This window comes from Sabethes cyaneus, chromosome 3 (assembly GCF_943734655.1).
Source record: "Sabethes cyaneus chromosome 3, idSabCyanKW18_F2, whole genome shotgun sequence".
Classification (NCBI taxonomy): domain Eukaryota; kingdom Metazoa; phylum Arthropoda; class Insecta; order Diptera; family Culicidae; genus Sabethes; species Sabethes cyaneus.
Genome location: NC_071355.1, coordinates 183103640 through 183175728, shown reverse-complemented (window position 1 = coordinate 183175728; position 72089 = coordinate 183103640). Strand labels below are relative to the sequence as shown.

Here is a 72089-nt window from a genome sequence, read left to right as displayed (position 1 = left end):
TTTGATGTTCTCTTACGGCAGCATTTCTTGAAATGGCCCACGTCGCCGCACGCAAAACATTCCACACGCACAGCTGGGCAACTGTGACGATGATTACGCACGTACTGCTGACCGCAATTGTAGCACCTATTATTGCGAGTGATGGCAGCCACTTCTTGAAGTCTCTCATTCGGTTTTATCTCCTCCTCCTTTATGTCGACTGTTTTTACTTCCATCACGACGTCCTTTCTGTCCAGCAGCGACCGATTTTCCGTAGCAGCTTCAAAAATTTTACACGTCTCCACTACTTTTGCCAGTGACTCATCTTTTCCGTCCAGAAGTTTTAGTTGTAGTTTTTTATCGTGCACCCCAATTATAATTTTGTCACGAAGCATACGATCGGCATACGGAACTTGGCAAGCAGAACAGTTGAATTCACAAAACTGACTGGGTGCGCAACTCTGTCTCGAAGTCCGTAAAAGATTGTCTTTCCTTCTGCATTATCAAATTAAATTTGAACGCTTCCATCGTAACGTTTCTACGCGGTAAACAATATTCATCGAATGCAGCAATCACTTCTACAAGTGTGCGCGTAGTGTTCTCATGAGCATCAACATACCTTTCTTCGTCACCGCCTTCGTTTTCCAATCGTTCATCGTCGTCCTGTCCGAACATGTTCTCGATGGTTCCACTGTTAGGATATAGTGTATTAAAAATCTCCACTCCCCGCGGTCCAATCAGCCAGAGAAACGTTGCTATTTTATTCTTTTCGCTCTCCTTGATTTTGTTATTCGCACGTAAATATATTGCAAAGGCCTGCTTCCATGTAGGCCATTCTTTTGCCAGGTTAGCTCCATCAAGCGGCTGGGGCAATCGAAGGTCGAATGCAGATGCCATTTTAATTTTCAGTCAGCCAGAATTTTCTCCTACGCGGTGTGTTGTAGCGATATCTGATCGAATATGCTATTCGATTCCGTTTTACGTTGACACACGATAGCACTTTCCTTCTGACACCATGTTTTAAGTGTCTAAACAACAACGTTTATTTTTAGCTTCTCTGGTAGATGTACAAACATCCAGCTTGGTAGTACAGGTTCAACTGAGTTAATCAGAGTAAGTTGATGGAGTGACGAGGCCCTGCTCTAGCTTTATACATGTGTATGTGTGTTAACAGACCCTACGACAGTGCATGTTTGCTTTGAATCAAGACCACAGATAAAGAGATAAATGATTACTATTACATTAATATCTGCAAAATGCGATATCTCCGCCAATTACCAAAAGATGTATGATTGAGACTACAAATTTTTAGAAACTGATAAAGATGATACAGAAGGCACTAACTGAGGTAGGGGAAAAGTGTATAATGTGCCCCCCCTAAGAATAAATGGATATATCTCCGTTATACTTCCCCAAATTAACGTTACAACTACGTGTATATGTTGGTACTTAAGCTGACAACCAATTGCAATTGTTTATTTCATTTAGTATTGTGGAATAAACATGCTAGGAATTATTTAATAAAAGCACCTAAATGTTGTGTTTCTCGTCTGCGCGGGGTAAAATGCCCCACCTGCGGTATAATATGCCCAATGCGGTAATTTGAGTATTTCTACCAGTGACAGACCAACTCTATTTTGTAGAAAGTAAAACTATTTCCTTTGTTTTGCAAAATATCGTTATTTTATGTAAAATAAACCTAGTTTCGGCCTTCTGGTGCACTTTTTCTTTTCTGCATGGGGCACATTATACGCAGCTGTGGCGTTTTGTACCGGATAGTTGAATTACCTAGAATTTGGACGTTGGTAATAAATTATTCCCACCACGGTTACTCTACAATACTAATTGAATTAAATAATGGCAATCGACTTCAACTTAGATTTGTTTACATAGTTTTAAAGCCACATTTGCAAGGGGGCAAATTGCACCACCGCAAGTGGGGCATTTTGGCCTGCTTTTACTTATTTGAAAAAATATTAAATGTTAAAGCAAGTCAAGCGTTTCATACCGTTATTTTTAGCAGGGATGTCATTTTGAAGTTCACTTTACGCAATCGAATCGCAACAACCGGTTATTTACAGATTTTGACAAGAAAATAGCTTATGGAAATGACGCCAAAAGTTACATCGGAAGCTGCTCAAAAACAAATTTATTTTTGTTTTGTTTTTACAGCATGTGACAACTGTCATACTTGCATAGTAGGCTAGTTCCATCAAATACTATGGTTTCTGGGTGGTTTTGCATTTTAATTTCGCTTGTTTAGCGAAAAACGAAGGGGGGGCACATTGGCCACGGGGGGCACGTTATACATAATTCCCCTACGTCTACTGAGGTACGTCTCTAACCAAAAAGGGTAGATCGGCTAACTCCGGTAGAAATTTGGTGGTGCGTTAACCGAGAATGTGCTCCCTGGTCGTGTTTCGATGAGTCAGCTTTTCAGTCTATCAATTCCGGTGTAAAAATGCCATTAAGCAGCAAAGTGTAGTCACTATTTTATGCTTGCACTCCATTTCCCATGCGCTTCACAGTTGCACTTTTCTACTATTCTAATTCTCATCTTTGGTGATAAACAACTTCGATGACAAATTTTTCAGAGAATTAATTCGTAGGAAGTAACTTTCATGCTCCGTCGCTTGTACTCGCATCAATTTCTCGGAAAGGATTTTTTTCTACATGCATGTACTATTGCGGTACGATAAGATTAGGCGACTATATAAGTATATTTATGCTTCTGAACGATTGCCAGTACTTCACTTTCACCCAGCGTTATACGAAATATTCTGTCCCGCAGCTGTCTACTTACGATTCCGTCAAAGTAATGGCATTAGCAAAAAGTCAAACCGGTGGCTTCATGGAGGAATGGCGCAGGAAAAAGTCCAACATTGAAGTAAGTGATTTAAGCCATTTTGTTATCTCAATCGGAGCTGATTTTATTTTATTTTACATTTTAGAACAGCCTCATTTTAAAACTGAATAATTATCACGAGAATAACGATGAAGTAAATTTCGAAGCTGCTCTGAGCAATGGTAAGGAAGACTTAGTGTCACAGTACAACCATCTGAAGTGGACCGAGAGGAAAAATTTTGTGCCATGTAAGGTGAATCACGAAACTTCCACTGATATGGTTCGGAAAAACACTAAACTATGTCAGTATTTTGGTGAGCTCTGTAAAATAGAAAACAGTGGTCCGTTCATTCGGATCTTTCTCCAGCTATTGCCAATCGTTAATAATGGTATACGACAAATGCATAGTTATTTACCCATCCAAGTTGCTATTCAGTCAAGCGCATTCCACAACGTTAATGCCTTATTGGAAGAACCGAATATTGAAGTGAATATTCCGATAAGAGCCGATACGCCTTTAATGATGCTGATAAAATGCTTGACTAGCACTAATTATGATGTGATTAAGGAACTAATCAAAATTTTAGCCGATAAGAAAGCTGATATTAATGTCGGAGATTATCATTCTCATCCGATTTCGGTGCTGTGTAATTTAGAAAAACTCGATGTCAATGAAAAACGTCAGCTAGTTTTGTTTTGTTTAGAAAGATTTACGGTCGACTTGGATTCTTACGGTGGGCAAGTTCGAAAAGATGTCGACGCACTATCAATAAACATAAACCCGAACGAAGGGGGTCATCTGCAAGTGTCAAAAGCGATGCTGGAAGCATTACTTCGAACTGGCAGGGATACGGAGTTTTTGGAAAAGTTTGTTTATTTCAACAAAGAACATGGCGATGTTTACGAACTGCTAGGACAAGCAACAGTCAAAGGAAGACAAATCTGCGCCAAAACAATTTTCGCTCATATCGTATCAGAGAAAAAACCATTCGACACAGTTGAATTCGGGAAAAAACACACGCGTATTCTGAAAATTGTTTGTTCTAAAGGTTATTCGGACGTTCTGGCATTGCTTTTAAAGCACGTAAAGGATATTTCTTTTCTCAATAAAGACTACCCATTGCATGCCTGCGTGAGAAGCCTATATAAGAGAAGATTCACTGCATTGGATGACTGTTTTCACCTATTATTACGAAGCACAAAAATAAATATTGAAGCGAGTGACCACCTGGGACAGACAGCGTTGCATTTGGCTGTCGAACGAAATATGGATAAGGAAGCTTTGGCATTAATGACTCGCCGCTCCCCGTACCTAGGACAACTGAATCGATTTTCACAATCTCCGCTTCATTCTATGAATCCGCTTATTTTGGACAACTATCTAGACACACTAGTGACCAGACCGTATTGTACAATCAAGGAGATTAACCAAAACATTCTCATTAATTTGCGACCATTTATACCGCCAGAAATAAAGGCGCAAACTAAATCGATACCTTCGGGGCCGTTGGATGAAAAATGCAGTGACGATATGAAACCATTTTCCTACATCGCTGGAAGGCGCGAGCTGCGACCCTTGCTAAAACATCCAACAATCAGCACATTTCTCACGGTCAAATGGTTGCAGTTTCGGTGGGAAATTTACGTAGAACTTGTGGTATGTTTTTTAACAACCATATTCCTGTCCGTTGTTATCTACAACTGGTACCAAAAACGTACAGTTAATTTTTTGCTGATTTTGCTTATGTTGTGCCCAGTTTGCGGTCTCCATTCAAAGAATATCATTTTTATTTGTAGTCAATTTAAGTCCCCCTTTCGAATATCCTTTCGACACTGGATCAATTTACTACATTGGACATTGTTTCTCACGTTGAGTTTCAGCCCTACAAAGTTTTTTTGTTTCTCAGCGATCTTAACTGCTGGTCTCAACATAATTTTACACATTGAACTACTGCCAATTTCTTGGTTAACGATCAACATTGTGATGATGGAGACGGTTAGTCGAAATTTTTTGAAAAACTTTCTAGTGTTCGTGGTCATCCTGCTAACTTTCGCGTTCAGCTTTCTAATAATGTTCGCTGAATCTTATGTTGTCGTTCCCGAGTCTACCCCTGCTGCCGACGAAAGCAGCAAGTTCAACAACTTCGCCGACCTAAAGAGTTCGCTGCTGAAGTCCATCGTTATGTTAACCGGAGAGTTTGATGCTTCCTCAATTGATTTCAATATCTATGGAGCCAGCTACCTGGTTTTCTTAGTGTTCCTGTTTCTGGTAACGCTGGTAATTGCGAATCTCATCAATGGTCTAGCTGTCAGTGATATTGAGGTTTGTTGAGCAATACTAGGATGAGATTATTTGATCGAACATTATTTTGCATTTACAGGCGATACGCCAAGAAGCCGAAGTAGTTGCGCTTTCGAGGAAGGTTCGAATTCTTTCAACCTACGAGCAACAAACGGACTGGTAAGTAGAATACCTTTCAGTTATTTGAAGTATGGAACCACAACTAGTGTATCGTAATTGCCAATCAAATTCGGGCTGCACTATTTAGACGAATTCTTTCTTGTTCTCTGCTGGAGATAGTTTTGTTGGCTCGAATATCTTGGCTACGCTGTATTCTCCAACTTACCGAATAGCCTTCACTCAAAACCACACTTATTGATCCATATTCTATGGCATCGCATCCAGTTTACCGGATAAGTTGCGGTTTTCCGTATATTTCTGAATAGTTGATGCTAGCAAAGGTGGGTCTACTTTGCGCATCTCGGCTGAAATTCAGTCTATCCCAGGCGCTCTCTTAGATTTCATTCTTCTAATTGCTATTCGAATTTCATTCAATTATGGTTCTATAGAGTTTTCTGAATTTATGTGACGAACTATGGATGCACCGTACTGCTGGTTTCGTTGGTCTCTGACATTTGAAATTGGAAAGAGTAGTTCAAAATGTTCTTCGTTCTTGTTCTTGTTCATCGTTTGGGCTACTCTGCGCCGTTAGTCTGTAACTGACCAGCTCTATCCTTTAGCGGGATCTTAACATTCATCCTAAGTACCTACTAAGCACTTAAATGGCGTGAAATGTCAGGCACCAGACAAAATTTAATATCGGTGGCAGCATCTTGTCGTTCTCCGGCTAAGGAGTTAGTCTAGGCTCTTCACTCGTCGTTCGTTTCATCCGATCCCGCTCCCTAGTCCCTAGTCCCCGGTCACTAGGCTCTTTGCCGAGGGTTTGTCACTATCCGTGATAAAGGTGTTGTTGTCGCCAATCGATTGTTCTTTGACAGTTCCACCAAGTAGCAGTTCCGAAAGTCAGGGATCTCCACTCTCCAGTCGGCGGACGTCGTAGGGACATCCAATTTTCTCCTTCCGTCGTTGGACACGTCAAGTGCGATCCCGTAACAAAATTTACATTAAATTTTGTAATATAAACAATGCGTTTACAATAGTTTTTATTGTAGACATTGAAACTTATGGTAAATTTATTGTAAAAGTGTCTCAAATTCAATTTTTTTTATATTATTGTTTTTAATTTTATGCTATAGAATTGGCTATATTTCATCCCAAAATTAGCTTTTTCAAATTTACCAAAAAATTACCATAAAAGGAAGATAACTTTCACTGTAGATGAAAATTTTTGTTCGCGAAAAATTGATTTTTGACGTAGGACTACGTCTTACGGCAAGTTTTTAGATAGGGTGTCATTTCAAAAAATCGAAAAATGCGAGCGTCACGAAAAATGAGTGGTTTTGAGCGCTAATAGCTCAGCGGTTTTCCGATCGATTTTCAATATTCTTACACCAATCGATCGAAAAATCTTCTAAGAATTGACCCAAATGAAGAAAAGTATGGATTCTTGACGCTGAACTAATGAAAAATTGAAAATAATGAACCTATGTTTTACCAGAATTCTTGCTTCGTGATTGGTTGTTGGAAATTACGTCATCAAAGTAGAAACGCGTTTACACGCTTCGCGTTATAATTCAGTCAATTTTCAATAGATTTCCAAGATATTTACACCAATTGATCGGAAAATCGATTTGGAAAATATTGGAAATACAGAAAACTATTGATTTTCAATGCGCGTCATTGAAAAATTGAATTATTTTCATATTTTTGCCTTCCCTCGTCAGTGCTTCCCTAGCACGGATGACAAAAATATATACGATATAAGCTACGCGTTAAGCTTCCTTATGATTGTATTTAATTTACGCGCTATAGATTCCGATCGAAAATTGTTGAGCAGATGCTGAGCGTGTGTTGGAGCTGGGACACTCGTTTCGCTGCCGTGAAGAAATATCTGGCTGCTGAAGTTCCGGAATTGGCAGGAAATATGCTGTTCGCGACAACGAAACGATCAGAATTATCGTCACTTGCAGCTGGTCATCCGCAACAACGACGAGTTGAAAAACTTGCTGTCCGGTGTCATCACTGCTTAGAGAAGTGTTTTTCCGAACATCCAAGCTGTTTTGTTGCTGCCCAAGAAGATGGAAAAGAAGGCTTCAATTTCCAACATATCACGTCGATAAAATGTTCTTTAAAGGACAAAACATAATGTTCATGAAGATTTGAGGAATTTTCGCTCACTGATTTTAATTCTATTTAATCTAGACTGATTCTAATTGTTCGCTTCTTATCAAATAATTTTAACCGATCACCTCTCGCGCTTCTGTTTGCTTGTTGCTGCTGGTTGAGTTGGCCGTCTCGGAAGGTAAGAAGCAGCCAACAAATATACCAGCTCAATGCATTCGGTCAAGCGTCAAAATGCATAAAACCATGGGTTTATAAAATGAAAGTTTTAGTAGCATCTTTTGCATCTTCATATAAGAATTTGTTCGTTCTTCAAAGAACGGTTTTCGGTAATTGATGAAACCTAGGAAACTTGGAACTAAGGGGTTTTCACTCGGTTTACTTGACAAACACAAATTTATCCATCACCAATACTACAGTAATAATACGTAGCGTAATTTTTCTTTGGCAGCAAAAGGCGAACGGCTCACTGGTAACTTTGCTCTTTTGTGCAAACTGAAATTGAAATGCTTTATTTTATTTAACGTAGATGATAAAATGAAGGACAATGAAAAATAGGTGTGGCCGATTCTTGTCGCTTGCTCTGGTACATAATACGTGGTAAGCCGGCGAACAGCATTATTCAAAGGCTAGCTGAGCTACTGCCAACATCGTTTGCCAGGGCAAACGAAAGTCAAGTCGTGCACGTTTGCAGTTCCCGGCCGGCTACTGAGCGTGTTGGAGCTGGAGCACTGATTTAGCTGCCGTGAAGAAATATCTGGCTGCTGAAGTTCTGGAATTGGCAGGAAATATGCTGCTCGCGACAACAAAACGACCAGAAGCATCCCAAGCAACAATGTAAGTTTTATTGTATTCTTTTGGTCGTCTAAAAGACCAATTTTGGTCTTAAATGCCATCATAAGAGTGCAATAAAATCCAAATTGTTACTCGGGATCCCACGTCACTTGCAGCTGGCCACTTGGAGTGGTATTTCATTGTGATTCAAGACCATATACGAATGGTTTTGTTGATCGCATAGCTGCTGAGGCTTTCCGGTTGGTCCGTTGCAATAAGCCGTGCCTGGTTAGCGGTTATCGGTACTCAAATTTACCGAACAGAGAATTACGTTAAGTGCGTTAGTGCAAGTTTATTGCAAGCAGGAGTTATGATAACCAAACAATCGGTCCTTTTAAGCGCCACACAACGATTGAAGAGTTTATTATATTTTCTTGCCCAGTTAATACCATAATTACAGTCAACGAGGGGAAAGTTGAATTTTTCACCATTGCGGACGACCTACCAATGACGGTAATAAGTTTTCTGGTCACGGACGACATTTTCTGCGACTTCTAAAACTTCTTCTGCTTGTTAATGCTTTATTATCAGTGTTCTTTTGTAAGCCGCAGAAAAGTTGCGCAAAACTTTCAACTTTTCGAAAACTCGTGTACCGTCTACCGATTAATTGAGGAAAAGCACTATTCAACGTAGAAACAGATCATAAAAATTTATTTACTGTTTGGTTTAGTTACTGACTTGGTTTCGTTTTAATAAAATAGATTCAATCAATTCATGGATATCACTCCAAAATCGGTTGTGGATTGAACCTATACAATGTTACTACTTTGATAAACGTTACGTATGTAGGTTGTATACTTGAAGAATCGTATTATTATATACATGGATACATCCTACTATCGCTACAAAGAGACTTACGTGGTCCTACGTCACCTATGCGGTCGTGTCTTGTGCACAAGCCCTCTGATTTTTTTTATTGTTAAGATACTTAACAACCCGTTTTTTATGGTTGAATCTCTCAAAACCATGAAAGTTATCGTGGGCTACAATAAGCTTCATGGCTTGGTTATCGTTTCTGATGATAAGTTTTATTGTTTTTACTGTATTTTGTATCCTACTCTTACCATAATTTTTATCTTCGTGCTATGGTTATTTTTTCCGGGATGTGATTTAATATAATTGAAGAACAATGATGCACCAGTCACCATGTTGTTATTACAACAGAACTCTTCAAACTGCTCCCCGTTTCCGTCCATTAAATGGATTTGAATGTCTTCCTTCGGGACTTTCTCAATCATTCTGTTCAGTTGACTGATAGAACCTTTTTTGTCAGGTCGGCACTATCTGTTGGCGCATTGGACTGGATTGCCGTAAGGTTTTTAACCTATGTTTTAAATCTGACGACGATTATTCTCCCGTTTATCGGTTTCCTATCTCATTAGGGCAGCGTGTAAAGTAAATTCATAGTAAGTTTTAATAGTAAATCACATGACTGGCGCTTAAGTGGAGTTTGTGATGGCTGCAGCTACTAAAACTCATCCCACTTCTTTACAAGGTGTACGATGGAAATCTCTCCAAGTTGTACCTGCATCTTGTGGTTCATACGTCTGCGCCACTCTCCGCTTTACGTTTGCGTTCCGCCAAAAAATTGTCCGCGACATCTTTCGTTCAAATACGGCAAGTGCACGTATATCATTCGCAAGTAGAGTCAGTCGCAAGTCTCAAGTTTGTAAAGGACGACCGCCGATTTGATCGTCGTTAGTTTTTGTGCGGCGCCGTATCTTGCTTGATCGAAACGTCTTGCGGAAAGAAAAATATACCCGACTTTCACCTTGAATTCGTTGTTGAATTTCCTTCTTCGTATGATTTCGGTGGTGACCCGAGACCCCAAATGGAAATATATGAACTCATTAACCCCTTCGAGTGTATCACCGTCAATCGTCACTATCCTTCGAAGGGGAACATTGTTTGCTCTGTAGCATTTTCCTACCATATATTTAGTTTTTTGACGCATTGATTTGTAGTCTAATCCTCTTAGTCTCCTAGTTTTCAGTTTGGCATAGATGGCCTCCGTCACTCTAAAGTTTCTAGTAATGATTCAAGGTCGTCTGCGATGATTAGAAAATTAGAAGATCGATCCTCTCGTTTCGATGTCTTCTCACCGAAACAAACATTCACCGAAACAAACATTCAGCAATGTTAAATAACATACAGGACAGTCCCCGAATGTCCCAGAAAATCGTTCTCGCACATTATCTGCCATAGTTGTTCGCGCTTGACTGTATCGTATGCTGCCCTGAAATTCAGGAAAATCTGATCTGACTTCCCTGGAGGATTTGTCGGAGTATGAAAATTTAATACGTAATAGTGTACGGGCCTCGATAAAGTCCATCTGCTACTGCCCTACGTCATCTCTTGCTATTTAGATCAGAAGACTTAACCAGATCTGAGAGGACATCTTGTAGGCGACGTTGATCAGCGTAATGCCGCGATAATTACAGTAATCCAACCGACTTTAGATGAGCCTTCAGGAGCTAAATTTGAAAAGCATCTTTTGGTGCAATCTATATAATATCAGTGAAAATATTCATTCATTGTTTTTCTCTATGATTGCTAACTATAATTTATTTTCTTCTTTCTCAGGAGCACTTTTCTTGGCAGAACCTCATCGTTTTTCGCCTGTTATGAGCCAAAAATCATCATCCGACCAATGAAGAACAACAAAATTAATGTAATACCGATTTCTGCGGAGAAAAACGCCCCTGTTAAACGTACACAAACCTGGGAAACAAGTTTGCATGTCGAATGTGAACAAGCCACCGGAATTTCAAAACGTTCTGTAAAGGAAAGAAAGCAAATCAAGGTAAAACAGCCAGCGGTCGATTGTGAATTACTTGTTGATCCACCGAATCGCACTCAACAAAAATCTACTAAGGCGAAAGAGTCCACCATTTGCATGGAATCATTTCGCAAATGGCCAATGTCAAATCGATTCTACAAATTGCTTCGACTAGAACGATTCGAAGCTTCCCCGTGTCACACGTTAGACTCTGCCACGGTTAAGGCTGCTAGAGAGATTTTATTCAAAAAGACACCATCCGAAGTGGATCGTCTATCACAGATCGAAGATAAAATCAATACAATTATCAAGCTACTGCAGAACAATCTCCCACCGTTAAAAAATAAAACCGTGGAACGATGGAAACAAGTCGTTGCTCGGCTGGGAGAAAGCTCCACTATTAAAACTAACGCCAGCAGCTAGAGGATTCTTAACTTAAATGGGTGACATCACGTTTGCAAATACTGGAACACGTTTATTTAGATGATAAGAATTTATCAATATTTAAGAACTGTAGTGATAACTTATGTCTTTGTAAATACATCGTAAAGTAGTCACTATTTAGTCGCAATAATAAATGATAATATGTAATCTATACCTATAAAAATGGATTTCTGTTTGTTTGTCTATCGGGATGTTCCTTATAGAATCGAAAACTGCCAAACCAATCGGCGTGAAAATTTGCCTGTAGAGGTTTTTGGGGCCAGGGAAGGTTCTTATGATGGTTAGAGACCCCTCCTCGCACTAAGAGCGGGGGCTCCCATACAAATGAAACACAAGTTTCTGCATAACTCGAGAACTAATCAAACAATCATAAAACGTTAGTCAATAACAAGACCACCAAAAGCTATCAATAGTAACATTAGATGATTCAGGGTGAGACGATCACAGACCGGGAGTGTTGCCGGCGACCTGCCGTCGGAAGCGCCTCTATCTAGGTTTATTTATTTTCCTCGATCTACTGACCTCTATTACTTTTCTTCAGTTGGGTCACCCCTGCGAAATGGTACTTTCTACGAAAAGATTTCCTGTGAAATGGTCCATCCCGCGTAAGGTTTTTTGCGAAATGGTGCTCTGCGAAACTTTATAGTCCGCGTTATGGTCAACCGAGAATTGGTGTTCCGCAAAATGGTATTCGGCGAATGGTTTGCAATGATGGCGAATGTTTGAATGCTATCCGCTTAATTTTATCAGGTTAAGCAAAGGGGGAAGTTGTTTTCTACTATTTTATTTTTATCGGCTGTCAGTCTTCAGAACAGATTTTGTACTTTCTCCGACGTTTCGACTATATTTTGTAGTCTTTATCAAAGATTATTCGATACATTGGGTGAATTTCACAGTCGACAAAACATACCCAGTTTTGTCTTGACACCCATCAACTCCCCAGAAACTTGCAAAACTCGAGATTGTGACAAAGGCCATCCGAGATTCACGATTTATGTACAACACACTTAAATTTGTGGCAATACGCAGTTTGTCGGGTCAGCTAGTTTTTGATAAATATAAGCCATCAGAGTGCTGATTTAGCGCACCTTCGTGGCTGACGAATTTTAAACATGTTGTTACGAAATTGCCACCAAGTCGCTGGGAATTGGCGTCTAAGAGTTGCATGCATAGCGTGAGAGTTAAGCCGGAGGCATTCCTTGGCTTACTCAAATTATCTATCAGGGTTCTCCTATCTCGCGAATTCGTGCGACCGGACGAACACCTGAGTGAATGCGAAGGGCGACGGCACTCACATGCGGAGGGTGATTTGACAAATGATGGAATAGGACGACATACTTAAATGTCGTAAGTAAAACTCCAGAGTAGGAGAGAATTTTCCCCTATCAAAACTAATTGTAACGTAAATATACTAAGCTTCTTGATTTTGACCACCGGGCGGTTCTGGTTGATGGGGCAATATCAACATCTGCGTTTCATTCTCGTTTTGTTTTGAGTATTTTGTTATCGAGGGGGCTCTTAAGGCCCCTTCGCACTGGTCTTCCATCCTTGCTACGTGGCCAGCCCATTGTAGCCTGCCGTGTTTTTGTCGCTTCAAAATATCCGCATCTTTGTATACTTGGTATATTTCATGATTTATTCGCCACTCACCTTCGTCAAACATGCCATCAAGAATTGATCGTAGGATCTTATACTCAAAAACACCAAGAGCTCATCGGTCGCTGTTTTTCAACGTCCACGCTTCGTGATCGTAGAGTACCACCGGAAGAAATAGCGTCTTATAAAACGCGAGTTTTAAACGGCGTTGCAGGCCACAGAACCTAGGACCAGCCGGCTACGTAATCTGTAGAAGGCTCTGTTGGCAGCCGCTATCCGGCTTTTTACTTCACGGCTCACATCGTTGCTGGCAAAGGGTGAACATGTGCATTCCATAACCTCTGTTCATTAACTCCTATTCCTACCTCCACGAGGTGCCGGCTGGGGTACGCAACTTCGGTTGTCGTATGCTAACAGGAAAGGGGGCACAGTGGCTCCCGCCCACATTAAGATGGCAGCCCCATCAGCGGGATAAGGACCTTAGGTTAACAGCCTACTGTACCAGAACACACAAAAAGTTAATGAAAATGAAAGAAGAAATCTCTCCGGATTATTGGCAACGACCTTTAGCATGAAAACACGGACACGAATCGGAACATGGAATATACTGACCCTTGCCCAGCAGGGCAAGCTGGCTCAACTTGCAAGGGAAGCTAGCCGCCTGAAGCTTGAAATCCTGGGGCTGAGCGAGGTCCGCTGGCCGGGTACTGGCGAACACAGGACATCATCCGGGCAAGTCTTGCTCTACTCTGGCATACGAGGTGAAAATGCTACTCGAGAAAGAGGAGTTGGATTCCTACTGAGCCCAGGGGCACATGCGGCCCTGATGAAGTGGGAACCAATAAATGAGCGAATAATCGTTGCCAGATTTAGAACACGGGTTAGGAACCTTACGGCAATCCAGTGCTATGCGCCAACAGATGCTGCCGACCTGCAGGAGAAAGAGAGCTTTTACAGCCAGCTGAACAGCGTGGTTGAGAAAATCCCGAAGGGGGACATCCAAATTCACATGGGCGACTTCAACGCGAAGATTGGCTCAAACAACGCGGACCTTGAACGCGTCATGGGACGCCATGGCCTAGGAGAGATGAGCGAAAACGGGGAGCTGTTTACAGAATTCTGTGGTAATAACGACATGGTCATTGGTGGATCGCTCTTCCCCCATAGACCAGTACATAAAGTCACGTGGGTTTCCCGCGACGGCCGAACAGAAAACCAAATCGACCACATCTGCATCAGCCGGAAATGGAGAAGGAGCCTTCTTGATGTACGCAACAAACGCAGCGCTGACATTGCATCCGACCATCATCTTGTTATCGCTGAGATACGTCTGCTCGTCGCACATGTCCAACGACGGGAGGAGAAAGTTGGGTGCCGCTACGACGTCCGCCGATTGGAGAATCCTGAGGTGAAAAGGGCCTTTGTTGAACAACTTGAATCTCGAGCCTCGGAGTTGCCATCTGGTGGAACCGTCGAAGAGCAATGGACCGGCATCAAGAACGCCTTCATCACGACCAGTGACGAAACCCTCGGCAAAGCGCGCAGTGGGCGGAGGGAGTGGATTTCGGATGAAACTTGGAGGAAGATCGACGAGCGGAGAGAGGCGAAAGCCGGCATTGAGCGAGCGCGGACCAGATCGGCTAAGACAGCTGCCCGTCAACGATATGCCGAACTGGAGAGGGCTGTTAAACGTGCTTGTAGGCGGGACAAGAGAGCCTGGACTAACTCCCTAGCCGAACAAGGAGAAACCGCCGCCGCCAATGGTGATATCCGTTTGTTGTACGATATTTCTCGCCGCCTTAGTGGTGCCAGGATGAATACAAAGATGCCGCTAAAGGACAGAGCTGGTCAGCTATTGACTGACCGTACAGAACAGCTTAAGCGATGGACTGAACATTTTGAACAACTCTTCCGAGTTTCAAGTGTCAGAGACCAACAAAACCAGCAGCGTACGACGCCTACAGTTCGTCGAATAAATCGCGTGAACTCGGAGGCGCCATCGCTGGATGAAATTGTAGCAGCCATCAAGAGTATGAAATCCAATAGAGCGCCAGGGATAGATCATATTTCAGCCGAAATGCTCAAAGCTGACCCATCTTTGTCAGCCCAGATGATGCATCAGCTTTTCAGCAATATTTGGGAAACCGCAACTTTTCCGGTGGACTGGATGCAGGGCATATTGGTCAAAGTCCCTAAGAAAGGAGACCTAACGGAATGCGGTAACTGGCGTGGCATCACGTTGCTCTGTATTACTCTCAAAGTACTCTGTAAGGTAATCCTCAACCGGATTCAGGAGAAGATCGACGCTACTCTCCGGCGGCAGCAAGCTGGATTCCGTGCTGGCCGATCATGTGTAGACCATATCACAACGCTCCGCATTATATTGGAGCAGATCAACGAATTCCAGGACTCTCTTCTGCTGGTGTTCGTTGACTTCGAAAAGGCGTTCGACCGACTCAATTACGAAAACATCTGGGGCGCACTTAGGCGTAGAGGAGTTCCAGATAAGCTAGTCCATCTCATCGAGGCTCAGTACGAGGCGTTCTCGTGCAAGGTTTTGCACGACGGCGTCTTGTCCGACCCCATAAGGGTTACTGCTGGCGTGAGACAGGGCTGCATTTTATCACCGCTTCTGTTTCTCATCGTTATGGATGAGATATTAGTTGGAGCAATTGACAGTAGACCAAATCGAGGATTGCCTTGGAATCCTCTAACGATGGAGCAGCTAAATGACCTCGACCTAGCCGACGACATTGTCTTGCTCGCACAACGCCGAAACGATATGCAGAGCAAGTTAGACGACCTCTCCGAGAGCTCCCAAGCAGCAGGTCTCACAGTCAATGTAGCGAAAACTAAGTCTATGGTAGTGAACACTGACAATTCCACCAACTTTACAGTAGCGGGACAACAAGTTGAGCAGGTAGCCGTCTTTCAATATCTTGGTAGCCAAACAACGCCTGATGGTGGTACCAAGACTGATATAGCCACACGGATCAGGAAGGCCAGGGGTGCCTTTGCAGGTCTGCGAAACATTTGGCGCTCAAACCAGATCACTCTACGTACGAAAACCCGAATCTTTAATTCAAACGTTAAATCCGTACTGCTGTATGCCTGCGAAACGTGGTGCGTCTCAGTGGAGACAACGCAAAAACTGCAGGTATTCATTAACCGGTGCCCGCGATATATTATTCGTGCCTGGTGGCCTGATAATTGGATATCCAATGAGGAACTCCATCGTCGGTGTCATCAACGGCCGATAGCCACAGAAATTCGTGAGCGTAGGTGGAAGTGGATCGGACACACCTTGAGGAAAGGAGCGAACGAGGTTTGCAGAGCAGCACTCGACTGGAATCCACAAGGACAGCGTAGAAGAGGCAGACCCAGCGGCTCATGGAGACGGAGCTTAGCCAACGACATCCGGGCTGTAGACGAGAACCTGTCCTGGCGACAGGTAAAAGCCATGGCGGGTAACCGTCAGCAGTGGAGATCTCTGATTTCATCCCTTTGTTCTGCCGGACCGGCGGACATGGACACATAAGTAAGTAAGTAAGCTCACATCGTTGCCACATGTCACTAACGTACCAAGGTAACCACATTCGTCGACCTCTTCAAAAGTATCTCCATCTATCACCACCGCAGCATCAGCCGGAAATGGAGAAGGAGCCTTCTTGATGTACGCAACAAACGCAGCGCTGACATTGCATCCGACCATCATCTTGTTATCGCTGAGATACCCCCGAAGGGCTATCACGCTCTCTACCAGCCACCATATACTTTGTTTTGGTGGAATTTATGGTAAACTCTATCCTCGCAGCTTCCTTTTTAAGATGCGTGTACGCTTCTTCCACAGCTCTAGGGTTCACACCGATGGTATCGATGTCGTTCGCAAACCCCAGGAGCATATGCGATTTCGTGATAATGGTACCACTTCTCTGCACGCCTGCCCTTCGAATAGCACCTTCCAATGCAATGTTGAACAGCTAATTCGATAGTCCGTCACCATGCTTCAAACCATCTAGCGTCACAAAACAGTCCGATGTCTCACCCGCTAACTTGACACTTGGTTTTGAACCATCAAAGGTGACACGTATGAGCCTAATCAGTTTTGTTGGAAAACCATGTTCAAGCATAATCTGCCGCAGCTCATTTCGTTTGACTGAATCGTATGCCGCCTTAAAGTCTATAAACAAATGGTGAGTCTGCAACTTGAATTCTCAGAATTTATCGAGAATTTGTCGCAAGGTGAAGGTTTCTCTCGAAAAGCGAATTGCTATTAGCCAACAAAGGTTTCCTGCAACGGCCTCATTTTGAGAAACGGGATGCGGGAGAGAATTTTGTATGCAGAATTAAAGAGAGTAATGCCTCGATAATTGCTGCATTCGGGTCGATGGCCCTTTAGATAAATAGGGCATATGTCCGTAGGTAATCCCTCCGCAGTCCATTCCTTTAGTATAACCTCATGGATTGCATAACACAGCCGTTCGCTCCCGACTTTCAAAAGTTTGGCGGGGATGACGTCCTTCCTAGCTGCTTAGCTATATTTCAGGTTCCTCGCTACTTTTCTAACCTCGTCCAGAGTTGGTCCACAGCTTGTCCGACATCCTCAATCGTTATCCTATTTCTGTTAACCGCTCCATCTTGTTCATCATTCAACAATGAATCGAAATGTTGTTTTCAACCCCAAGCCACTCTTCTAATCAATCACTCGTTGACACTCTGCGTCAAACCACTCACTGGCAGTGGCTGCAGTAATAGTACCACGCCCAATTTCTAGACGCACGCTATAGTCTGATCGCGTTGTGGATGTGCCTCCACTGTTCGATTAGGTTCTCTTCAGGTTATTCACCGATCCGCCCAGCAGTCTTCCGAGAGCAACTCTCTGTCTGTAGCAACTCTTTGCGCTGGTAACCGCCGAATGCTTAGTCGTATCGTGCCCGTTGGTTTCGATTTGAATACGACAACCGTGCGCGGATCTTTTTTACTACGAGACAGTGATCCGAGTTGACTTTTGGTCTCTGGAAGAATCGCACGTCTGCGACATCAGAAAAGTGCCGGCCATCAACCAGAACGTGGTCGATCTAAGAGCAGGCCTCTCCATTAGGGTGTTGCCAGGTGTGTTTTTGAATGTTCCATCGTGCAAAATAGGTACTACCTACATGTTTATTAGGTCATTAATGGACTTCCATCTAATGACACGATTCATTTGTTTTCCATGAATACGAGTCCGACTTCATGTTCTGCTTTATTGCCGCCACTGTAGTAGATTTGATACTTGAATGTCGCGCCCGCAATAGGATCTACTGCGCGGAATACGCGTTCTCCCATCTTCGGCCATCGCACTTCCTGGATGGCTGCAACTTTGACCTCTTGCCAGGATACCAGCGCGTACCGGTTCAAGTTTTCAATAATTGTTGTCCTTTTTGTTTTGCCTGGGTCCATACCGATTATTCCGTTGCAGGCCATTTCCTGAATTTCTCCTAGCATAAGTTTTCAAGTATGCCACCTTACTAGGACTTCGATGCCTAGTCTCGCGGACAGGGCTGCTGTCTTGGGTATAGCTGTCGAGACACAGCGTTTCATAAGTCTGCCACCCGCTCCGGACCAGTCGTGGTTGTATGTCAGCCGCACACCTGGTACGGAAACGGCCCTTCACGGTGCAGTGTGATCACCGTCATGAGCCGCTCCTAAACTGGAGTCAGGCGCCCCTGTCTGGCAAGGTTGTTTCCTTTGCCAACACTCAGCGGAAACATAAGTGCATCCTTCCCTGTCGCTCGGTATACGACCTTACTTTCCACCGGGGTTGGTTACCCGATCTCTACTAAGGTTTTTTCCTTATTGGGGACCTTGGACCACTGCGACCAATTCTTTGATCTATTGCTCTACTAAGGTTGCTCGTATTACGGCTGATACCACGAGGAGGTAGGGACAGAAGTTGCTGGGTAAGAGGCCTATTACCGCTGTGGAGTCTATTTCAAGACTGTAAATACGCGAAGTACTGATGTTACGCATTGCCCAGCCGTTTATCAGTATAAAGACTGTTATTGAACTGTCAAAAATAACCATGCCTCACAGTAGGGTTATTTTCAAAGAAATAGGTAGGTAATGATCTGTCAGATTTTATAAAAGTAAGAAAATATCGCCATGGGTGAACTATTTATTTTGTACGATAATTTTGAAAGGATGCACTTACCTAAACTTTTCAAGTAGCCTAATTATTTCTAGATGAATGCGGGACATATTGGATGGCAACAAAACAGAAAATTCCGTTCTACAGTGCATGATCAATTCATTTAAAGGCTGCTGAATACAAAAAACTACGTGTATTTCACCTGAATATATTTGTTTTAACAATTCTCCGTTAACAGAGTTCTTCTTAAAGAAAGCTTTGAAATTTTCAGAAAATTTCTGTGTTATCTGTAGCATTTCTCTAAGAGCTTCAGCATTCACCTGTCATAAAGAATCAATCACCTCAAACTAAATTATATCAACAAAACGCTAACAAAAATCGTAACAATTTGAAACATGAAATACATTCGACCGATACTTTCTGGTACATTCACTTTTTGCCTTTCTACTATATAAATATATAGTATAAAGGTATAGAAATCACTTGGAAAACCGAAAATGGAAAGAAGGTCCTGCGGGCCGAATGTTATATAGGGTAGAAGTACCAAATATAGTTATAGCACCAATCATGGTAATACGAGAGAGCCTGTTGATCGTTTAACATGGATAACACACTGTTTTGCATTCCAAAAGATATTTTTATGCAAAAAACAGTTCTCCTGTACCAATTTGTTGATTTACTTTTAGTGTAAACTTATTTTTTATGTGAAAAAACATAGTTTGAAAATTTGGTGTCTTTGTGAGACTTGTTTCTTAGCGATTCGCTAAGCTATACGTAATCGTAATTAAGACATTTTCGATATTAAAACTATATTTTTCGAAAATAAAACCGCATGGGGGAATTAGTCACCACCTTCTTATCGTTGTGAAATAAAAAATTAATACGATTTTAGTCAAGAATGATTGCTTTTATGTATTACCATGATTGGCAAAATTTCACAACGGTGCGCCAATCATAGTAGTAGGCGATGACCGATTATCGTAGCATACGAAATCTTTTTTTCCCATCGTTGTCACTTTTGGTCATAGTGCGTTCTTTACCGGGTGTGATTGAAAACTAGTTTGCTTTATTAGCTTTTGCTGTTAATAAAATATCAGGTATGAACAAAAACTAGTCGCTTATTATCTAAATATAATTACAATATTTGATTTACATTTAACAGCAAATACCGAAAGCAAATTTCCCGTAAACATTACTTCGAAGAAGATTTTTTCCGAGGTCTTCAACTCCGGGATGATGGTTTACGCAAGCTGTAAACAGTTCGGGATTCCGATGTCCACTATCGTTTACTGGAGAACTGGAGGACATTGCAGAAAAATCCACTAACTGTCCTGTCAAAACAAAAGGAGCAGCAAATTGTGTCGACTAATTGTTGGTAAGCAGGTTCAGTTTCCCGACATGCACTTCTGTCCCAAGTGAGTGAGTACCTGACATCCAAGGAGCGGATCACGCTGTACTGGAACAATCGATCAGGTAATTCTATTTGGGACCAGCAGGGATCGTGAGAGAGCACGTTGGAAAATTATGTGAGATAAACGGTGCTCGCGTATTGCGGTCGTATTTATGATTAATTAAAATTCTCATCATGATTTTTCCGATCCCAAACGGTTCTTGAACATTATTTATACATTTTAAATGTTTTTAATTTCCAGGACGTAAGTGGATCTCTGGTTTTATGCGTCGCAAACCCGGATGTTCTATCCGCACACCAGAAACAGTATTATTAGCAAGCGGCCGGGTAACTGAGAAGCATCTTCATGGATGGTTCCAGGTGGTAGATAACTGGCTTACTGGTTTAGAAGGAATTTGTAAGAAAGAATAAGAAAAAGAGGAAAAGAAGCGGCAGAAAAAACGACGAGTAATGGAACGTGAAGATGCAAATCTGAAAGACTCAAAAAGTCTAGAATTGAGAAGCGTGAACGTAAAAAATTAGAGCTGAAAACGAAGAAATTAATAAAAGGAAACCATAATTAAAAAATAACTTTAAATTTAGAAATAAAAATTTTGTTTTTTGTTACTATTACGAAACTCATAGTTGCTAGTTGCATCCGTTTTAGATTTTCGTACACACCCCCATCCTTAAACAATAACATAAAAATTTTTAAATATCCCACACTCTAAACCTAGTGAATATCCCTAGTTCTAGCTAGTGCTAGATAGAGTCTAACAGCTTCTCCCAACCGAGATTCGAACACTTCAATTACATTGCAGATAATAACTACCTCTACAACTGTTCTATACACCACTTCTTCAAATTCTGCTTGGCTGAGGCACTGTTATCAAGTTAGAAAAATGGAAGGCGGCGTGCATTGATTACTTATTTAACACAATTTTGATAATTCTGCTGTTTTATTGTCATAGGAAATGCTCTTCTGGGAGATTTTTTCATGCCGCAATACCAATAGATACTTTTCTTTTCCACCTCCATAGACGCGTTATGTAACCTATTTTTTTTTTTCCTGTATGGACTCATCACTGCGACCAGTAAGTTAGATCTATTGTGATATCGCCCGGGTGTTTGTTGTATAACCCGCACTGCATTTATTTTAGCTATAGTCGCTATTGAGTGAGCGATATGCTTATTGAATTTCTTTTTTTTATGCGTGCTTGTGTGTAATTGGGTACCCTTCTTTCAATGCTTTACTCTATTTTATCCACCTCGTTCCACATGACAGCGCACAGTCCCCAATTATAGTCATCCCTGGCGTAGCAAACCAGTGCATTTTTACTACAAGGGTCTCATTTTTGCACTGTCAATAGGCCATATCGGGATAATATAGAACTCAGCATGAAGGAAGGGCGATGAGGGGCCTGAGAATAAACCCATGCTAAAGTCACTTTGACATCGAATGGCCTGATTCTACTAAGATTCGAACCCATGACCATTCGCTTGTCAAAGCAGACTCGGTAACCTTGCGGCTACAGAGCCCCCCCAATGTAACCTATGAACCGTTTCTAATTATTTTCCACAATAAAATTCAAATAAGCGTCGTTTTCATTACTCATTTTGATCTATTTTAATTCATTAATTGATTTTGATTAATTGATTGTTTAATTACTCTTCGGTGTTCCAGTATACTACCATATTTGGTACACATACAACGAAATGCCAGAAACACTACTACTATAATTGGTACATTGCAATGCTATTTACAAACCAGCTTTTTGATAGCTTTCGTCAAAAAATCATCAAAACTGACGCCTGATTCCTTTTCTACTGATCACAAAGTACTGGAAAACTTTTAGGTATTATACGTTTTGAGTCATAATTAGATATTTATACGTAAATTTGTCTTAATAGATGACATATCTCCACCATATTTGGTACGTCTACCCTACCATTCGACTCAGTTTCGAAAACTGAGCATTTTCTGTGTGTGTGTATGTATGTGTGTGTGTGTGTGTGTGTGTGTGTGTGTGTGTGTGTGTGTGGTGTGTGTGTGGTGTGTGTGTGTGTGTGTGTGTGTGTGTGTGGTGTGTGTGTGTGTGTGTGTGTGTGTGTGTGTGTGTGTGTGTGTGTGTGTGTGTGTGTGTGTGTGTGTGTGTGTGTGTGTGTGTGTGTGTGTGTGTGTGTGTGTGTGTGTGTGTGTGTGTGTGTGTGTGTGTGTGTGTGTATGTAACGCTTTCAATCTCACTCACTTTTCTCGGAGATGGCTGGACCGATTTTAATGTTCTTAGTGTCAAATGAAAGGTCTAGGTGTCCCATTGGTTGCTATTGAATTTCATACTGATCAGACTTTTAGTTCAAAAGTTATGTATAAAAATACGAAAAATATGGGACTTCATTATCTCATAGATCCCTTAACCGATTTGAACAAAATTGATTGCATATGAAAGAGGAGCCTTACAAACCCTTAACTTCCAAATTTCATGACGATTGGACTTATAGTTTGAAAGTTACATAAAGAAATGTGAAAAAATAGTATTTAAAACCTATTTTTGTAACATTTAAGAATTAATTCAATGAAAAACATCACACATTTTATTACTATTTTAAAATTACTGCTGAGATCTATCAAACGAAACCGAGTTATTGAAAATCGGAAGGTTCATTCAAAAGTTATTCAAACTTTAACACTTAAGCACCGTATATTAAACCGTTAAAACGTGTGAAATCAAAACATATCAATCAAATGTTGATTGTATTCAATGTGTGCAATGTATGTATGTATGTATGTATGTATGTATGTATGTATGTATGTATGTATGTATGTATGTATGTATGTATGTATGTATGTATGTATGTATGTATGTATGTATGTATGTATGTATGTATGTATGTATGTATGTATGCATGTATGTATGTGATGACAATTTGCTATGCAATTCAAGAAAAGTGAGAAACATGTCAATAGTCTGAAGTTTTTGAAGCCTCTTAGTGGAATACGAACTCTGAAATAAAAGAAAAAAAAATTTTAACCTACTAAACTGCCCATGGATGCATAGTTGACGTAAAAATCAAAATGATCAAAATGTACTTTTTCGGTCCTACGCACTCTTAACTATGTTGTTCACATGCCCAATACTCAAACAACATATGTTTGTTCGAAAATATTCGAGAAATTTAGGAAAATTGAGTTACTCTGCTATTGGTTTCACGTAATGCTAATGGTTGACGTAATTTCCTGCATAATCAATCAGCATAGTAACCTATTTGTTTTTGTAGCTTGACGCCAAGTTATGGGAATAATCGTTCAAAAACCAGTCTGTTTATTCACATAAACTGGCGTTCGCATTTTTTAAACACAATAAATGAGGAATGAATCATGAAACCCCATCAGTCCTCTTTTGATTAATAAACTCTACTAAATAGACATATTATTTGTTTGAAAAAGTTTATAGCAAAGATTATATGGCTTTATTTCACGATAAAAATGCGTTTTCTCAACAATCATGGTGCTGGTCGTTACGTCGACTATGCATCCATGGGCAGTAAATTCCACTATTTAATATTTATTCGCGACAGATACGTATACGCTTTGAAATAAGACACTGATGAAGCCTGCACGTCGTAGGCGAACTACGTATCTGTCGCAAATAAACATTAAATAGTGGGATTCAATCGAAAAGTTTTTTCTTTTCTTTTTTAGATTTCAATAGTCATTTTCTTCACTTGCTGTTACTCACAATTGTACAAGAAAAGTAAAAAGCGGAGAAAAGCAGTTAATTTAAGTATATAAGTACATATAGTGGTGTATAGGATCAAAATACTAGTGAGTTGATTTTTCCAAATAAATTTATACAAATTTCATACAAATTTTGCGCATTAATAGATGCTCTTTTCAATCCATAGATACTAGAGCTTAGAAATGTTATATGAAAAATAGGAAGTAAACGGTGCACGGTAGTAATTTTGTAAGATTTGTTTTCGTTAGTGACATTTTAAAGGACAGATGTCTTATGTCATGTATCATATTTTATTAATAAATCAAAAATGACAAGCACTGGAAATCATATTGATCATATTTCTCATTCTCAAGCATGTTTATGGCGCAGTTTTTGCACTATTTTTCGACCTCATCTTGTTTTCCTAACCCTCTAACTTTGTAAAAACGATGTGATCAAGTTAATGACTATCTTTTCATGAAAGTAGATTCAAAAGAAGCTTAAGTTTTGATTTTCATGCAAAAATAATTATCTGAAGGAGCGCCAGCTAAGAAAAAAGCGAAGTATAATAATAATTTTTCTGAACTCTTGTTTTTCAAAGATGCTAACTTTCGAACGCATGGTATTAATATCAAAATATCAAAAAAATCTACCCCAAAAAACCACTAAAAACACTCAAAAAAAATATCAAAAAATCTGCTATGAACATATATTTCATATTGTCAGTTCGAAACAAGTTTCGTATGTGGCTCTGAAACCAGAAAGTTAAGGCCAACCGATTATAAAACTAAATAAGGTGTTCATCAAATAACATAAATGACGCTTAAAGTATTTACGCACTCAAGGAAAGAAAATATAATTATTCTACGCAATACGTTGTGAATTTTTCTGGCAAATAAGGATTTTGAGGAATACGGAACGGATATTTAAAACTATAGTCAAGTTAATTATAAATGTTCCTGAGAAATTAAATAATGATTATTGTGGCAGTAGAAAGGCTAGGTCACGCCGCTAGGTGGATTAATTCGGGTTTTTTGTTCATGTTTCAATATCTTCAGTTTAATAATTCTTAATCGACAATAAATAATGTTATCTCCGTTTCGATTTTTCGAGCCTCGGAAATATTTGTTGCGTTTGATTGACTTAGGAATCTTCTGGGTTAGTTAGCATTATTAAGCTACCTATTATTATTGTAGTGTCACACTACGAGTGTGACCTGCATAACATTTTGTAAGAAAATATTGCCAACTATATATCGTATATTGTATAATTAGCATTCATTCTTATGAATTTCAATTGGAGCATAACTCTTTCGACAAATTGTTTTGTTTGAATTTCATACGGTACAAAAATAGTAACAAGAATTTAATATAGGGTATGTTGCTACATCGTCGTAATTGCCTATTCCCGTCCTATCCAACACAAATTATTAAAAATATCAGCATTTTTATGACACACAATGCAAAACTAGTTATTCCCTAATATTTTAGTATGTTGTCTATCATACGCAATCAATCAAAGTGAGCTGAGATCTATTTAAATGCTTTTTATCATTAAAGAAGTCCTACCAGCCAAATTTCCTACGTTTTTTCGTGCGACGAAGAAGACAATGTCGACTAATCGTTTTAATTTCCGTCATTCATAAATGAAAATAACTCACGCAAGGCATTGTCGTTATTCTACAGCCAGAAAAACTTGCCTGACCTGCAGAAATTTTGTAGAATAACACTTGTCATGCCGTCCTGCACAAATACATGCGCGTTAGCTTCGTAAACATTAACAACGTAAAGTTCACGGATCGGAAGGTAAGTGTGTTTTAGTCAAATCAGTACAAGAACTTTTGGAGTATTCACTAAATCCATCCAGCAAATGATAAAAATTAGAATGGCTTTCCTTATTACGACGGGAATTAGAAAAAGACCCTAATACAGATACGTTACAAAAATAGTAACAAGAATTGAATATAATACAGATACCTTCCTTCGCCTCTAACCCATGCTTGTTTTAGATTTTTTCCGTTGCAAAGAACAGCTGGAATCGAATGTGTTCGAAATAACCTACATTGCAGTGGAACGCACGAGCCATAACCGGACCGACAACGAAAATGAAAGCAAGGCAGGTTCAAAGGTGACAGATTTTCTATGAATTTCTGATAGTGGGTGCAGCATAAATATGAAACGTCCTTTGCGGTGGTCTATAAAAAGGACGTGTCGATACCGTTTCCCACCATTTGTTCGGGAGTGAGAACCAGTGCTCTTGGTTCTAAGTTATACGTGAGGAGCAGAGTATGAAGACTACAGTTCTGATTAGTGTCCTTATATTTCTGTGGTTGGAACTTCTGTTGGCTTGGCAGGAAACCGTTAACAGTGGTGATAGGATTCATGATGCTTTAGTTGCTTACAAAGTCCCTTCCGTGGACCAAAATAGACATAAATATTTTGAACTATCAAGTGAACAGTATGTTTTCGGTGGATTTGAACCAGATAATGAAACTCAAACCGGAAGTGCTTCGACCGAGCTCGTGAGAAGTAAACGTTTCAGTGATCCGACCTTTCGCGGAAATCCCAAAACTCGAGAGCAGGTTTGGGCTAAAAATTTCGCTCACGTCACTGTTAACGATAATCAAGCAAAGTCTTTGGTGAAGCTTCTGATTCGAGTGGTTACCAAGTATCTGTCCGCTTGTATTCCAATTATTCTGTTCGATGGATTTGTGGAACAAACAGAGGGTTACATTATGGAGTCGCTGTTTAGTGAATTTCCTCTGACTTATACCTGCGGAAAGATAGGGCCAAATTACACCTTGGAAAACCCGGAACTGCTGCTAGCGTCAGCTTCCAAATGTCGTAGCTACATTCTTTTCCTGTCAGATGCCATGATGACCAGAAAGGTGATCGGTCCTCAGCTTACGAACTACGTGATTGTCATTCCACGTTCCAGTCAGTGGAAATTGCAGGATTTCCTGTCCTCGAAACAGTCTCGAGATATTCTAAATCTGTTGGTCATCGGTGAGTCTTATTCCTCGGCTAAAAGTGCCAACAGTGAGTCCCCTTATGTGCTGTACACTCACGAACTGTACATCGATGGATTGGGTTCAAATAGACCTTCGGTGCTAACAACGTGGATGAATGGTAAATTTTCTCGGCCCAACGTCGAACTATTTTCGAAGAAAATTCGAAAAGGATTCTCCGGTCATCGTTTTACGGTAACTGCCGCACATCAACCGCCGTTTGTATTCAAAATTCTATCCACCGATGGCGTTGGTAACATTGCCATCCGTTGGGAAGGTCTGGAGATACGTGTACTGCGATCTTTGGGGAATTATCTAAATTTTACCTTCGACATCAAGGAACCATCGAGGCCTAATCTCGGGTAACGCATGTGCTTGCATGTTTCTTAGACACTTAGTTTTTTCTAGTTTTATATTCCAGATCGGGGGATGCAGTGACGGATGAAATTGTACGTCGTCAGGCTGACATCGGGGCTGCTGGTACCTACGTAACCATCGAGCGGAATTTAGAGACCGAGATGAGCGTAGCACATTCGATGGATTGCGCTGCTTTCGCAACGCTTATGTCATCAGCTTTACCAAGGTGCATCACGTCGGGATATGTGCGTTGTGGTGATTTTTCAATTTCTGCTTAATATTTCATAGATATCGAGCCATTCTGGGACCTTTTCAGTGGCCGGTTTGGTTGGCGCTTACTCTTATCTATTTGCTGGCTATTTTTCCTTTGGCCTTTTCCGATAAATTAAGTCTCAAACATCTCATAGGAAATTGGAGTGAAATTGAAAACATGTTTTGGTACGTCTTTGGAACATTCACTAACAGTTTAACCTTCACGGGAGAGAATTCCTGGAGTAATACGAAGAAAACGTCGACTAGGCTCCTAATTGGTAAGCTGGAATACGTTTGCTAAAAAAGGTAAAAATCGTCTAATATTAGAACTTCTGCGTTTACAGGCGTATACTGGGTATTTACGATCATCATAACTTCTTGTTATACTGGATCGATCATTGCATTTGTTACGATGCCGGTACAGCCAGATACCGTTGACACCGTTGACCAGTTGCGAGATGGATTCTTTCGCATCGGCACGTTGGATCGGGGCGGCTGGGAACGCTGGTTCTTGAACTCCAGTGATAAGACTACGGAAAAATTGTTGAATAAGCTGGAGTTTGTTTCCAGTATACGTGAAGGTATACGCAATGTTACTGATGCCTTTTTCATATCCTACGCGTTTATCGGTTCGAAAGCGGAATTGGAGTATCTGGTGCAGTCGAACTTTTCTGCTGAGTAAGTTAAATTGAGGGTTAAATTTGATGAGTGCATTATCTATGATTTAAATATGATATTTATGTTATATTTACCGTGGTAAGGTGAACTCTACTGTTTCAGAAAATATTATTTCGAAACTCTTTGCAATTTGCGAGATGAATGCTTACTGATTACTGAGCAATTATCAAAAATATCGTATAAATTGTGCCGAAAGGTTCGAGGATGTTATGAAATTTTGTACTTTATGGACTTAATAACGAAAAAAATATTGGAAAAATTGAGATCACTACATCGCTTTCAGAACATTCCAAAGAAAATTTTGCGATTTCCTTGAACATCGCTTGTTTTAAAAATTCATAACTCTTGAAAGAGAAACGATTTTACTTATGTGTCCATGTCCGCCGGTTCGGCAGAACAAAGGGATGAAATTAGAAATCTCCACTGCTGACGGTTACCCGCCATAGCTTTTACCTATCGCCAGGACAGGTTCTCGTCTACAGTAAGTCCCTTAACCCTCTAACGGGTAAGTCCGTCTGTAGACGGCCTTCGCTTTTGGAGCTCCAGAGCCACATACGAAATTTGTCTTGAATTGACAATATGAGAAATATGTTCAGAACAAATTTCCTGACATGTTGATACTAATATCACAACATTCTGACCATAAGTTCAAAAGTTATCATATTTCAAAAACAAGAATTCCGAAAAAAACGAAAAAAAAATTATGGTGCGAATATTCTATTTTTTACGTTTGAAGAAAAAGGACATCTAGAACAGAATGTTCGATTTCAAATTTTTCCTATGAGTAATTTACATCCTTTTTTTCAATTTTGTGATATATTTGAACTGAAAAAATATTTGGGTAGAGCGCTGGGCATGAAAAACTAAGGAGCGAAATTGGACTATTTCATACCTAGTGGTCCTCCAGATAAATATTTTCCCATGAAAATCAACACTAGAGCTTCTTTTGAGTGTACTTTCATGACAAAGTAATCATTTGCTCGATCGCATCGCTTTTACGATGTTGCCCGTTAGAGGGTTAAGGTGCTATTAAACGGCTGGACAATGCGCACTGTCAGTGTCTCGCGTACCTTCTCACTTTCCATTAGCAGGAAACATAGATCCGGAGTGGCAATTGCTGAAATAAGAATTCCTTTCCATTGTACTCGGTCCTGGGCTACTCGTCGCAAATTTGCTGAGCGTTTCGTCACACGCAATTCTGGTTTTATCTCATCTCATCCATCTCATCGAGGCTCAGTACAACGTGTTCTCGTGTAAGGTTTTACACGACGGCGTCTTGTCCGACCCCATAAGGGTTACTGCTGGCGTGAGACAGGGCTGCATTTTATCACCGCTTCTGTTTTTCATCGTTATGGATGAGATATTAGTTGGAGCAATTGACAGTAGACCAAATCGAGGATTGCCTTGGAATCCTTTAACGATGGAGCAGCTAAATGACATCGACCTAGCCGACGACATTGTCCTGCTCGCACAACGTCGAAACGATATGCAGAGCAAGTTAGATGACCTCTCCGAGAGCTCCCAGGCACCAGGTCTCACAGTCAATGTAGCGAAAACTAAGTCTATGGTAGTGAACACTGAGAATTCCACACCTTTCAATATCTTGGTAGCCAGACAACGCCCGATGGTGGTACCAAGACTGATATAGCCACACGGATCAGGAAGGCCAGGGGTGCCTTTGCAGGCCTGCGAAACATTTGGCGCTCAAACCAGATCACTCTACGTACGAAAACCCGAATCTTTAATTCAAACGTCGAATCCATACTGTTGTATGCCTGCGAAACGTGGTGCGTCTCAGCGGAGACAACGCAAAAACTGCAGGTATTTATCAACCGGTGTCTGCGATACATCATTCGTGCCTGGTGGCCTGACAACTGGATATCCAATGAGGAACTCCATCGTCGGTGTCGTCAACGGCCGATAGCCACAGAAATTCGGGAACGTAGGTGGAAGTGGAACACACCTTGAGGAAAGGGGCGAACGAGGTTTGTAGAGTAGCACTCGACTGGAATCCACAAGGACAGCGTAGAAGAGGCAGACCCAGCGGCTCATGGCGACGGAGCTTAGCCAACGACATCCTGGCTGTAGATGAGAACCTGTCCTGGCGAGAGGTAAAAGCCATGACGGGTAACCGTCAGCAGTGGAGATCTCTTATTTGGACATGGACATGGACACATAAGTAAGTAAGTAAGTAATGTTCGTTTGACAGGTGATCTCTAGGTGGCTTTGTGGATATCTTTACGGAGAAAGCAAGTGCTTCTGATTACCTAGCCTGGGGATACTGCAAAGTTGATGCATCGCTGGCCGTTCTCGTTCGTGTCCGTGTGCACGTTATAGGGCGTGATCACCGGTCTATACATCGCTTCCTTGCCGATCCGAGCGTTCATATCTTCGATGACGATTTTGTTGTCCCGTGGTGAGCAGCTATCGTAGGTTGCCTCCAGTTGCGTATAGAACGCTTCATCTTTGTCGTCGAGTCTACCTTCGTAATGCACGTTTATAATAGTGTATTTGACGAAACTTGCAGGTGCATGAGGCACCGATGTTACGCATTATTCATCCGTTCACCAACTGTGCAGCTGATCAAACGTACCCCTGGAGCGAGTGCTGTGCTACGTGCGTTCAGAGGCACACTCGAGTCCTTTCGAACCCCGCAGTGCGTGGTTGTGGCAAGGAAATGGATTGTCCTGTGTATTATTCAACATCGCTATTGAAGGTGTTATCCGGTGAGTGAGTAAAGGTGTTATCCGGTGGTAGAAAGACTCCAGAGAAAACAACGGTCGCCTTCTACGGACAGTGACTATTGACGGCGATTAACTGGAAGTGGTTCATGAGCTCATATATTTGGGAGCTTTGGTCATCGTCAACAGTAACACGAGTAGGAAGATTTAATGTCGCAATGAAGGCAGCAGTCGTGTCCACGCTCCTCTCCGTAAGACGCTTCGATCCGCAGTCTTTTATCCAAGAACTCCTATCCCTACGCCCTTATGATACCAGTCGCGTACCTTAGTGGAGATCGGGTAACCAACCCCCGTGGAGACAAAGGTCGTATTCCGTCAGGTGAGGAAACACTCATGCTTCTGCTGGGTGTCGTCAGGTTCCGGGCGGCATACAACAGCGACTGACATGAAGCGTGAGGCTGATTTGTGAATTCATGTCTAGCCAGCTATTTCCAAGATGGTAAACCTGTCGGCGAGACTAGGCTTCGCAGCCCTAGGAAGGGGGCATGCTTATAAAAATTATGCTGTGAATAATCGATATGCAACGGAATAACCGGTTCGGACCCAGGCGAACAAAAAAACAACGATTACTGAAAACTCGGCACATGGAATGCCGGGACTTTACTTGAATCGGCATGCGAGCTGCAGAAGATGAAGTTCGATGTGGCAGTTATTCAGGAAGTGCGATGGCCGAAGACGGGAGAACACGAATTCCATGCAGTAGATCATATTGCGAGCACGACATTCAAGTATCATATCTACTGCAGTGGCTGTCATAAAGCAGAACATAGCGTCAGATTAGGACTAAATGGAAAATAAATGAAGTGTGTCATTGGAGACCCGTTAATGACCATCTACGCGTGAGAATTAAGGGAAATACTTTATCTACAGTCTGATTAATATTGTAAGCACCGACGAACGACAAACCCGGTGACGTGAAGGATAAGTTCTATGAGCTTCTTGAAAAAACGTACGTCGACTCGGACCACTATCTTGATAAAGCAAGATTCGCGCTCGGTTGTCCAACGTATTCAAATCGACACCAACGAGAAAGTGTTGACCATATTTACGATCCCTAAGATATGAACAGGTACGGCTACGAGCAACTCCAGTGTAAAGAGCACAGCCTCCGGATGTAGCTCGACTCGGCTACTCCCGTTACAGCTGTTCAGAAAAACAGAATGCTTTTTATGAGGACCATTTTGGTCTAATGGACTGTCAGCTTGATAGCCAGGCGAGTTATCGATTAAAATTTCCAGTGTTTCGCATGAGTTAATAAACTCCTTCATGATCTACACGCGGCTGGCTGCCACTAGCCCCAACTAATCCATACACTAAGCACAGAAAACGGAAGAAATTAACAAGATGTTACATTACATATTTCTTTTTGGAACATAGCGCAACCAGTCTACTGACAATTATTACGTAACTGTTTTGATAATCGAATATAATCACCTTATCGGTCTGTAACGAGAACCAGGCCCCTGATAGGCCGCCAGATTTTCGCAGTAAAATTCGCAACTTCTTCCTACACGCTTTGTACAAAGCTGAAACTAATGCATATACCGTCTAAACCGGTGAGAATGTGAGATACATTTAGGCGTTTGACATCATTCTGGTTATCTCTGTTATAGTGGAAAGTTTTTTTGTCGAAATTAGGTATAGAAAATTAGGGTGGGTGCGTCCAATCCGTTTTCAATTAGATGCGAGGTGACCAAAGCGGGTTACAGCTAGTAGTTTTTATTCTCGTGTTTTGTGGATTGAGGTTTTGTACAACTGAAACAGAGTTTGACTTCCATGTTTTATGAACGCTTTGTGAATGTATGTGTGTTCTAATCTCCGTTTTAAATCCGTTTTTATCTTCCAGGGCCATCAACCGTCGGTACGCTCTGCACGTGAGCAAAGAGTGCTTTTCCCTGTTCGGTGTGTCGTTCGTTTTCCCGCCCAACTCCGTCTACCGGGACAAGTTCAACAACGCACTTCTGTACATGCAGGAAGCGGGAATACTAGCCAAGGTAAGAAATGACGTCTCTTGGGACATGCAGAAAACTAAGGACGGTCGTTTTCGACAAGCGTCCGTCGGACAGGTTCTGCGCGTTCCGACGGCCGGAGAGAAAGGACTAACTTTGGCCGATACGGAAGGTATGTTTCTGCTGATGGGCATCGGCTATTTAATCGGTGTTGCGGTCTTGATTTCCGAATGGGTCGGTGGTTGTACCAATAAATTCCGTGCAATCATCAAAGCGAGAAAGGACCGTCGGGGTAGCTCAAGCAGCTCTATTCCGGAATCGAGCCCATCTTCCGCTAATCCGAACTCACCGAGACGTAGGTTACGACCTCCAGGAAAAGAATACAATTTGGTAGAAAATATCGATAGCGCTTCTACCAATCCGGCTGTTACTCCGCAAAAGATAGATGACAATGCAAGTGTAGACTCTGTCGGTAGCCAACCTACTACTCATCATCACAAACGGACCCTATCGGGCAGCGTGCACGGCCTGAGCAGTAGCACATTGCAGGAGTTGTACGACGGACCGGATCGTAGACATTCGACCATTGTTTACATGGACGGAAAAATGATGACCGACGAGGAGGCTCGCCATTACGCAGCTGGCAATAAAAAACACCACAAGGCACACTCCAGTTTGAGTTCGGTGGTCGAACACGAGGTAACCAGGCTGTTCAAGTATCTAGACGACCATGGTAATAAGTCCATACATGATTCCGGGGAACACTTGGACAAACACTCGAAGCATAAGACAGTTGAGGTTATTGTAGAGGTTAATCCGCCAGCAGAGGATCAGAGTAAAGAAGTTGAACCGGAGAAGACAACGAACTTGGAGGCACCGTTCGGTGATACAGTTTTCTACTAGTTTGTAGTGGGGAAGGATAAAAATACTCATTTTAACATTAGTTTTTTTTATTAAAAATTGTCATGTTTATTCAATCACTTCCGATACACTCACTTTCTAAGTCGACGTTTTCCGCGATATAGGTTAAGGACTTATAGTTGTCTCGATTTGTTTTGCAATCCGAGCTGTTTTCTTTTCAGGCGGCACATTATCTAGATATATCTATTTTAACTTCTCCCCTACTTGATAATTATTCTCTCATCGGAACTGTCAGCAACATCACTAAAATTGCCTTAAGTATTGCATTGCCTGCCACGCTTAATATCACTATTATACAGGTATTTTATTACATAAAGAATATGAGAAATGTATCGCATTTGAAGCAGACAGAAATGGGTTTTGCAGCTGAGGAAATAATATTACACGTACTATGTGCATTACTAGCTTTCAAATGCAAATGAAATGGTCAAGAATGTAAATTAGTATTAACATACCGTGTGCGCTGTCCATTTAGTACCGTTTATGAATTGTTACCGAAAAGCAACATACGTAAGATAATACTAAATTAGAAGCATTCATGGTACATGTACGATTTCTGTCCTTACTATATCTGTTTGTAAATCTCCGTTGAACTTGTTTGATTTAGCATAGTTCTTGTGTTTGTGTGTGTGTGGCAAAAGAAATGTGTGGTAAAATAAAAGAATCCCTAAGTCTACTTATTTACAAAAGATTACCTTCCTCTTCTGACGTGCAGAGGCAAATTATAATTTATTGTCTAACTAGCTATAAATATATCACTATCGATTTTAGTGTCATTCTTGGATTGTTTCTCTTCTTTTCTTATTTTCTTTTTGTTCGTCTACATTTGCTCGAATTAGCCCGCGAATGGTTTTTCGAATGGTGATTCTCACCGGTTAGCTGGGTATGCAATCCATCACTTTTTGTTGATTTAGGAAAAGGATTCTTTGAAACAATTGTAATTTATACCCACAAATGATGTTAAATTGTATACAAGGAAAGGCGTTTTTATTTTTATTTTTCGTTCAATTGCGATGGATTTGGACACCTAACTAACTGGGACTTCCAGAATTTTTACGTTTAGTATTTTATTCTTTTGCAACGAAATTAGCAGGTAGTTTGGTGCAGCTTGTAAGTTCGAAAAGGGCAAAACCTCTTGGTTTTTATATGGCAGTGCTACGTTTCACCATTTTTCAGCTCGCTCGGTCGAATTGCTTTGTCGAGAAAAGTCTTAACGATATCTACTTCGTTTCGTAAATTTTAAACTACTGAGTGAGTATTTGTCAATATTGTTTTGTTTTCACCGAAAGCTCTCTCTCTTTCTTCGCAGAATCGATCAATGATGCAACTGATGTTTGTATTTACAGGAAAAATTAACCTAGATGAATCTTATGCAATTCTAAAAGTTATAATAATATCAAACGAATTTCATTCCAGTTTGTTTCCGGTGATAGAGGGATAGGACGGACGGCTTGAAGCTTTCTCGATGATTCTTTTAGTCGTAATAAATTACCAATTATGCGTTGTTGGTGAAAAAGTGAGTGCGAAGCTTGCATTACTCGTAGTTATTAATACATAGTTGTAAGCCTAGTTAGGTTTCGTGTACAGTTTTTTCGACGTCATCGTTTGTGCGAGGGTCCCACATTTCCTTTTTCCACAAGGCTTCTCATTCTCTGAACGGAAAACCAAAAAACCAATCACAAAAAGATCTTAGTTGGATTGCTCTTCTTTCAACCTAAAAAGGGGGAAAAAAGGAGAGAATCATCTAGTCTTTTGATATTCTCATTTGTTTTCCTTTCGGGCGTGGGAACTCGATCGCATTTTCCGACCTTTCCGGATGACTGATTTGTTTTTTTTTTGTTTTGACTGAATCGCTCTTCTCTCGCTAACGATTGAATGTGATAATAAAAAATCCCTATACAGAAACACAATAGAGTACCATCGGCGTAAACCCCCGCAAGTGTGGAGGGTTGTCATGTTGTCATCTGCTGGCTGTCGTCTGGCTTAGTATGACTTAGTTCGTGTCGGCCACCTCGATGTCGTTGTCGATCCGGGACGATCGGATACCGGTCTTTCCGGTCCACGGGTAGATCTCCGGGCAGGGCTGGCACGTGCGCATGTACCGCACACCGGACTTGTGCCAGAGATTGCATACCTTAGGGTTATTACAACGCTTCGGACGATCCTGTGAAGATATATTCGAGAAAGAAACAGAAAAAATGTTCATTTGAGTGGATATCATAAAATAATTTTTCTGAAATTATTTATTCTTCTTTTGTTAAACATTATATAATTCGGTTACGAATTTGGACAGTCATCCATTTGGCCTGTTTGTTCTTCCCAGTGTCTAAGTTCCACGCATTCCATTGTGAATTTTGATATACCGCAAAAAGATTTTGGACCGATGAATTCCGAATTGGAGTTCGCTTTTGCTAAATCGTCTGCTATTTGATAGCTTTCTATGGTACAGTCGCCTGTAACCAATGTTGCAGATCGAGCGACAAGCATATTATGTCTGCTCTTAGCGGAGTGAGTGTGAGAAGCATAGCATCCAACGCTTACTGCACTGATGCAAGCGTACGACAAACCATCGCTGCTGGAGCTGTGTATACATTCTGCTACCTACACACTCGCGAGTGCTCAGCCTCGCCGCCTCTCTCTGCACAGCCCGCTCACGAGGCCGTGAGCTGCCGTCAGCCCGTGAGCGAGTGCGAACTAGGATATACGATTACATATTTATCTATACGTCTTTTATTTTACAACTTACGCCCTGACTTACATACGCGGGTAAGAGTGAGGACCTCGGAGGCTCGGATTGCAATGCCGAGTGAGAGCTTCGACCGTGGCTGATAGCTAACTACACACTGGCAAAAACTTGACGTAGGGTTTAAAAAATAAGAAAGAGAGTCCGAAAGAGATGTTCATGAAGTCTGTTCGTTAGAACGAGTACGCGCGTGTGAGAAAATTACACCACACGAGTGTGGGCCAGTTGAAGCCAGTTTTCAACCATTTGAGAGGAAAATAGCGTTGACAAACTATAGAAACTATAGAACCGGAGTGGTTCTGAAGGAATTCGGATTCGTCTTCTCTCTTTCCAGCTTAGCTTTTGGGATGAAACTTACTTTTACTGATTGTCATGTCGATGGAATATAGTTTAACCTTAAGCTTACCCTTAGAACCATCGTAAGGATCGGTATTAGGATTGCTTCAGCTTTTTGAAGCATTCCTGGAAATACCCCATAGACGCCTGCAGATATGAAGGGTTGAAAAGATCTTACAGCAATTTCCACTCTGGTTGTTGTAATGATTTCGCCAGCAATGTCTGGTGCTAAACCTTGTGCTCTACTAGACCAATACTTTCCGAATTTCCACATTCAGTCGAGCCCGAAAACTTTCCCGGTTCACTTTTGAATATTAAGATTAGATTTTGCAATATGAAAAACAACCATGCATTCCCTCTTTCGTTGGAATCGATGGTGGCGCTTTATTCAGTAAGGATTTTCGTGCATAGGAGTCTTGGATGATTTGAAGATTTATGTTACAATTAAACAGATAAAACATGTGTCTGGCATTTCAAAGGGCTTTAACCAATACGTTTCAGAAAGAAGACCCTGAGGGACGTCATATGCTCGGCCGTCGATGAGGCCGAAATTGCAATTCTAGGTGAAGAAATCCCGAGCGCATGAAATGATTGGTTTGACGTAGAATGCAGACAAACGATGGAGAGAAAAAAACTTGGAAAAACTATCCAAGCATTGTCATGAGGGAGATCTTGACCAAGTATCGACGAGCACGGAATTAATTGACCACGATCCTGAGGAGGAAACGCGAAGGAAAAGGAGAACAGCGGTCGTGAACAACGAGAGTAACTATGAGTAGTTTAAACAATCTCGTAAAGGATACACACCGATATGTGTAGGGACGAGGAGGGAAGCTTTATCACAACCGAGCACGAAGTACTCGACAGGTGGAAGCAGTTCTTCAATGAGCGGCGCAATGGCGTTATAACAGAAGGAGACGGAACGGAAGTTAACCTGGGAGTTACTCCAAATAATAATTGCGTCCGGGTCTCGATCTCGAAGAGATTCGACGAGGAACCGGACAGCTGAAGACTATAGAGCCTGAAAAGATTGACTTCGGGCAAAACACTACGAAAACAACTCACCAACCCACCCATTGCTATAATCACCGCGGAATACCGCCTGCAAGGTGCTCCTCCAGATCTTGTGACGTAGCAAGAGATTCGTAGTGCAGGACCAGGCCGTCTTTATGCGAACCCGGGCTTCTACAGATCAAATTTTTACACTCCAACAAATCCTCCAGAAATGTCGGGAGTACAACGTGCACTCGCATCGTATTGTCGAGGATTTCAGGCAGCATTCGATACAGTCGACTGCGAGGAGTTGTGACAGTTAACGCATGAGAACGGTTTCCCAGAAAAACTGGCGTAACTGGTCAAAACTACCCTGGAGCGAATGGTGTGCTACGTACGGCGAACTCTCGAGTTCGTTCGAATTGCTATCTTACCTTCAATGGCGGGCGTCGAAACGACGGCTTCGCAGACGACCGCGACGTGATTACTAAAAAGTTTGCGAAACGGAAGCTATCTACGTCAGACTAAAAACGGAGGCTAAGACCTAAGACGTTGGACCCAACGCGCTATATGACTCGACCAAGTTGAAAATGACTTGCGACTGTCGATACGCTCAACGAACTGGGTGCGGGTACTACCCGGTACAGCACGAGCCTCCACGGCTCTGGGCAGCACAGGACAGGACAGGACACAGGGCAGAAGGAGAAGTTTACTCTGCACACCAAAATCAACGGCACCACTACTACAAGCACTCAGCGTCTGAATATCAGACGCATCAAGCAGCTACGGGAACCCCCATACTGCCGAAGAATACGTACAGCGCCCCAATCCACAGCAGAGAAGTTAGTTCCCTTTGGGCGTGGCTGGTGCAGGACCCACACAACAGTTATCAGGAAATCTGTGGAGACGGCACTAGGAGTTGGGACACCGAACTACCGAAACGACTGCTAAGAATTAGAATGTGATAGAGTGTTGCCAGAACAGTAGGAAAGGCACTTCGATGAGCACATGAATGGCTGTGCAGTGCAGCAAGCAGAAGCGGAAACCAAACTGACCTATGTGAACCAAAAGCGGATGACCGGATACTAGGCCGAACTTTATGAATTGGTAGTGAAAAGAACAACAAATCTGCCGGTAAGAAAGGATTGCTTGGTAAGCTTTAAAAGTATGGTAGAGAAATACTTGCAAGAGCACTGTAAGGGATTATTCCCAAGATCAGGAAATTACTGAAAACGTGGATGGGGGGGATGTATATTTTACATTTACGCTGTAAGGGATCATTCCCAAGATCAGGAAATTACTGAAAACGTGGATGGAGGGGATGTATATCTTACATTTAATACGAGAGATAAGCTGGAATATTGCTGGTAGCAGCTATCGGGTCATACCGCTAATCATCGTCGTATACAGAGCATATTCTATTGAAGAATGTTCCTATGACTATCGCCATTAATTTGAAGGTTCATGGGCCAATAGTACTAGCCCAGTACTGCTACCACGGTTTCAATCTTTACAATACGATAGATTTTACAAAAATGTTGTGAGTATAACTTGTCACAAGTTATTGAGACGATTGGGACAAGATGATCGACTTTTAGACGACGTTTCACAGATGACTTTAACAGTTTAGCAGACTGTAGCACTAAAATTTACAGCGGTGGAGGATATCTGTTCTAGACTAAATCGACTCCAAAGAGATCAATATCCCAGCGCGGGTTATCGCAGAGGGCGAGCGTTTGAGGTGTTTGATGAGTTCGTGTCCTCAACAATACCTGTTAATAGATTTAGGCTATCTAGTGGCCCTGGATTTTGGCGGGGCACGGTGTTCAAAATACCGTTATTAAAAAATAAAATAGGCCATTCAAACGGAAAATGCCAGTTGGTTTGTATTGCCATCCTACACCTCTGAGCCAATTTTAAAAAAAATCGATCGACGAATTTTTGAGTTACGCCCTTTTGAAGTTTTAAAGGGCAGATTGCTCATATAAAGTAAATAAAAACCTTCAATGTCACTTCCAAAATGAACGTAAATCACAGCGAGTATTGATTTTTTATGCAACATATGCATATTGTCGACCATTTTAGGAGTTTCACGCTGTATTGGGACTTACCGGAAATGTTTCGGATTAAGTTATTGCTGTGGAAAATAGCCAGTATCGAACATGAACAAATACCCATCATGCGACACCGCAAATTACGCCAGAACTTAAAAACTAGGTTACTGACAGTCAGATCAACTACCTAGCACCACGTTGGTTATATCTGGACAAGTTCTGGGAACACCCAGACGAGTGACCAATTTCGTTCAAAAACAAAAGCTTATCGTGCGGCACCTTAAATCACACTAGAATTCAATAATTAGATCAATGGAAGTCAAATCTGCTATCTAGGATCAGTTTTGGTCATATCTGGACATATTTGGGAGGCTCCGGAAACCCCTAGGAAATGACCAATTCCGAACATGAACAAAAACTCATCATACGACACTTTAAATCACACTAAAACTTTTGAAATAGATTCAGTTAAGCCAAATTGAGTACCAAGAACTACAATGGCCAATTCCAAACATGTCTTTATTTTCAAAAATGTATCACATTGTGTTATTGACTTCCCAGGGGTTCCCGGAGTTCCCCAAATATGTCCAGATATGACCAAAACTGATCCTAGATAGCAGATTTGACTTCCATTGATCTAATTATTGAATTCTAGTGTGATTTAAGGTGCCGCACGATAAGCTTTTGTTTTTGAACGAAATTGGCCACTCGTCTGGGTGTTCCCGGAAGTCCCCGGAACTTGCCCAGATATAACCAACGTGGTGTTAGGTAGTTGATCTGACTGTCAGTAATCTAGTTTTTAAGTTCTGGCGTAATTTGCGGTGTCGCATGATGGGTATTTGTTCATGTTCGATACTGGCTATTTTCCACAACAATAACTTAATCCGGAACATTTCCGGTAAGTCCCAATACAGCGTATAACTCCTAAAATGGTCGGCAATGGGCATATGTTGCATAAAAAATCAATACTGGCTGTGATTTATGTTCATTTTGGAAGTGTCATTGAAGATTTTTATTTACTTTATATGAGCAATCTGCCCTTTAAAACTTCAAAAAGGCGTAACTCGAAAATTCTTCGATCGATTTTTTTAAAAATTGGCTCAGAGGTGTAGGATAGCGATACAAACCAACTGGCATTTTCCGTTTGAATGGCCTATTTTATTTTTAAATAACGGTATTTTGAACACCGTGGGGGATGTTCCGGATTTTAATGACTTGTCCGAGAGAACCAAGAGTCCCGGAAAGTGTCCCGCATTGATTGAATTTATAATCAATTTCTTAAGTTTAAGGTATTGTTAATAGACTGAACTGACTTCTATTGTGTTCGATTTGATTGTAGTTACTTGACCAGCTTGGGTCATTTGTGATATCTGTGGGGTTTGGATTTGGACCTGGGTCCTCGGCGTGAGAGTTGTGAATGACAACCGCTACATCGGGATTGATCTCTGAACTGAAATGGAATTCAATTTACATACAGAACGGTCGCATTTTCCTGAATTTCAAATTTCCAGGATCAAATCCATTATGGCTGTTGTAAGGTATTCAATTACAGTCAATTGTGTTTTGAAGTCTACCTACTTATTCACGTCTCCACATCTGTTTGTCACTTATTGTACAAATCAACTATGCAGCCGTTGGCTGATATTGAAATTCAACTGAAATTGAAGACTGACCATTTGGGATGTAAAAATGTACCTTGGAGTAGCGGCCGTTGTCACCGGTAGATCTCGAAGTAATCAATAAAGCTAGCTACTTACGGAATAGTTACACTGGAACGGCTGGAACGAGTTCATGCGGGACATGGGCGTCGGATCGCGTACCCACTGAAGGGCTTGCCAGTTGGTCACGATGAACACATCCTTCATCGAGTTGATCGTGTCCAGGAACTGTATGAAGCCTTCCTTATGGTGCGGCTGCGTGAACCAGGCGGCGTGGTAGTACAGCCCGAATGGTGCCCGGTTCGTTGTGTAGTGCCGTTCGAAGTTCTTCATGATCATCTTGTACACACCGTCAACGTCCGGCGGGTTCGAGCAGGCGTCACCCATCGAGCAGCGGCCTCCGTTCAGATCCTGCCACATTACCATAGGGACTTCCCAAACGCCTGACGAAAAACGCAAAGCATAAAAGCTGTGGGCTTACAGTTCATAAGAAATTGATACCAACCTGGATAGCTCTTGGTTGGACACGGTGGAATCATACAGTCGTGGAAGATTTTGTAATCCAATGTGTACGGCCAGCTGGGTGGGCGGTTCTCGTAAACCGGCATTGACGAATCGTACGTAAAGTTGAAATCGTACAGCATCTTGAACATTTTGTTACCTCCGATGGACAGGAATGGAGCACGCATTCCACGGACATCCTCCAGTTTTACACCGCCGTAAGCGGAGAGAATCTCCCGCTGGCCAGCTACTTCACGGGCCCACTTCTTCGGCGAAAAGGCCTCTCCGAAGCTGTGACTGTTGAATTGAAATGAGGAAAATTGTAAGTAATACTAAATTATCAAGCCACTCCGAAACAACTTACGAAACCGTGTGGGATGCCATCTCGTGCCCATCGGCGTACAGGTTCTGCACTTGGCTGTAATCGGTCCACTCGTGTGAAACGTAGAAGGTGGCGGTGATTGGGCACCCGTTCGGATTGACACGGCCCCGCTCGAATAGGTCCTGGTATAGCTGCTTGTTCAGGTCGTTAACGGAATCATCGAAGGTGAGCAACACGATCTGCGGCACTTGCTCGACGGGCAAATCTCCAGGCACATCCTTTCCACCGCAGTAGCAATCGGGCAGCTGGCAAACGTCTTTACGGCACTTGGCTGCCGTCTTATCCGGTGTCGGCTGTGGATACAGAGGCTCGGGACGCGTTGCCGGGTGGCGGTAAATGTCGATGAATTCCTGTGCCTTGGAAACAATGGTTTGGGCAGGCTTCAACGTAGGACGGGCGCGTCTGTGAATTGTACAGTAAATTGTAGACTGATAAATTGATAAATGTTAGGAAAACCTACGGTGGATGAGTTCCTCGGTTTGCCGATACAGTCGATTGGATGTCGGTAACGTACTGCGGCTGCTGTTGTCCACGGTTACGGTTGCTATTACCTCTAGGGAAGGGTTAAGCACATGATGCCGCAAGAGAATTGGAAAGTAAGAAACATGAATTAGTTTAACTGGTAAGGTGCTCCCAAACTTTTAAGCAACTCTAAGGTACTGGTAGAAAGCTCATGTCTTATGAATGAGATTAGTTGACTTGTTAGACCAGACAGCGATCTGCACCTACGACTATGTAGAAACATTGCTTAACGAATCGACGACTAGCCGCTTTCCAGCGAGTGGTAGTTGTTAGAGGTAAGCATCGTCCTGATATAAGCACACTAGGTGAAAAGTGGTGATGTAGATGAACCTGTGAAGCGAAGCTAGAAGGCTTAATCCTAGTTAGGTCGATTCAGCCAACAACAGTACGACAAGAATCGAATGGTCTTCTACACGTTGCGGATAGTTTAGCCTAGACTAGACGGTATTAGAGGGTTGTCGCCCCAAATAACAACGGTTAAATAAAGCGCTTTGGAAAATTAGAAACCATTAATCACTCTACGGTGCACTTTCTGAGGGTGGGATTGTTCGCGAGGGAAGGTTGGAAAGGGCAGAAGAATGATCTATTTTTGAGGGATCAGCCGGAACCGGGAAGGAAAGTCTTTGAGTGTTTCTGAGGTGAGGATTGGTGTGAGTAGTAGTAACTGATGGTGAGATTATTGGAGGAGCATGGTAGGTAGGATACAGTGTAGGTTTGAGTTTTCAGTAAAATAGTTGGTGATTCCAGCCGCACACTTACAAAAAAAGAAAAGATACAGAATGCTTGAGAAGTACTAGTGTATTCGCTTGCACTGGTAAAGCGTTTGGTTTTAGTAGACACGTTGCCATTCTGTCGTTTGTAATAATTGTTCTTAGCACTGAAACCTAGGAATAGAGGGTATATGAAGATTGATAGTAGCGTTATGTTTCCGTTGAGTAGCGCTTTCTTTTGAGCTACATGAACTGGTGCTTCGGATTGCAGTTTTTTTTAATAAACCCAAAAATTTCAAAAATTAAATAAAGGTTTGTAGCACCTATACTCCTCATGGATGCATAGTTGACGTAACGACCAACACCATTATTGTTGAGAAAATGCATGTTTATCTGGAAAAATATTTAAGGCAATATAACCTTAACTGTATACTTTTTCAATCAAATAATCTGTCAATTTTGTAGAGATTATTAGTCAAAAGAGGGCCGGGGTTTCGATGAGCATTGGCCATGAATATTGCATAGTAGAGAATGCGTAGGACCGTAAAAGTACATTTTGGTCATTTTGGGTTTTACGTCAATTATGAATCCATGAGCAGTATATTGAATAGCGCACTTTAATAAAAAATGGATGGGTAAACAAAAATTAGAACCAAATGCATTGATCTCATAAACGTGCTTTGGCTGGAGTACGCTATGATACATGCCCGCCCTCTATTTGTAATCTACACTCTTAAATGATCCTACTCGTAAATAAGTCGAATTTAGCTAAAGCTAGGTTGAAACTACTCAAAATGCCCTTAAAGTGTACAAACTCAGACTTTGAGTAGTTTGTCAACCAAAAAATTGGTAGTAAGAATTTGAAAGTGCGTTATTTGTCACAGAGAATAATTCAATTATCGGTAGCAAGTAGCCAAAATTCGTTGAATTTTTCCCCAAAATTTGAGTTTGTACACTTTAGGGGCATTTTGAGTAGTTTCAACCTAGCTTTAGCTAAATCCGACCTATTTACGGGTAGAATCATTTGAGAGTGTACGTCTAAAAGCTATGAACTGCGAAATGAGGGGTCTAAATTTTTATGCATGTTGAAAAAAAATCCGGCGCATGGGATATTTTAAGCGAATGCTGTGTTTTTCGAAGTGATGATTCCAAATCCGATTTTCATTTCTCTACAGCACGTACCGGTTTATTTTTTTTTGCAAAATATATATGCTTTTTACGTGAAAAAATTGCGAAAGCTAGGGAAAAATCAAGACCTCTTCATAACTATAAAGCTAAAGAAGTTTTATCAAATTATTTCACAAACTTTTGCTCGCTAAACACAAAAAAGCTCACTGTACCGAGTTTTTTTAAATAAATTTTACACATCTTTGTGCAGTGGAATAAGTAAGTTTTATACTCTTTAAAATAATAAATGTAAAATAACTTCCTTCTTCTCTATCACATGTAGTCTTTTGGCAAACCATTCCCGAGTGACAATGCAATAGTAAATTGGTTTTATTAATTTCTTATAGTAGTTTTATCAGAGCATTCTATCGGGTTTTATAATGGTTTTCTTCGAGCGAATTTTGTCTTATTTGATTACGATATTAAAGGATACTTGATTTCCGTTTATAAACGACGTTTTACAGTTTCCTAAAAGCTTATCAAAAATTTAGACAAAGTTTTAAGACATTATTCTGCAAGATGGATTTATCCTAACAATGCTGTGTTAAGGGGTTATATACAGTTAGAAGGCTTAAAAAAGTGGATTTTTTTTAGAATTTTTCTAGAGGAAACCCTTTAACTGATTAAAGTGAAAATTTGTATACATCTTGCGGTAACTTGTGGCTGTATTTTAACATATTTTGTTTTTGAAAAAAGTTGTTTAAATAGCTGCTATAGTTTAAATAGCTCTCCTGGAACTCTTCTAAAATAAGGCGACTTGCGGTGAGCACGATATGTTTGGACTGAATCATCGAAAATCGAGAAACCAAAAAGTAACCGGTGATAAAATATAATATCGATAGATTGATCGAAGGATTTAGCAATATAATCATTTTTGATGAAATGGCGGCTTGTTAAATATAAAAAATCGATTTTTGGCTTAAATTTTGCTCTTAAATTGTCCATAAAATAAGAAATATTAAACGGTGAGGAAAAACATTCGATTAATCTGTAGAATATATCCTTAGAACACTTGTGTCAAAATTTGAAGTGATTCGGTTCAGCCGTTTTCGAGAAATCTTGCTCACCGACTTTGAAAACACGGTTTCGAGAAACACGCTTTCAAAGTTTCGCGTTCCTTCTTCAATCGCTCTGACACGTCGCTATAAATATGCGTATAACTTCGTTAATATTTACCGGATTGGCATGAATTTTTTTGTGTATATACACAAATATACGTACATTACGGTCATGATAAAACCAGAAAATCGATTTATCACAAATTCTAACTGTATATAACACCTTAAAACTCTCTTAAAACCCTATATCCTCGAAAAAGAAACTATACGCTTACGAAAGAATATTCTAGCACAAACAACTAATCTATCTAAATAAATGTCAATACCTGAAGAAAATTGAATAAGCCCAGCTAACATTTTTGTACGTATATCAAAGTGAATATTAAGAAATATGTACCGATATATATCTTGAAAAATCGTACTGGATGCACGAAACCAGCATATGCGTACTATTTCGGAGGCGATATACGTACTGCAGATTATTCGTAAACAATTCACATTTAGAAGTATTTGGATACGATGAGATCCGACTCAACATGATTAATTACATAATGCTTACAATTCTGTGACAAAAATCGTATGTAAATCAGTCATCATCATTTTATACGATTGAACAACGGGTGACACCTAAAATTTTGGAATTTTTTTCTCAAGCTGTCAAAAAAAGACAAAGATACACGAAGAAGATCTGCACCGAAATTAAAAATACATTATCCATTGTCGAAAAAAAATTAGTGTACATTTGAAAACGGTCCGTAATCGGCTGTTTGGCGAAGCTTTCGTTTGACGTCGAAACAGGAGCGTTGTACGTCCGTCATGTCAACTTTGCGAATGTATCTCTTGATTCTACCAATCAACTGTTTGCAATTCGTGGTTCTTCAGTTATTGTTGTACACCAAGGAACTCAAGCTCCCGAAGAAATCTTCGATTGGGCGCACTGAGACAGATTTTTCGGGTCGAGGTTTTTAGGTAAAAATGGAATCGAGTGGGTATTCTGGAACGATTGTGTTTTTTGCCGTAATGCGATGATGCTCTGTCCGGCCAAAACACGTATTGTCTATTTGCATGATGTTTTTGTAGAAACGGGATCAAAATTTTCTTCAAACATTCGTCTGGTGCATCTTAATTGATAACCAAATCAGAGGGATTGTTGTTGAAGAAACGAGAAAGAGAACGATGTCCTTCTGCGTCCATAATTTTGACTGGTCTTCCACCAGCTTGCATGCGAATAGTTGTTGGGTATCTTAGGATATGGTAAATAGTCGAAGCGGTCGCTTTTTAAATGTTGTACCATATACTTCCCAGCCTCCCAGTTGGCTTCGATGTATGATGCTGGTTTAATAAGCCAGTCGTCGTATGTTCTAATCTCGGCTGGGAGAGGCTGGTAGAGTCAACAGGATCGTAGCAACTGGCCCTGCAATTGTCCTGTACTTTAACAGCTGGCTGCGAAGTCTGTCGTATAAAAACAGAAGGTCAAGTTTCGATAACGGAATGTAGCACCGTTGCTTTACCGTATACTTTTTGCCGAGATTTTTGTGGCAGTTCGTAGAAGTGTACAACATGCTCCCGAAATGCTTTTTGTTTCGACGTCATTTTAAGCAAAATAAGGCAAGCATAAATAAAACAAAAAATATTGACAAAAAGAGGAGAGAGAGAGCTAACACATACACACTCTCATTTCTCTCTGAGCTCGTTTGTTGTGGAGTATAGGGGCCTCAAAAAAATTCCAAAATTTTAGCTGTCACCCGTTATAAACTAGGGTGCGATTTAATAAGCTTTGTGTACGATTTCAATTTTGTTTGGAGATTTATTGTTCACTTTGCTTTGACATACTCTAATCACGCAATTTCAATGTAAAATTAATATGCATACTTAATGTAACTCAATGTGAACTTTCAATTGCGAGCATGTGTTATCTGGATAGCAACTAGCAACTTTCGAAATGAAACCTAGTTGACGGTTGGCTTTCACTACAATAGATGAGTAGTGCATTTTAAAAGTATGTTGGTAATCTAATAGAACGCCTAGATCCTTGATTTGGTCTACTCGATTCAAAATAGTCCCTTTGAAGGAGCAGTTGAACAGAACAGGATTCTTCAGACGCCGATAAGCAATCACACAGCACTTCGATATGCTTCGATATCACAAGACGATTTAGTCGGCACCATCTGGTAAACCTGTCGGGCATATCCTGTAGACGGAAACAATAATCTAACTTGCGGATTGCGAGGTAAATCTTTCAATCTTCCACGTAGATCAGCACGCAGCCGTTTGGTAGGATCAGGGAGACATCATTGAAGAAGAGAGTGGATAGAAGAGGTCCTAAATTACTTCCTTGAGTTACACCGCACTGCGGAGTGAATATTGTCGATTCAGCCGATCCTATCTTTACATATAGCTACCGGTTTATCACATAAGGTTTTAGCCAGTGACACAGTCTGAACGAGAAGCCGAGACGACAAAATTTAGCGTACAGTATTTCGTAACATAGTGTTTGCACGCGCCAAAAATCGCATTATTCAATATGATCTCAAAGCCTTCCGATCCTGCGGGCAGTGATGTTATCCCACGATAGTTGGCAATATCCATTTTGACACGCCTTTTTTGTATACTGGTGTTATACACGAGCGTTTCCAGGTTATGGGGAACGTCCTGGTTTGCAGTGAAAGGTTGAAAATCACTCGCAGAGGATCTTCTAGACCGTCCGAACATTTTTTCAGTACGCACGATGGGATGCCGTCAGGCCCAGCATTAGATGATGACTTCAACTTCGCGAATGTCGTAACAACCATCTTCTTTTGTATTCCGCCAAGAATAGTCCACAACACCTTTCGTTTAAATACGGCAAGTAGACGTATGTCTTCCGTAAGCAAAGTTACCGTCTCAAGTCCGTAGAAGACGGTCTGATTAGCGTATTGTGCATCGTCCGCTTTGTGTGGCGGTGTATGCTTCTTGATCGAAGTGTCTTGCGGTGGAAAAAGTTGGATCGACATTCAGCTTGAAAGTATCGTTCAATATCCTTATTCGCATTATTGATGGCGGTAAGCAGAGATATATGATTTCATTAACCACTTCCAGTTCATCGCCGCCAATAGTCAATGTCCGTGGGAGGCAACATTATTTTATTGCCTTCCCGAGATATCTAGTGATGATGTCGAGGTCGTCTGCGAAGGCCCGAAGTTGGCTACTTTTGCTTGAGATCGTTCCGCTCGCCGGATCAAATCTTCAATCGCCACCCTTTGCGCGATTCAAAGGGCCCTCGAAACACGTACGTAGCACATCACCTGCTCCAGGGTAGCTTTGGTCAGCCGCGATAGTTTGTCCGGAAAACCGTTTTCGTGCACTATCTGCCATAGCAGTTTGCGCTCGACTGCATTGTATGTTGCCCTGAAATCCAAGATGATATGATGCGTGGCCATGTTGTATACCCGACACTTTTGGAGGAGTTGTCGGAGAGTGATAATTTGATGCGCAGTGGCACGGGCCTTCTCCATAAAGCCCGCCTGGTACTGGCCTATGAATTCTCTTGTTATTGGGGATAGACGATGTAACAAAATCTGGTAGAGCACCTTGTAGGCGACGTTAGCCAGCGTCATGCCGCGGAAGTTACAGAAATCTAGCCGTTCACCCTTTTGTAGATGGGACAAACAACATCTGGCATCCACTCCTCCGGTAGTTTCTTTTCCTTCCAAATCCTTGAAATTATCCAGTTGCTGGCCAACTGGCATCAATTGATGGGTAAAATTTGGAATAATGAACGAATACCTTAGGAGTAAACTGATTATCTTCCAGCGATTATCACCAGTAGCCATTAGATTTGTGGAAAGCTATCAGGCCGAATTCATGGAAGGTCGTTCTACTACGGATAAAAGCTTGACCCTGCGGCAGATCTTCCGGAAGTGCTGTAAATTCCGAACCCCCACGTATAACCTGTTCATTGATTTCAAAGCCACATATGATAGTATAAACCATCATTAGCTACCGAAAACATAAAAACGGCTTTCTGAGGAAGCTGACTAGCTGTTTATCTTGGTTACGATGGATGGGATCCAAAGCTGTATGAGAATTTCGGATGCACTATCGCACCAATTCGAATCTTGCAGGGAAGTTCGACAACCGCGCGACAGGGTCCGCATTATTGGCACTACTGTGGTAAGTAACTAAATGGATTGAGGTAGTCGACGAGTTCGTGTGGCTTGACTTACTGGCAACCGAGGAAGTCGTGCCTTAGAAGGACTCGACAGAAAATTGCGGTTGAATCTTCTCAGCCTCCGTACAGAGTATACTTTGTACAAAATGTGTTTTGTGTTTTTGTAGTATACGAACCAAAGATCCTTCGTGTTTTATATATATTTTTGAAATTTGACAAATTTTACATAACATATTAAAAATTTAGAAATAGGTGTTTTTAGTGTTTGAGCTTTAAAAATAAAATTGCAAGAATGCAATGGAGCCGCATGGTGTTTTGTTTTACCAGCAACAAATCGAATATTATTGGCATAGGCAAACTATAAATAACCGTTTCTTTGCGGAAAAAGTAACGCAACCCACAATTTGTGCATTTGGTCACGTTCAGTTACGATTTGAAATTTAAGACTGTTGCGTTTATGATAATCTTCCACGATGTGCTGTTAATCAGAGCCTTATCTTATCCTGCAAAACAATTACCGATGATGATTTTAAGCCCCAGACATACACCGCAACCTCCCAAGCATTCGATGGGCAGCCGAGGCATGAAGCAGAGCCCAGGAACATCTGTCGGCGTCCAAATGTCGAACAACAGTTCAGTTCGTCTTGATTTCCGGTGCCTAATGGTTTTGGTGGTCTACAACAACATTAACCTAATACGGTACATGATTCCAAATGTTACCACCTTAGCAATAATGGAACAACAATGAAAATGATTTGTTTTTCTACGGTTACGGAAACAATCTACATCAATCTCCACAAGCAGTACAACCCTGGAAGCTGCTCCTCGTCTACGGGAGTTTTCTTATGGACTCATACAAGGAAACACCAGACCACTACAACTGTGCTCATCCGCGCTCACTAGTATGCGTTGGATTGCTGATGTCTTTTTTTTGCTGTGTTGTTAACTACACAAAGGAAGCTAAAATTCACTTAACCATACGAAACAATAGGAGGGTAAAGGTGTTAGAAACTGAACAGGCCCTTTGGTCTAAGAAACCTGCACACAGCTTTTGCAAACTGGCCGTCATTAAAACTACGTTTAGATGTGAGAAGTAAGTGAAATACATAGTAAGTGGAAGTGGAGGTGAATGGTGGTGGTGGTGGTGTTTTGAATAGCTTTTTGGCGGCTTGGTAGGTGATTGGCGGTGTTGTTTTTTGGTTTGTTGCGCTAAACAGTTAATGAAACAAATAACTAAGACTAATTAGAACAAAACTAGACAGTTGGCACAAGTTTGCGAGTAACTGCTTTTTTTTTTAATTCAGTTTTGCATTGCGGTTTTGCATGGTGGGTTAAAATTATAAAGTAAAAAAAGGTAGACTTTGGCTTGTTTCAAGTACCTCGACGGGATTTCGTTGCACTTGGCAGAAAACGAGTTTTCTGTGCATTGTATGCTTTTCCCAGCGGATGGTTTGCTATATCGGCGAGGCAGCTGTGCGGCCGCAATCGTGGTTTTTATGGCATTATTGACCCTGGATGCGCGCGGTGGGAGCTTGTTTATGGAGTATGTTGTGGGTAAGCGAGGGGTAGTGTTGGTGGCGGTGGTTGTAGTGGTGATGGTGGTGGTAGTTACGGTAGTAGTGGTGTTTGCGGAACTGGATGGTGAGTATGATTCTTCGGATTCGTCCGAGTAGGCAGCTGAATCGATGGTTGATGATGAACTGGTCCAGGCGAGGTTCGATCGTGTTGTACTGGTTACTGGTAGTGTCAATGTACTGGTCTGATTCTGTCTGTGGGTTGAGGTGTCTTGGATGAATTGTGGAGATGTCTGTGGTGGAGTCTGTTCAGTGGTTGTAGTAGTGAATCGCTTAGATGCCCGATATAGCGGTTTATATGGGCCAGCTGGTCGACTGCTGGGCGTCGTAGTGGTCGACGTCGTCGGAGTTGGAGTCGGAGCAGCACTGGTCGACTCGAGATAAGAATCGTACTCTTCCGGTAGGTCTTCATCCTCTTCGTCCGGTACATCTTCGTCCTCTTCTTCTTCGTTACTGGCACTGTCGTCCTGCTGGTAGGAGAGTAGGTCCTTTTCGGTGGGAATGTTCATTTCTGGCATCTCTACAGTCGCTCGAAACTTCTTCGTCGTGGTCTCAGTCTTGCTGTTGAGAGGAGGTCCAGAAGAATTTACTTCAGTCGAGGTCAGATGGTAACTAGTGTAGTAGACGGGTTTGTCGGTGATTTCAACAACCTTAGCCGGTTCATTGTTCGCGCGCGAGGTAACGTTTTCCGAGGGGACCGTAACTTTCTTGAATACTTCAGCGCTATCGTCACTAAAACGCGACTTGTAATGTGAAGATTTTACCGACGAGTCTTCACTGCCATAGCGAGATCGTTCGGTACTACTGATGCGGTTCAAATACGAACTGGTTGTCGAGGAAACGCGCCGGTCGGAATACTCCGTCGATACGGAAAGTAGTGTACTTTCGGTGTTAGTAAACGGTTTGTTGTTAATATCTTTGCCAGTGATGTGTGACCTACTAGACGCGGTAAGAGCGGTTGGCCTGAGACGGGTGTATGTGCGTCTCGTGGGAATACGGTTGCGAATGCGATACCGTGGGGTGGTCAATTCATCGGATGCTTCTGGTGATTTTACCAGATTGAAAACGGGGCGGTATCGGCCCCGATAGACTTCGGTGGTTTTTGGCACAGTGGTAGAGGTGGTGTCCTCCGTAGACGAGGAATACGAAGAAGAAGTGAATGCCATACTTGTGGTAAGCGGGGTTGTACTGGTAGTGGTGGAAGTTGTAGATGTTGTGGTAGTTGTAGTAGAGGGAGTCGTGCTTGTAGTAGTAGTTGTAGGCTCAGTAGTAGTAGTAGTACTTGCAGTTGTAGTCGCTTCGGTTGTACTGGAAATTGGCAGGCTAGAGAGTTTGCCGGTATTCGTTAGCTTGGGAGGTGCTGTTATTAGGAAGTAACTTCGAAAAGGTGATTCCCTCTGTGGCGCCTCTGTTGTAGTTCTGTAAATGTTGGCAATTACTCGAGATGTAGAGTATGCGAACGGTTTGTCCGACGAGGTGGTTTGTCGCTGAACTTCAAGGCTCTTGAAGGGGGACACCACAACGCGGGGATTGTTAGAGGGTTCGAGAGTTTTGTTGAGTGTTTCTTTGAAAACCTGCCCTCGGCTCGTAAAGCTTTGCACTGCTTCGGCAATTTTTCTGCTGTCTTCTGCAGCGGTTGGAGGTGGGCTGGTTCGGGGTGGAAAACGAGTTGGAGGAGGCGTTTTGACTTCCAGTTGGTTGTGATAGTTTTGCTCAGCTTTAGATGGAATCAAAAGGTCGTCTGGTTCCTGTTCTTCGCTTTCCTGAAGTGTGTTCGTTTGAGGGCTGGATAAAATTTTATTTTGATACGATGGAGACCATTCACTTGAGGCAGTCGGGTCAGTGTCTTGAAAGCTAACTTTCGTCGGTCTGGAAGTAGGTCGGACAGACGGGCTAGATTCACCACGATCCTGATAGTAGCGGGATCGTGTTGGAAATGAAGTAGAACTTGGGGAAAGCCGTAGTACCTTAGGAGTGGTGGTACTAGGTTCGGACGTAGTTGTGAATACTGCATCCGACTGAGTAAATTGAATGTACCTAGGAGCAGAGGAAGTGATGTCAATGGTTTCAACGGAACCTTTTGCTAGCGTTGGCTTGCCACCTACGCCCGCACTCAAGGTTAATCGAATGGACTTGTTATTTTGAAATTGCTCGGGTTTGATTTCATATCGGGTAGGATGGCTTACCGAACGATCTGTAGTAGTAGTAGTAGTACTAGAGTGTACGAACTTGGATTGAGCAGTAGTGGAGCGACTCGATTCATCGAAAACGGTATAACGAGGTGACGAGGGAGAATACGGAGCACGAGGCGTAGTCGAGGAAGATGCAATGGCTGCATTCAACGTCAGTCGAATTGTATCATTCGCCTCCAGCTGCTCTGGTCGGACAAAGTGCCGCGTGGGTTGTGGGGACCCAGACACAGTTTGAGAGTTGCCAAACTTGGAATTTAATGTCAGTCGAATTATGTCCTCGGAGTCCGGCTGGTGCTCGGTAGGTTTTACTCGTGTATGTGCAACAGAAGAATAAGCGGAAGCGGGAGTAGCGTTGGTGGAGGTAGCAATAGTGGATTGCTGAGTAGCGGAAAGCGTAGTACCGAGAGCTTTGAGAAAGGTATTTTGACCACGGGTTCGAACGCCGGAATTAAGATTGTTATCGTTTTCCGATGGGGAAGCGATTTTCGATGACGTTACGCTATTGAACGGCTTGAAGCTTTCCGGTTGTACTTCCGACACGATATAGTTTTGTATCTTTTGCCGTTGCGTTATAGGAATACTTGTTGTTCGCGGTGTAATAGTAGTCGTAGTAGTAGTGGAAGTAGTAGTGCTAGTGGAAGTGGTGGTAGGTGTCGCGGTTGTTGGCCTTTTCGTGGTAGTCGTAGTGGTACTCGTTGACGACGAATGAAATTTGTTATAGTTGGAAGGAAAGTACTTTTTTGGTTGGTCGTACGAAAAAGGGCTATTTTCTCGAGGACCGGATGAACCGTAATTAGAGGATGGTGAATTAATTGGGAGCAGCTTTTGAGTAATATACTTCTTACTCGATTGATCGTTGCTGCTGTCATTGTCTTGAGAGTCGTATTCATACCTGGTTTTACTTAGTGGGTACTCATCGTCATCGTAATAGCTGTCATCGGGAATGGGATGGAATTTGATTTCAGGAGGGATTCGGTTGGGTTGATTATCGTACGTTTCACTACTCGAGGAAAGGAACGAGGAAGGATTAGGCTCGGTGCTTGTGGTGGTGCTAGTCGTCGTGGAGGATGTGCTCGTGCTGTTTTTAGTAAGTCTGAAGATGTTTGAGCTGGCGGTACTGGCGGTACTGCCGGATCGGCCGGTGGTATAGGAAAACGGAGAAAAGGATACTAGGAGGGGACTTTCCGTAGTTGTGGTGGAAGAACCCGCGCGTGCTGCGAGTGTTAATATAATTGTTTTGGGAGTCGATTTTTTGCTTTTTTCATCCAATTGTGATGATCTGTTGGAATAAATAGCATCGGTAGGAATTTTAGAAATGGTAATTGTAAACTATTCTGGACATCATACATAAAGGTTTCTGTGAGAGGGTACGACTAGCTGCGACGACCATTCTTGAGAAACTTTTTGGTACCAAAGCATCCAAAATAATGAACCAAAAAGTCTATCGATTTCTGGTCGCCGAAACCTATTTAGTTAGGAAACCCTGATTAGTATCGGTTATCGACTGATGATAGGAATCGTATTGCTTTAGTTTTCGTTATAAAGTATGAAAATTAAGGTGGAAAAAACGAAGTTGTTTCGAATAACCCGACGATCATTAGTTGAGCATGCCTAAGGGAACTAGCAAGTTCAGCTATTATTTTAAATACACATGCAAAAACACGAAACACGCAACAATGTTCTCTGGATTAATTGGTTTCTCGTGTGTAAAAGTCTCGGATTCAGTTGATGTTCTGCTCTCTGCGGATGACAGCGCGCAAGATGGGATGATAATGTTGAAAGCAGAAGCTATTGGATACAGTTTATTTGTTTATGTTTTTTTTGGTAATAGTTTCAGGCAGTAGTGTAACAGAAAAAAGAGAAGCACTATTGTTCGAAGCAAGAATAGACATGCTGAAGACAAAGTTTTCATCCTTGCGGAACATGAACACAAACAAGACTAAAATGGAAAGGTGAACAACAATGGCGCAAGAAGCACTACAGTTTTTTTTCTATCCGGTATACACAGGTACCAAAAATGATCCCACTACAACTACCAGATGATGGTCCAATCGGTTAAAAGGGTTTCCAGATGATGAATTGACTATTGAAATTGAATTTAGTGTGATGGATAACTAAAACAACCAGATATAGTGGGCCAAACGGATCGTTTTGGCCCCGTTTTTCATTGTTGCTGTACCTTGTGGTATAGTACTGTAGCGGGGCAGGTGTTGTAGTGATGGTCGTGGTTGTTGTAGTGGTTCTTGTTGTGGTTGTTGATGGAAGTGAGAACGGTTCGGGTGATGTTACATAAGCTGTCTGATATTTTGGACTGTTAAAGGTACGTATCGTTGACGATACCAATATCGGACGATCAGTAATTGAGTTCAAATCATTTCTGTGTACACATTTCGGGACAGTCCGCGGGACAATTTTTTAGCAGATTGCAAATTAGGTCCGAATTTTGGGGGACATTGAATTGTTTTTGATCAATTTTGAAAGGAAGGAAATAGCGGAAATAAACAGTTAGATTTTATGTTTGGTTTCAATTTCTTAAATTTAACGTAATCCAAAAATGGAAATAAAGTTTGAGAGAAAAGAAATACTGATTGGAAATACCTGAGTTGGGTGTGTGTTTGTTTCTGATTATAACGATCATCTTCGAGCTGTTTGGATGAAAAGAGATTATAGCGGAGTTTTTGTGAGCACGTTATGCAAGGGTACAACCTGTGACACAAGGGCATCATCATAATCGGCTTGATAGGAGGGCCGCTGTTGATAGGTAGTTCGGGGAGAAGTAACATACAGTGACTGATCGCGCTGAGAAGTTGGAGCGACGGTTGTGACCACGGTTGGACGGTAGGTGGACGATACGGTCGGCCTCTGCGGTGGTTGCGATGACTGCTGGTTGTTTTGGTTGTACTGCGGTTGATATTCTGCGGAAGAAATGGACAGTTGGTTATTTACAATAAGACTGGTTTTAAAATCATTAGCCATATGGAACAAAAGCTTATCTTCAGTGTTCCACAAGGAAGCCGTTTGGGCTTTCTTTCTAAATTTCTTTCTTTCGAACTTTATAAATTTTAGTTCAATCTTGATCTTGAATACATGCGAGGGAGAGGTTCGAAGGAGACAAATGCCAGCTCTTTGCCAAGAAATCAGATTGACGAAATGACCCCAGCAGAGAAATACATAGCAGTGTTATAGTAGGCCATTGTGCTTACGTCACACTCCGTTCGAGTTAAACTCGTTGCATCACGAAGTTTTCCATTTTCCAAAATACTGAAAAGACTGTAAGTCCTCGTCGGTCTCGAGATAGATGTCTTAGGTTCGCGGAGGATCAGCGTGCTCTTGGTGTCTTCAAAAAGCAAAGCCTTAGGTTTATACCGTCTTTAGAAATTATCCTTCTTTATCGACAGACTTTGCAGCCGGCTGTTAGAGTCAGGGCCCGGCATCGTCGAAACAAATGAATGAAACTGACTTTCTCTTACCTTCGCTTCATACATGAAGTGACTTGCTTCATTTATTGAACAGAACGTTTCAAGCAAGCTTCAGTTGAAGTTGGTGGCTGTTTCAATTGACGACGGCAGAAAGTCAGGCACGATTTGCCGACATTGGCTAGGTTATCTTTAATTTGCGTTGCATTGTAGGAAATGTTATTTAAATTCAATTTATTTGCATTCAAAGTTGCTGGCCTTCTTCTAAATATTAGATAGAAAAGTACAAATGAAAAGTTGAAACCGATAGTCATGATGAAGTGAAACCCGTTTCACTGACGCTAACTGAAGCCAGTTTGAAACTCAAGCGGTGCTGCTTCTGTTGAAACTGAACCTTCACTGCTTCATTGTTGAGTGACGCTATGGATGCAATTGAAGGTGACGTTGTCGGGCCCTGGTTAGAGTACAGGAAAATTATGAGGCCAGTGCAACACTCCTACTAACTCTATCCAGCAAGCATCGCCTAGCCGAGATTCGAACATACGACGACTGGCTTGTTAGACCAGCATCGTATTTCGAAGCTAACTGGGTCGGTTTGGTGTCTTCAAACGGGAAATGTCACGCGATCTATGATGGATTGGATTTGAATTCAGAGAAGCCAGCAGTCTGGACCAGAACCCAGGTACCATCCGGCGACCTTCATGATTCAGGGGGGGGGGGGGGGGGGGGGTGACAAGCTGAAGTACAAGTCGCAGGCAACTTCTAAATTTCGCTGATGGCTTTGGCTGAATAAAATAATATTTTGTGATGGTTAAAAGCTTTACAGCTTACAAGCTCCAGAGAGACTAACATAAGGTGACTACAATACCAGTAAGGCTCAAAGACGCATTCGACTGGGAAATCGTGCCACCTTTTTACGCTAATTACAATACAATAGTACCTACTGATTTGTCTTCTATGGGTTCGAGATGACCACACTACTCGCTGAGGACCTTAAAATCTTTGAAATTTTCGAAAGGTGCTGCGGATTGATCCGCAATGAACAGCGAACTAATGAAATACTATGACTCGCTAGCTGAGTCATTCGTAAACTCATCGCAAAGCCAGGCTCGCAGCAGTCTAACTGCAAAAAATACAGAAAAGATAATTTATCGGAATAATCGGTATTGACCCAGACAAAAAATTAAAAATAAAAAAGATGAATGAAGCGATTATTGGTGTTTTTGCATTTGGAATGTCTACATGAATCGACCTGCGTGGGCATCTTGGCCAGAGAACTGCAGAGAATAAAGATCACAGTCAATCAAGAAGTGTGCTGAACATTGGTTGAAGAATTCGTAAACGGCAAACAGTTTTATCATGAGGAAACAGAGACGCGAATGGTTCAATTCGCCTATAGCTAATGAGCCATATACATTCACGCTTTATAGCATCGCTGAATATACGAATATCGTGTGCAAAGCAATAGTGCGAAATAACACCTTCTGCTGCTTCTAAAGTAACTAACGCTACTTTAAACTATTCTCTTTTCATGGTGATATTATTTTGAACACTTTTCGGCGACCCCGGGCTGTACTGCTCTACCAGCTAAATCGGCCACACTCAAAATTCACTTTTGAACGAATTCCGGTGTGCGTTATGAGGTCATGTTCGTGTTAAAAACCAATGCTGATGCATGCATTATCGGTGAGGCAGACGAATAGTGTATGTTCATGAGGAATGTTGATCGATTCAAATAATCATTTTCTCGGGAATTCTTCAACCACTGCACTGGTGGCGAAGTATGGAGATTGTAGTCAATCAAGAAGAGTGAGAACGCACAAAGCATAATACTAACGTAGTCATCGGAAATAGAAATGCACAGGTCGGTACAAAGGAACCGTTTTTTCGAACCGTCATTAGTAGAGAAGGCCTACCACAAACAATTATAACTCAGAATAATAAGCTTTCTGGAAACCAGTGGTATGGCTGTGTCTAATAATACCGGCTCGAGTCAATACTTTGGTCAATTCTGCCTTTAAGGTGTTCGAGTCCTGTTCTGTAGACTGATAACGTTGGGCGAGTGCCAGGCTGGTTTGCGTAAGGGTCGCTCAAAGACGAATCAGATGTTTACCCTGCTTGCATAGTTGGCCTAACGTCTTACGACAAGGCCTGCACAGTATAATTTCTCCATCTTTTTCGTTCCATGGCAACTGATCTCTAGTTCCGCGGACACCCAGTGCTCGCCAGATCTCGTTCCATCTGATCTTGCCACCTCGCTCGCTGTGCCCCTCTTCGTCTTGTTCCTACCGGATTTGATCCGAAAACCATTTTTGCAGGATTGTCCGGCATTCTAGCAACATGTCCTGCTCAACGTATCCGTCCAGCTTTAACCACTTTCTGAATACTTGGTTCGCCGTAGAGACGCGCGAGCGCGTGGTTCATTCTTCGCCTCCTTACACCGTTCTCTTGCACTCCGCCAAAAATGGTCTTTAGCACCCGCCGTTCGAAAACTCCGAGTGCTCGTAGGTCCTCTTCTACCAGTGTCCACGTTTCGTGCCCGTAGAGGACAACCGGTCTAATTAGCGTTTTGTACAGTGTGCACTTTGTACGGGGGCTCAAATTGTTTGACCGCAAGTGCTTGTGGAGTCCGTAGCAGGCCCGACTTCCGCTGATAATACGTCTTTTAATCTAACTGCTGGTATTGTTGTCCTCTGTTGCCAGCGAGCCAAGGTATACGAACTCGTCGACTACCTCGAACTCATCTCCGTCGATTACCACGGTACTACCCAAGCGGGTCCTGTCGCGCTCGGTCCCGCCCGCCAGCATATACTTCGTTTTAGACGTATTTATTTTCAATCCAATCTTCTCTGCTTCGCGTTTCTGTCTGGTGTACTGATCTTCCACCGCCTCAAATGTTCTGCCGACAGCATCCACGTCGTCAGCAAAGCAGATAAATTGACTGGATTTATTGAAAATCGTGCCCCGCATTTCGATCGCCGCTCGTCTTATAACACCTTCAAGCGCAATGTTGAATAGCAGGCAGGAAAGACCATCTCCTTGTCGAAGTCCCCTGCGAGATTCGAATGGGTTCGACAATCCACCCGAGATTCTCACACAGCACTGGATCCCATTCATCGTAGCCATGATAAGTCTAGTAAGCTTACTCGGAAAGCCGTTTTCGTCCAAAATTTTCCATAGCTCTTGTCGGTTTACGCTGCGGCTTTGAAATCGATGAACGCGGCACTTCTGGAGGATCTGCCGCAGGATGAAGATTTGGTCCGTTGTAGACCGACCCGCCATGAAGCCGGCCTGATAACTTCCTACAAATCTATTGGCTATTGGCGATAGTCGATGAAAGAGCACTTGGGACAGAACTTTGAAGGCGGCATTCAGGATAGTGATGGCTCGGTAGTTCTCGGTAGGCAGCTTATCACCTTTCTTGTAGATAGGGCAGATAACCCCGTCTTTCCACTCCTCCGGTAGTCATTCCGTATCCCAAATCTTGACAATCAATTGATGCAGACAGCCGGCCAACTTGTCCGGGCCCATTTTAATAAGTTCCGCTCCAATGCCATCCTTTCCCGCTGCTTTGTTGTTCTTCAGCCGCTGGATGGCTTCTTTAACTTCCCTTATCGATGGGGGTGGCACATCTTCGTCGCTTGCTGCACCAATGTGGTCACTTCCTCCGCTATCATGGTCTTCCGCCTGCACGCCATTCAGGTGTTCATCGTAGTGCTGCTTCCACCTTTCGATCACCATACGGTCGTCAGTCAAGATACCTCCATCTTCTGCACATTTCGGCCCGCGGCACGAAGCCTTTGCGAGATCCGTTGAGTCTCTGATAGAACTTCCGTGTGTCGTGAAAGCGGTACAGCTGTTCGAGTTCTTCGCACTCCTTCTCCTCTTAGTAGCGCTTTTTCTCCTTGAAGAGTCGGGATTGCTGCCTCCGCTTCTGTTTGTATCGCTCCACATTCCGACGGATGGCTCTACGCAGCATTTGTACGCGCGCTGCGTTCTTCTCAGCCAATATCTGCTGGCATTCCTTGTCAAACCATTCGTTACGTCGATTCGGTGCCACACGGCCTAGGACGTTCTCCACTACGCTGTTAATGGCTGTTCTCACGGCATTCCAACAGTCCTCAAGACTCAGTTCCTATAGATAATAGACTTTTCTAGGAGCACAGAGTTGTATTGATCAATAGTGTGATTAATTCTGTAGGCAGGGCACTTGAGTGCGGCAAAATTAGCCATTTTACCCCATTTTTCTCAGTTAACGTCGCAAAACTAGTGTGGCATGACCTTTATTTGACCAAAACCACAAGAAACAAACAGCCCGGAAAAAATAACCAGAACACGAAGATATAAATTATTGTTACAGTAGGATACAAAATACAGTAAAAACAATAAAAGCGTTTAAAAGCGTGAACGTTTACTCGATGCAATCAACCGGATTATATTATGGTCTGGGCAGACTAACAATGCTGAATGACTGCCTGGAAGGTCTACCCTATCTAAAAGAAAGGGCATTAACTCGACTGTAGCAATAGTAACTATCAAAGCATTACTTTTCATAATTTTACAGAAAAGGTGGTCTGCCTTATCATAGTCATTTGGGGCGAACCAACCAACGGTTGAAAGCCCCATCAAATAGTAAATAAATAAATAAAATCATAGTCATGAAATTAGCACTGTTACCTTTTTTTGGTGAATATCATGCTGGTTTGCTCTACAACTATTCGAATGTCAAACTCAGCGTTAGACCCTAGATATGTTCCAGTAGAATTCATATTCTGGATATTTGTGGATTTCCAAATGGTGTACGATTTAATTAAGCAAACAGAGCTGTGGTGAGATCCTAATAGAAGCCTTCATGAAAGCGTTCTTAATCTTACTATTCAACACTTCAATGCAAATGAGCAAAGAAATGTATCGTTATTACGAAATCTTACAATGGCCGCTGAGGTGGAACCGGGGGAACAGTTGTTTGCAGGTGAAGCAGGAACCTTCTGTAGACTATGTAGCCAACTTAGGTTCCCATAGTTAGCGATTTTTTTAAATGCGACACAGCAAGTGTCCATGTGACCAGAATGCCTGACGAAACGACCGTCTCTCATCTCAGTACTCAACTTTAAATGATTTGATAACACTGGCGTATAACAATTTGTGAATTTCATCAGAAATGTCAAACAACTTACCAACATCTCGGTACAGTTCCACGTCCTCGTCGTAGACGGCAAAGTAGTTATCGTACGCCGACGGATCGTAGTTGCTGGTGTTGTAGTAGTTTTTGCTGCTCTGGCTAAGGACAGTTTTCTGCTGCTGGTCGTTGTTGTATCTGCTCGGTGCCGGTGAAGATGTTTCAACCCTGTCGGAAGACGCAATGGAACCGATTAGTGGCGGCGTCGACAAATGTGACACATTCCAAGTACAGTATTTGCATAAAAAATGAACCGATTTTTTTTTGAGAAAAAGTAAAAACACAGCAATATATGGCATATATTTACAAGAGAACCCGGGGGCGGCATCAGACAGAGACTAGTTCTGATTCAATGGAGTATAGGAGTTAGTATCGTACCCACATCATAAGGAAAAGATAGGAAGAAAATACACACTGAATGACGGTCACCTAAACCGGCTGCGCCGGTGGGATGCACGCAAAATACACTTACATTATAACAACAACAACATCAAAAATCCCACAATACAAGGTGAAAAGGTGTTATACTCGTACCTGTTTGGTAGCCGTTCATCGAGTTCCAAACGATCGTTACGGAGTTGGTTCTTGTTCGGTCTGGTGCTAACGGTAGGCTGTTCGGGGGTCTCAGTAGTAGTACGCCAGCGTTGCTGGCCTCGGTTCGGTCGGACCGTGTACCGTTTGCGCGCGGTTGTTTCATAGGTCGAAGCGGTCGTGGTGGGTCGCGTCCGGATCGGCGGAGGTACGGTCGTCGTGGTGGTAGTGGTTGTCGTCGTCTTCGTCGTTGTTGTTGTTGACGGGGTCGTCTTAACAGTATGCTTAGAACTGTGAGATTTAGCGGTCGTCCGCTGCAGTTCCTTGGAGGTAGTTTCGTCTATGAGGTTCGCATTTGGAATCGCCGTTGGTCGGACACGAGTCCGCACGATGTACGGTCGCACAGTCGATTTGTTTTGATAGCGGGGAATGTCCCCGAACGGTTTGATCCCTTGGAATACATCCTCGGGAAAGGTGATGATCGGTGGAATGTCGCTCGTGGTTGATGCATGGGTAGTGATCGTGTTCGGACGCCACGTAGTTGTTTCGTATTTGTGATTTTTGTAGAAGACATGGCCGGACACATACGAACCGGGCTTAGGAGTAGTCAGATTTGCTAGCGGTCTTGGAGCCATCGTTTCCGTCATCGGAGTATACTTGGACTTATTGATCGGAAATCTGTACTCGTAGTCATCTTCATCATCATCCTCGTAATATTCTTCCTCGTCCTCTTCACTGGGACGTTTGGGATAGGTTGGTTTGCGGTTACTGTTGAGAGTATTTTTCACATATTTATGACCATTGTCTTCCTGTTCGTAGTAGTACTCATTTGATTCGTGGATTGGTTTTACGGTCGATGGGCCATAAGCAACGATTTTATTGTACTGTTGTCCGCTAGAAATCGGCCGTAAGTTTGTGGTGCTATTTTTCGGATACTGAGCTCCGATGTTCTGCAGTCCATCGACTAGCTTAGAATCACCTTGTTTGATGTGAGTGTTCTTAACACTTTCGAAAAACTGAGTGTAATCGGGCGTGTTTTGACTTCCCGCATGGTAGTAGCGAGGTGTTGTGGAGACGGTGATCGGCTGGAAGCCGTTAGTTGATTTGGTTACAAAGTATCCTGCCGGTCGCAGAGTAGACGACTCGTATACCGGCACTGGTTTGTCGTTGTAACCACCGTAGCTAACTATGGCTGGTGAATTACCGCCATTAAATAGGTTGCTATGGCTTAGGAAGAGATTTTGTGGATAGTATTCCAACGAGGAGACTGTAGTTTTAGGTGTTGTGACCGGGAATCGGTGCAGGGGTGTGAGGGAGTTGGCATTTTCGTAGACTGGAGCTGGCGTACTTGGGCCAGCGAGAATCTTCGGCGTGGCTTTTTGAATTGGTTGGTTGTTATTTGCGTGTTTCGATACCCCGATGAAGGATTCTTTAAGGGGATTCGCAGTCGGTTGATTGTTGAAGAATCCACCGACAGAGCTGAACGCTATGAACGGACTTCGGTTGGTGGATTGTGATACTTTGTGCGATTGCTGAGGAACTGGATTGCTTTTAACCCCATTCTTGGCGTGGTTGTTAACCGAAATTGGAGTCGATGAGTAGTGGTTCCCGAAGTGAAAATACGCAAAGTTATCCGGGATGGTTCCGTCGTCGGTATCCGGGACGGGTGTTGAATATTTCTTACCATTTTGATTGTTCACGAAGGCTGCGGCTGTAAATGCGGTTTGATACTGCTGGGGTCTGGGTGATTGATTCGAGATCAGTAACGGTATCAGGCTATCTTGAGGATTTATTTTGGTAACTGGTTTGTAGTTTTGTGGTTCTACTGGCTTGTAGTTTGTGACTTCTACTGGTCTCAGGTACTGGCTACCGCCATGTTGTTTAGATTTAACGTAAGCCTCGAGGTAGTCGTTATAATTATTTGTTATTACTTTTTTGTTATAAATTTGTGGCTGGTAATACCGTGCTCTGGATTTGAGGTAGGTTGCCGAAGTAGGACCCGCAGAGTATGCATACGGATCGAAGCTGCTCGGAGGGAAGCTGTTGTGGCGGGAGAGCGAAGTGTCCAGCGATCTGTACTGCCAGTTTCCCAGTGGCCTTAGTTGCCGAGCACTTCGTGCGCTCTCCTCGCTGTTTACTTCCGCTTCGAGCAGGGTCGGATCCGTAAGCTTTGTCGATTCGGCGAAGTCATCCTGGTGACTTATGGTTGTATTGATTGGAAGGTTCTGTTTGTCTTGCACGTCTTCGGTACCTGTAGAGGTTCTTGCACTGTCCACAGCCACGTCTCGTTTCTTTCGATCATGAGTTTTGCTATCAGAGGGTCTCTCTTCACGGTCTAGGTCTTGCAGTTGGTCTTCGTCACTGTGTGCGGAGTTGAAATAGGGAAGTTGAGTTTGAAGAATTTGAATACGTATAGCAGAAACATAAGATTTGATTGGAGCAGTGAATGAATAATATGTTTATGTGATTCCGTTTGCTGATAGTTAGTGAACCGGATGTGTAGAACAAAAGCTCAACTTACCTGAACGGCTGTGGCTGGGCACTGTACGCAAAGGAACCTACTTTGGTCTGCGTAGGAATGGCATTTACGCTAGGCTGTTGCAGAATTCCGTCTCGGTCACGCTGCACTTGAGTAACGGTGCTTGGTTGCCCGCGGTATACACGCTGTTGGCGATCGGATTCTTCCTCTTCTACCGGTGGAAGTGTGTCGTGAGCTTCAGCGTAGAGCTGTTGACGAAATAATTTCAAAATGAAGATCAACGATTTGAGAATGAGGGTATCATCTAACCTTAGCTATGTCTTCTTGTGGAGAATTCTTAGGTTGACCGCGAGTTGTAATCACCGGATTTGGATTGGCAGGCGGCGGTGGAGGCGGCAGTGAGTGGATCGGCTGGATGCGTGCTGGTGCCGACGGTCCTGGACCGGATGGGCCCGACGGAGCACTCGGTCCTGAGGGACCCGAAGGAGCGGAAGGAGCAGATGGCGCCGACGCTGGACTGGAGGAGAATCGAATTCTGGATAAAACCTGTGGCACCCGAGGAGTGACGGTGGTTCTTGATGGAGTGGATTGGGCCTGCTGAGTGGAAGCATCGCAGCCCACGTTCCGTGGCCAATCACAAGTTTGCAGCTCATGGCTGTACATCAGTCCACCGGTGCAACTCTCCAGCAGGGCTCCACCGAACACACAGACATAGTACTGTGAACAGTCGGTGGGATGTGGATAGTACCCGAACTCTTCCGGGCAGTTGAAATCCACCGACGATGAGTGACTGGACTTTGGATTGGAGCCCAATGCTCGAGGTTGGGCCGCTCCCGTTCGGAACACACGTTTCGTTTGTGCGAGTACATAATCTGGAAGTAAACGAAAAGTAAAAGTTAATTACCATTTTATAGCTGCCACGTTCAAATTGTTGAAATATTTCGAATAATTCACTTTCCAGCTAGCATATTCACATGTATAAAAAAGGTAAAAATCAGCATTACGTACAGATATACATGCTAAATAAATCGTATTTCAGGCGCAAAATTGGCGTATCCGTATTATTTTGGAGGCGATATACGTGATTACCAATAATTTGAGCGCTACGACTATATAAGTATTTATATACGATAATATCCGATTAAGCGCGAGTCGCTCCGTACTACTCTACGATTTTGTGCTGAAAATCGTATGTATGTCAGTCATTATCATTATATACGACAAAAAATCAACTTGATCCTACTTTATCCAGCTTTAGTTACGATTTCGAGTTTATTAGGAGATATTTACGATAGATTTCGTACATTGATATACGAGTTGGTGCTAGTTGGGTATACCCAGACTGGTTTCAAAGAGAATAACAGGTACACCTTAACGATTATGAGAAACGTGCAGCTCGAGCCGTAAGTGCTTAAGCATTAATAAAGTAGTTTTTGGTAATATGCTTAACAGTTTAAATGGGTATGAAATGGGGACGGTAAATGAGGAAGCGTCCAACATAGCTCCAGCCATCCCAAGCCGCTACCTAGCGTCTCCACGTGGCCTTACCCGGTAATGCTCTATTGAGTAGCCAAGCTAGGAAGTGCGATGATGGGTGGTTCCCGGCTGCCTGATCTCAAAACTGCGGGTTTGGATGACGGCTGGGCCACACGACCTTGTTAGTAGGTAAGCTTAACATAAGTTATTTTAATTATTTGTTTCGTTTTAGCTCATGGAGCAAGCACCTCCTACTGTACAGTGAAAACTCGGGCCGAAGAAAGTTTAAATATTGCTCATGGATACCAGAAGAAAAATTAAATTAATAATGGAAGCACTCATGTAAACTCAAATGATGCAACTCTATTCCATTCGAAGGACTGCTGGTGTGATTGTTCTATTTTTGTCCATATCTCTTCATATAATGTGTATTCATATAACACATATCTTATTACATTGCCATATACCACCATTATCGTAAAGGGGAAAGAGCATCAGGGTATTGAATGAATCGAAGACTGAATGAGGGATGTGGTTACCAACCCAAGTCATATAAGGTCGGAGAGGATTTTGACGCGCCCCTCTAGCGCACAAATCATCATGCAAGATAAGTTTGCACGGCGAAGTTATGTATCTAGAAACCCTAGAAACTGTTGATTCTTAATGCTCTCATAATTTCGAAAAAGTGCATACCGTAAGGATTTTCGTTTAACATATTAAGTCACCATCTTCCATCTAGAATCCCAAAGTAACGTTCAACTCAATTTTATCGTCAACTTACGGCAATAATCACAAGCTGTAGCAATATAAAGGATGAGTACAACAAAAGGTTACGAATATATTATTAAAGGTAATGTTAAATTTAAAGGTTATTTTATTTTCTAATTCACTGAGTATAGAATATTGGGGTTCATCACAGATAAATATATATATTTCTTTGAAGAAAATCATGCAAAAAATATCGTCATTCTCAACTTTCGCGCACATTAGCACCATCGATATTCTCAAATATTGAATCACAACTATAGTACCCCTCGGTCAAGCAAGTATTTTTCGAATGGTCTTTCTCTCCATTGGTTAAAAGGCGTCTCTTTGACGAATACGGAGACATTTCCAATTAAAACTAAATTTAAAATGACTATTACAGCGTGCGGAGAATGTGAAATTGAGTGTTATGTCTGTTTGTCTGTGGTTTTATCTTTATTGTAAGACCATTGTTTCAACCTTAATCACTACCACATTCGATTGCTCGAACCATTCTTTACACCAGCGCAGCTGTTTTCTCCTTTGTAGGCAGCATAACTCCTTTTACGCTTGAACTTATCCCTAGCAGTACCACCTTGAATATTTGTTTCCATTTGTTTCTTCGGTTCGCTTTTCACAAAGGGCCAATACACTGAAGCCACACATTTATGAGCCGATTTTTGGAGGTTTTTGGAATAAAAAGGGTTGCGTTTCTTTTGCGTTTAAACTGATTGCAGTTATGCAAGTGACTATGAGAAAAGGAGGGAGGTCCACCGAGGAGGAATATATGGTAAGAAAAACCTTTGTTTCGTTTCCATTATAGGGATTTTCATAGAGCAAACTGATTCATAATTAGCCACGTGATAGAAGGGGGAGCTGACTGGGGAGGAACCGATAGGTTGGGGGACCAGGAACGTGAGTGTATGTTCCGTTATAGCTCCGGAACTTCTGGAATGTTCTTCATTAAACGTCGTTTGTCAAACACATGTTTCTTAGCAGCGCAGGGGGGTTGACAAAAGAGGGAGACGGCCTCTTACAAGGGGAGAGAAAGGTTCAAATGGGTAAAGGGATGCGTTTCTATTGCATTTGGAACGATAGCAGTTGAACGAATAAAAAAGGCTTTGTGTCAATTTATAGGGATTATCGAGAAGACAGATTTACAAGTGGCTGGAGGACAACAAGAGGGAAACTGACAAAGAGAGTAGACACATTCAAATGAAGAAAAAGGGGAAAGGTTTCAATTTTGATGGGGCTTGAGATTAATTTTGTATTGGTACGCCAGAGTATTGCTACACCTTCTAGTAGAAACAGTCGAGTTTATAAGAAATGGGACCTAGCCAACTAGTTTTATAGTGGTCATATAAGAAACCACAGAAAATTTGCTTTATTAACAGTTCTATTACTGTTTTATATTTAGGCAATGAGTAGTCTGGTTGAAACGGGTCCTTTACTGAAGGACTTCAAATATTGGAAAATGGTTAACAAAGAGAACTTCGAGAAATAATGATCCCCTGGTTCGCTAAGAGGCCCGACAGTTTAAAAAAAAAGTTGAATTTGTAGCCTCCTTTGAGATCTTTACCATGTGATATTTCCTAAATTTGCAATGAAACTATGACAATGACAATGACTAACAACTGATATGGTTCTGTACAGAAGTAGAACAGAACGTCAAATGGAATAAAATATTTTTGGCAGCCATTTTGGATTCGGTCGTCTTTATGGATTTTATCAGTGAATCGCCATATGATTTGCGATGAATCCCCCATCTGATTTTCATTTTAAGACCACCATTGGTAAACTGAGAAAAAATGTTATACGAAGGATTGATTAACTTTAATGTGCAGTTGAAATAACCAGAATTAATTTTACTTGAATAATTAACCATAATACAGATAATAATTAATTGTACCTATTATGCAGGCAAGTATTATCTATTATTGTATTATCTATGGCAAGGCCAAATCTAAGCAGCCGCAATTTTTTACTGGCAAATATTAGAAATAGCACATTAATTATTTGAAAATTACGTAGAAAATTATGCAGATAATCGGCTGCTTCATTTAGTTAATGCCAATGCACACCTAATTTGATAAATGTATTTCTGGTAAAATCCAAAATGCCCACCAAATCCAAGATAATGGGTGGCAACTAAAATTTTGGATTTTTTTCTCAAGCTGTCAAACAAAGACAAAGATACATGAAGAAGATCTTATTCACCGAAATTAAAGATACATTATCTATTGTTGAAAAAAAAAGTGTACATTTGACGTCGAAACAGGAGAGTTGTACGACCGTCATGTCAACTTTGCGAATGCATTTCTTGATTCTACCAATCAACTGTTTGCAATTCGTGGCTCTCCAGTTATTTTTGTATACCAGGAACTCAAAATCCCGAAGAAATCTTCGATTGGGCGCACTGAGGCAGATTTTTCGGGTGTACAACGCACTCCCGGAATGCTTCTTGTTTCGACCCCATTTTTAGCAAAACTGGGCAAGCATAAACAAAACAAAACATATTAACAAAAAGAGGAGAGAGAGAGCTAACACATACATACTCTCATTTCCCTCTGAGCTCGTTTGTTGTTTTGCATCGTTTGTGTTGAGCATAAGGGTCGCGAAAAAATTCCAAAATTTTAGTTGTCACCCGTTAGTCGCCAAATGGTTTTTACTGCTCTGCTTAAAGCTCTGTACGGTTTCATTAAAAATCACGAAGGAAGGACGGTTTCAAGGAAATATTACGTAATGTAGGGTGAGTAATAATAACTGTCAGTGTTTTTTGACGTGTTTAATTGAAAATGGGTCAAGCACAGATGTGTCCGCTTCCTTTTGATTTAGAGTGTATTCAAATATCAACACACTCTCCAAGTTGGTTTTGAATTTTCAGTCGATTGCAAGTCGTGGTAATCATGGACGCAAAAAGAAAACTAGCGCTAGGTCTGTTTTTGAAAAATTTTCAACCGTGTGATATCTTAAAGAAGCTAAAGCCGCTTGGAATTTTTCAAAGAAGATTCATCTTTCGTACCATCATATGATACAAGGAAATTGGTTCTTGGAAAATACTCTCCAAACCTGGCCGTAAACGTACAGTAAGGACACCGGAAGCCATCAAACGAGTAAGTGAGTGAATTCGACGGAAACCAGATCAGTCTGGACGTAAGATGGCCAAGGAACTGAGAAGTTTGCAGTCAACCATGAGAAATATTTTGAAAGATGATCTTCGATTAATTGCATATCCATACAAAACGGGTGCACGGTTTTACAGAAAAGAAGAAGGTTCCAAGAGTCGAAAGATGTCGGCAGCTGTTCGAGCGCATAGTGATTATGAAATTCTGTTTTCGGACGAAAAAATCTTCATGCAAGTGGATCACCAAAACCAACAAAATTATCGGATATATGCAGCACTTTTTCTGGGGATAAATTGGATGTTAAAAGGTTCCAGAATGTTTCAAAGGTGATGGTATGGGGATGTTTCTCCAAAAATTTGAAGGTTCTATTACTGTTCATTCAACCTGGTGTGAAAATCAACACTAAATATTATATCAATAATGTTTCGAAGAACCATTTGCTTCCCATCGTCAAAAAACACTACAAGAAAGCACCATACTACTTCCAACAAGATTCTGCACAGTCTCACCAGGCGCATACTACACAGGTTTGGTGTGAGGACATTTTCCGGATTTTATTTCTTCGAAAGAGTGACCTACCTCTTCGCCTGATTTGAATATTCTCGACTTCAGAGCATTTGGTTATATGTTAGGCAAACTAGGGAGCAAGGATTGGCTGTGAATACTTTTAAGCAACGTTTGAAGAAGATATGGGATGAAATGCCTCAAGTTATCGTGCTTGCCACCTGTAACGCTTTTCAACATCGACTGCCACCGGTAATTACAGCAAAGGGATGACCCTTTCAACTGCTGCCGCAATCAGTGTTGGCGTTGGAGTGTTTTGCGACATTAAATCGTTACATCATTGACTTGTCATTGTCATGTGTTTATGTTAGAAAAACATCTGCACCATAAAGAATATAATAAGCTGCTCCTGCGTTTATGAACACACTCACTCGTTGACAGTTAGTTTATGATGATCA

General features: G+C 42.0%; 2 protein-coding genes across 2 annotated transcripts; one reads left to right on the top strand and one right to left on the bottom strand.

Moving 5' to 3' along the window:
• The first annotated feature begins 26519 nt into the window (after positions 1-26519).
• On the top strand, positions 26520-34119 carry LOC128740483 (ionotropic receptor 21a). Its single transcript, XM_053836026.1, has 5 exons — positions 26520-27601; positions 27661-27822; positions 27885-28126; positions 28193-28526; positions 33114-34119. Exons 1-5 carry the CDS (start codon positions 26520-26522, stop codon positions 34117-34119), a joined length of 2826 nt encoding a protein of 941 aa, XP_053692001.1.
• Positions 34120-34154: 35 nt separating this feature from the next.
• Positions 34155-66460, bottom strand: LOC128744573 (mucin-5AC-like). The gene is made up of 14 exons (XM_053841687.1): positions 66092-66460; positions 65825-66030; positions 63307-65664; positions 62771-62940; positions 56884-57092; positions 56776-56822; positions 56357-56554; positions 51791-55456; positions 48943-48956; positions 43265-43355; positions 42787-43206; positions 42427-42719; positions 42021-42364; positions 34155-36301 (listed from the first exon to the last, which is right to left on the bottom strand). Exons 1-14 carry the CDS (start codon positions 66443-66445, stop codon positions 36131-36133), a joined length of 8541 nt encoding a protein of 2846 aa, XP_053697662.1. The 5' UTR covers positions 66446-66460; the 3' UTR covers positions 34155-36130.
• Positions 66461-72089: the final 5629 nt, after the last annotated feature.

What these genes read in the sequence shown, in the direction of transcription:
- LOC128740483 (XM_053836026.1), top strand. Translation starts at nt 26,520, where the DNA reads ATGAAGACTACAGTTCTGATTAGTGTCCTTATATTTCTGTGGTTGGAA. An exon ending in CCATCGAGGCCTAATCTCGG is followed by an intron (nt 27,602 to 27,660) that starts GTAACGCATGTG and finishes TTTATATTCCAG; the next exon opens with ATCGGGGGATGCAGTGACGG. An exon ending in ATGTCATCAGCTTTACCAAG is followed by an intron (nt 27,823 to 27,884) that starts GTGCATCACGTC and finishes AATATTTCATAG; the next exon opens with ATATCGAGCCATTCTGGGAC.
- LOC128744573 (XM_053841687.1), bottom strand. Translation starts at nt 66,445, where the DNA reads ATGTACAGCCATGAGCTGCAAACTTGTGATTGGCCACGGAACGTGGGC. An exon ending in AACCGAGGAACTCATCCACC is followed by an intron (nt 43,207 to 43,264) that starts GTAGGTTTTCCT and finishes TACAATTCACAG; the next exon opens with ACGCGCCCGTCCTACGTTGA. An exon ending in ATGGCATCCCACACGGTTTC is followed by an intron (nt 42,720 to 42,786) that starts GTAAGTTGTTTC and finishes TCAATTCAACAG; the next exon opens with TCACAGCTTCGGAGAGGCCT.